A 72,089-nucleotide genomic window follows, 5' to 3' on the forward strand; every position below is an offset into this window, starting at 1 on the left:
AAGAAAAATATAAGACACACAGAGTGTTTATCTGAAAATTGCATGTAACAATATTTATGATCCCTATTGATGTTTCAACTCACCACTTAACCACCAACTCCAAATGAGTTAGGACCTGTACCATGTCGTAATTAAAGCAGGAAATTACTATGCATGTATAAAGAAAAAAATAAAAATACACCATGTGAAAGGGGACGTATGAAGCATCATAGATAATGAAAAATGATACGTGAAAAGGGAAGAATATAGAGAAGTATGTAAGAAGCAACATAGTTAAATTACTTATCTGAATTATTCAATGGTAGAAAATTCATTCAACAACTTTTTTCAAACAACAACCTTTTTTTATTTACCATGTTAATTATACAAACCAGGTCCATGGAGTTAAAAGGTTATGAATAGAAAAACAAAAATTCGACAGCATTTCCAACTTGTCCAATTTCTACCACCACCTGCCTATACAAGTCATATATAAGCTTAGCTTTTAAATATTTTGGCTTCATGGTTCAGAAAAGGTAGTAATACTATTAGTTACTTGAATTTTGCCTTTAATGAAAAAGCTTGTTCAGCCGAAACGATAAAGAGTTGTGGAGAATGAGAGGAGGCTTTGGAATGCATCTTTGATAGGCTTCCACCACTTGTTTAGGCTGATTTCAGTTCTTTGAGCGAAACACATGAAAAAATAGGGTGCATTGATAGGTTCTGCTGCTTGCAAATAATGGCAAGCTACACTGCCTCAAGAAATAGTGCTTCACTCTTGGAAAAATTCCAGGAAAAAGAGAGACATACCTGGGAATTTTGAGAAATTAGGCAACATTGGTGGAACACATAAAAAAATGAAAATGACAGCAGCAAAGTTATAAGTTCTTCAGCAATGAACAAGTTTGTTTATAGCTAGATGTACTCTAAATTTTCTTAGCCCCTTCGCCTAACTGTGGATGGACTCCACCACATACGAGGCAAATATAATATAGGAAAACGTAAATGGAATTTGCTAAAAGCACCAAATTTTGATACTCCTCATGTATAAGACTGCTTAAATAGTCTGAAACTTGACTATCGAATTGAGATGCAGTGTAGAATTTAGCACTTTCTTAATTCCATAACTTGTTTGTCATAGCATAGGAATATAGTCTTGAAGTTCTGCTCATTCAGAGCCTCATTTAGAATTCAAGGAAAATCAATCATGGAAATCATAATTTTTAACAGATACTAAAAGTAATTGAGGTCAACTAACCAAAAATACTATGATTGAATAGTAAAAATATTTATGATGTATATATAGCAAAATTCTCTACGTGCAGTGAGAGGCGGTTATAAGTGAAAAGAAAGCAAGAATTAAGTTTTGATTCTTAGTACACAATTTTGTGGTACTTATTTTCCTTTCTAGGTATGAAAGAGGCAGTGGGCATACCAAATCCTGCACAAATAACATATAAACATCATGTTAGCATCTTTCAACCATAGTTTTTTTATTTTTTTGTTAAATGGATCTTTCAGTTATAGTTCTCCATAATTGAAGACAAAAGATGACTGCAACATTCAAATTTTAGAAGTTTTATCATTACAAACATAAATACCTAGCTAATTACAAGATGATGCTGGAAAAAGATCAAAAGTACCAAGGCCAACAAAGAGAAGATCAGACACTGAATCTACAATGCACCAGCAAGTGTAAAGGAAATAATAGGCACGGTTAAAAGTACATCCAGGACCGGAGTATCCATATTCTTTTAGAATGGTATAATAACTCAATCATCGACCAGTATGCATTCCCCCTCAGATCTCCAAACTTTGAGACCTCTAAGAGAACTATGTCCTTTGAGGCAATGCTGGCTAAATTTGTGCATAATCAAAAAAGAATCAAAGGCAGCAATGGATGCCCTTGAGCGCATGTTTTTGCCAACAAATTGCTCAATTATAATTGATTCTCTTTGAAGCCCATGAGTTTGTCAAATACAACAATTATCTTTACATCTTCAACACAGGCTTCCGAAGGCCATGAGGATGATGCTCATATTTCTTCCAAGAGTTGTGCTAAGACGATATCGGAGATCAATAAAATCATAGAGGGAACAATTAAAAAAGAGAAAAACAAGGTAAAAGACACAAATGGAACACGTGTCAACTACTTAGCTATTTTGAAGAGCACTGAAAATTCTTGATTCGCGCATCACAACTCTTATTATGAGAATCCATCCTATTGTCGAATTAATTTTTATAGATGTTGTCCTGCAGTAACGACCACTACAATAGGAGAAGCTATAATAATCACCAAACTAATTTTTCTGAACTATATAAAAGCTCCAAAAATATAGTTGGCAGCAAAGGAACGGGTTACCGCAGGTTCTATCTACTTCTGTTCATCATATTCACCAGTTCTTAATAAACACGACATCTGTAACAATAATCTACAGACCCTTAATTTGAAAAGAAAGTTGCTTTTGACCTCCGGTGTTTTCAATCATCTGCTGTGATTTCTCTTGAACATCCAAGACTAATTGGTCATTAAAGAACATAGATGATACTCTTATGTAATAAAATTAATAGCAGACGCATGCAACTTGGTATCATCTGTGACAATGAGCAAATAAGTAGCATACATAAAGTCAGGAAGTTTTAAATAAACAAGGAAGTTTGTTGAACTTCATGTACTCTATTGATAAAGCAGACATTTTAAACCCTGACGCAGCATCTAACTGTCAGATTAAACTAAAAAAGAGAGCTCATATACTTGTAAGATAGTACTAACAAATAACAAACTTACTGCATAACCCATCTTTTCGATCATTCCCTTTACAACTTGACATAGTGTTGGTCTGGCCTGAAGAAGTCGACATTTGTCTTTTCAGTAATCGGATATTTATTTTGGAAAGCTTCCCTACGAGACTGTCTCCTAGTTAAAAAATAAATGAATCTACACTTACAAATAATAATAAGTAAAAGCAGCCAAGTTCCATCTCCCATGCATGCTGAAAGAAACAACAAAAAGAACCAACAAAAAAGGACAGATATCATATCTGATTCAAATGTCAAAACATTTCCTAAAGTTTGAGGAAAAGATATTGTATCCGATTTCCAGTGGAAGGGTAAACTATCTTTGCTTAGAATCACTTTCCTTCAACTTTCACTAATGAAAGTTCCTTGCAAAATCATCAAAATCGATTAAATTCACCCATGTAATTTCTAGTAGTCAACTAAAATCGGAAGAGGGTACCAAAATGCCTTTGTTGCTACAATTGATTGAGGTCCATCCAAGCTAATTAAACGGGTCTAGTTTTCTGTTTCAGTGAAATTTTGTTAGGAGAGTCTTCACTAATTACTCTACATGAAGCAAATACCCCTTTAAGCAAACTGACATAAGATAGGAAGGATGTATGACACCCACAACGTCGTTATCTTTAAATCCCCCAAAATCAGAAACAAAAAAACATGCACCTAAGTATTTCTTTCCAAATATACATATCAAAATAATATGAAATTCCAAACATGCATGTACAAAATGTAGTAAAAATTATTCAAAAACAATAGAAAAATCAACATCGAACAAAAAATGGACAGAATTTTCAAAGAAATTCAAAACAGAAAGTCAGAACACGGGCCAAGAAAGAAAGAACAGGGGAAAAAACTTACCAGACTTAAAACACATTAGAGGCTAGAAGATTGTAGCAAACAGAATGTAAAATCAGAAAAAGACAAAATGTATGAAAGAATTTTGAAAAAAAAAACCCAGAGGAATTTAAAAACTCACCTTGAACTGTTGAAGCAGTAAGAAGGTTGGGGTGAGCAACGAAAGAGAGAGAATTAGAGGAGTGAATAGATGGAAAAATATAGAAATACGGTGTATCTCATCGGCTGTATTATTTTGCGAACCATTAGGAGAAACAGAGGAACACAAATTATTTGGTGGTAAGCCTATTTTCCTCGCCTTTTATTTGGTTAATCGCCCGTAGCTTCAACTCATCTGAAGATTTGTTTATAGAATCATTTTTGGAAAAGATCGCCTTTACTGATCTGAAGAACACTTGACCTACAACGTTTTTACACAGTCAGTGGAACTAAATTGAGAGAAATCCTATTTATTTTTGCTCTGTATTTTCGTTTCATTAGCAGCTTTATCTCTCATTTTCCTTACCGGCGAATCGTCGGTTTCGAGATTGCTAGACACACGCCGACATTAGCAGCTGGGTTTTGGGTTCCTCTTTTAGCTGTACTGACCAAGGTTTTATTAGCATAGATCTAGGAAGTTAGCTCTCTAGAACATTCGCCATTGCCGAAATATTCGAAGCTCTCAACGGCCGGCAACTACTTCAGTGTCTGCAAGTATACACACACATACCTTCTTGCATTTTACTCTTCTCAGATTTGAATTTGAACTGACTTACGTTGACTAAGAGGAGAAGGTTAACATTAGCTAACAGGTCTTATAGTAGCTAAACCCAAGTTCTTTTTCCCTCGAAAATTGTTCTTGTTCTGTGATTCTTAGGCTTCCATTTCTTGTTTCTGTTCAAGATTTTTCTGGGTTTTCTGGAACCCATAACAGCCACCCGCCGCTATACGTTTTGAAAAGAGCAATCTTTGTTCTCTGTTTCCGTTGAAATTGAAAGAGAGCAACCTTTCTGCAGTGGTGCATCTGTTTCAATTGAAAAAGAGCAATTGTTTTGCTCTGCTTCTTTGCTTACCAGTGGTAGCGGTGATAGCTCCTTCTGATTTTTGGGTCGTGGTATTTTCTGTGTTTTCAGGAATTATCGGAGACAAGTTGGGCGCACAAGCACTAGCAAAGGAGAGCAACCTAGGCGAGTGTCAGCAAGGGTGGTAGGAAGTGGGCGGGAGCGTACAACTACATCGAGCACAGCAAATCAGCCACAGGTTTTGTTATCGAGAGTTGGTACCTCCTGTTTTACTGTTTCCCTTTTGGTGTTAGCTAAATTACTGTTACTTTACTTCGCAATAGTTAAACCTTTCAACTAGGATACTAGTTACCACGTGTTTCCTTCTAGTTTGATTTGTGTACGTTGTGCACTAGCGAGTCTTCTCTAGATTGTTGTAGGTGTAGTGGCTACAGTCTGGGATGATAGAATAAGGGCATGTCCTCGGGTGGGGCAGAGTGTGGGGCGGGGTTCAGGGGGTGGGTCGGGTAGCAGGGGAGGTAGAGGGGGCAAGGGAGCCTATAGGTTGACAATCGGGTCATGGAACATAGGTTCACTAACGAGTAAATCCATAGAGCTGGCGAAAATCCTGCAGAAGAGGAAGATTAATATAGCGTGTGTCCAGGAGACTAGGTGGGTCGGATCGAGGGCGAAAAACGTGGATGGGTATAAGTTGTGGTACTCTGGTGTCCTGAGGGGTAAGAATGGAGTGGGTATCCTGGTAGATAGCCATCTTAGGGAGGCCGTGGTAGAGGTCAGGCGGGTGAATGATAGGCTAATGACTATTAAGTTGGTGGTGGGTGAGGGTACTTTAAATGTCGTTAGCGCGTATGCACCACAAGCAGGCTTGGATGAGGATATTAAAAGGCAATTTTGGGAGGGGTTGGATGAGATTGTTCGTAGTATACCGCCTTCCGAGAGGTTATTCATAGGAGGAGATTTCAATGGTCATATTGGGTTATCTGCAGGTGGGTACACTGAGGTGCATGGCGGATGTGGTTTCGGAGAGCGGAACGGAGGGGGCATTGCGCTGTTGGACTTTGCCAAGGCTTTCGATCAAGTCATTGCAAACTCAAGTTTTACGAAGCGGGATGAACATTTGGTTACTTACCAAAGTTCGGTGGCGAAGACTCAGATTGACTATCTCCTCCTCAGGAGATGCGACAGAAGGTTGTGCGAGGACTGCAAGGTTATCCCAGGTGAGACCCTCTCAACGCAGCATAGGCTTTTGGTGATGGACATTTGTATTAGGATAAGGAGGAAGAAGAGGTCAGTACAAGGACGCCCCAAGATTAGGTGGGGCGCCTTAACTAAGGATAAAGCTAAAGAGTTGGAAGGAAGGTTATCGGCAATGGGAACTTGGAGAAGTAGTGGGGACGCAAACACAATGTGGTCGACGACGGCGGACTGTATAAGAAATGCGGCGAGAGAGGTGTTAGGGATATCTACGGGCCACTATGGTGGACACAAAGGAGATTGGTGGTGGAATGCAGTTGTCCAAGGTAAAGTGGAAGCAAAGAAGGCGGCTTACCTAAGGTTAGTAGGGAGCACTGACGAGGAGGAGAAGAGAGAGAACAGTCAAAGGTATAAGGTAGCTAGGAAGGAGGCGAAGATGGCAGTGATGGAGGCTAAGACGACAGCTTTTGCTCGTCTGTATGAGGAACTAAGGAACAAAGGTGGGGAGAAGAAGTTATTCCGACTCGCTAAGGCGAGAGAGAGGACAACTCGGGATCTGGTCCAAGTGCGGTGCATAAAAGATGATGACGGCAAAGTTTTGATGGGAGATGACCAGATTAAGAGGAGGTGGCAGACCTACTTTCATAAACTTCTAAGTGAAGAAGGGGATCAGGATATTATACTTGGGGAATCGAGGAATGCCGACAGTCACCATGAATTAAGTAATTGTAGGGACATTGAGATCGATGAAGTCATGAAGGCAATGCGTAAGATGAGAAGGGGCAGAGCTACCGGGCCAGACGAAATTCCGGTTGAACTGTGGAGGTGTGTGGGTAGAGCAGGCTTGGAATGGCTTACTGCATTGTTTAGTGTTATATTCAAGACTAATAGAATGCCTGAAGAGTGGAGGTGGAGTACAATGGTCCCGTTGTATAAGAACAAAGGTGATGTCCAGAGCTGTAACAACTATAGGGGCATCAAATTACTAAGTCATACCATGAAAGTTTGGGAGAGAGTGGTAGAAATGAGAGTGCGAAGGACGGTGTCTATTTCAGACAACCAGTTCGGGTTCATGCCGGGACGATCTACCATAGAAGCTATCCACCTTATTAGGAGGATGGTGGAACAGTACAGAGATAAGAAGAAGGATCTCCACATGGTGTTTATTGATCTGGAGAAAGCGTACGATAAGGTTCCTAGGAAGGTCTTATGGAGTTGCTTAGAGGATAAAGGGGTCCAGAATAACTATATTAGGGTGATTAAAGACATGTATAATGGAGCTAAGACTCGGGTTAGGGCAGTAGGAGGCGACTCTGAACACTTTCTAGTTATTACGGGGTTGCACCAAGGGTCTACGCTCAGCCCATTCCTATTTGCCCTGGTGATGGATGCACTGACTCATCATATTCAAGGGGAGGTTCCATGGTGCATGCTATTTGCTGATGACATTATTCTAATTGACGAGACAAGAGGCGGCGTCAACGAGAGGCTAGAGATTTGGAGACATGCTCTTGAGTCTAAAGGTTTCAAGTTGAGTAGGACGAAGACGGAATACCTCGAGTGCAAATTTGGAGTTGAGCCGATGGAAGCGGGAGTTGAAGTGAGGCTTGACTCTCAAGTCATTCCCTAGAGAGGTAGTTTCAAGTACCTTGGATCGGTTATTCAGGGGATCGGGGAGATTGACGAGGATGTCACACACCGTATAGGGGTGGGGTGGATGAAGTGGAGGTTAGCGTCGGGAGTCTTGTGTGACAAGAAAGTGCCACCGTTACTAAAAGGTAAGTTTTATAGAGCAGTGGTTAGGCCTGCCATGTTGTATGGAACTGAATGTTGGCCGGTAAAGAACTCACACATCCAGAAGATGAAAGTAGCAGAGATGAGGATGTTGAGGTGGATGTGCGGGCATACAAGGATGGATAAGATTAGGAATGAAGATATTCGAGAGAAGGTGGGTGTGGCCCCCATGGAGGATAAGATGCGGGAAGTAAGACTCAGATGGTTCGGGCACATTCAGAGGAGGAGCACTGATGCACCGGTGAGGAGGTGTGAGCGACTGGCTGTAGTGGGCACGCGGAGAGGTAGAGGAAGACCTAAGAAGTATTGGGGAGAGGTAATCAGACAGGACATGGCGCGACTTAGGATTACTGAGGACATGGCCCTTGATAGGAAATTATGGAGGTCGAGCATTAAGGTTGTAGGTTAGGGGAGAGTGTGAATATTTCTACAGCACAATAGAGTGAGACTATCCAGTTAGGAGTTAGACTAGGAATGTCATTGGTCGTCTATTGATGCAGGGCTTTACCTTCTAGTTGTACTATACCAACCATCTATTTCGTATTCCGTATTTCGTATTCTGTATTTCATATTTCATATCTCTTATATATTGTTGTTATTTTTATTACGCATTTTTATGGTACTAATATATCATCTCCTATTGCTTTTTTTGAGCCGAGGGTCTCCTGGAAACAGCCTCTCTACCCTTCGGGTTAGAGGTAAGATCTGCGTACACCTTACCCTCCCCAGACCCCACTTGTGGGATTATACTGGGTCGTTGTTGTTGTTGTTGGTGTAACTGAAATAGTGAAATCCATGTGGTTTGCTAAAGCCAAAAGTGTAATCTACGTGTTAATTCGCCAATAAGGTAGGCCTAAATATATAGTACCATTTACAGTGCCTTTTGTACAGCTAAAGAATGCAATGTTTGTGCACCTAAACTGCCACTTCTAAATTATAAATACATAAAAATAATGTCTGGCAAGAGTCGGAAATGTCAGTTGTCAGCTTAATAGAATAGGTCCCTATTACCATCAAGTTAAAATTGCTTTGGAATCCTTTGGTTGAAACACAAAGTTATATTAATTATCCCGAAATAATTTCGCATAATTATTTCACCCTTCCATAAAAAGAATATTATAATCCAGGGACAATTCAGAAATAAGTATACTGTAATTTTATCTCAACCAAACGTGAGATAAACTCATCTCAAATTTAATATCGAGATTAATTATCTCTTATCTCGCATACCAAATGAGCCCTTACTTTTCTAATTGTCTAAGTGTTATTACGGGTGGTGAATATATGAAATCTTTTCACTTTTAATTCGAATAAATTTCTAACCGAAAAGCGAGCTTGAATGGAACCCCAACCCTATGAAACTCAAACAACTATTCCTCCTAAACCGCCTGACATCAAGCTGATTTCTCAATCCATCAATGAAGAAGAAGAAGAAGAAGAAGAAGAAGAAGAAGAAGAAGAAGAAGAAGAAGAAGAAGAAGAAGAAGAAGAAGAAGAAGAAGAAGAAGAAGAAGGTAAAGGTAAATGGTCTTATAGGGACATGGTTACAGCTACCACTAATCTGACCTTCTCCCCATGAAGAAATCAATGCAACATCGAGTTGAACGAAACATGTCCCAATGTCCAATTTATTACAACCTCCAAACCAAGGCTTTAAATGGATTAACTTAACGGAAGAAGATAAAATCAGAATTTATGAGCCTTGGAAATTTTCGATCATTGTGAAACTCTTCGGAAAACGTATGCTACACCAATATTTGAAAAGGAAAATACAGGAATTATGAAAACCATCGTAAACTTTCTCCTTAATTGATCTAGGGGAGGATTTCTTTATCATAAAGTTTACAAAAAAGGAAAACATGGAAAGGGCACTCCACCAAGGTCCATGGTTTATCAGTGGATACCATCTATCCGTCATTAAATGGAAGCCCAATTTTGTAGCCTCCACGGAGAAACTAACTTCCACAACTATATGGATTAGATTGCCACAATTGCCAACCGGGTTCTATGATGGAAAGATTTTACAAAAGATTGGGAACTCCATCGGACGACTATTAAAAATAGATGTTTGCACATCAACTACAGTTAGGGGTCGTTATGCACGATTATGTGTAGAAATTTCACTTAATACCCCACTTGAATCCTTCATCCTCATAGGCAACCACAAATAAGCCATCCATTATGAGGGGGAAGGCCTACTATGCATCAAATGTGGAAGGTTGGGACACCCATGCCACCAATGCACTTTTCAGTCGGAGAATGCACAACAACATCACAAAATTGCACCTACGAAACAATGTGAGTCAGAGACAAATCAACAAGGCGAATGGCAAACGGTTTCTTTCAACAAAAATAGAAGTAAGACGCCATGGGTGAATACACATCCGGTAAGCAACTCTTCGCCTAAGGATAAGGCCCAAGGACCAGGTATTTCCGTATAACTCTTTAATACAAATACTGGTAAGTACATTGATACACAAACTCTTCAATACATATCTAAGGACTCCCAGAAAAATTCTAACACTAGTAAAGATTTTGGGAAGAATCCCATTTTGATTCAAAACCACTTTTCCTTACTAGAGGAGAAGCACACGGTTTTGGATAATAATAACCTAAAAGAAAAATAAAATAACCCAATAATTCCCCATGCACAAAGCCACCTGGACACTCTCTCAACTGACGTGGCAATGCATGATACTAACGTGCCAACACTCCACACTAATCACAACTTAGGCATGCAAATAGACAACTCTAAAGTTATCTTAAAGCCTAATCACCCTACTAAATCTACTAGCCCTCGCTTCTCTACAGTAATACTCAACCTCCTACCCCTTACTTACCGATCAAACTAACCAAAATCTTTCAATAGATTTTGCAGTGCAAGACCAACCAAAGCATGTAAAACACTTGGCTACTGAAAAACAAACAAACGGCCAACTGGCAAAACAAAAAATCCAATCCAATGAAACTAAATCAAACAACATCACTCCTTTAAAATCTGAAGGAACCTCAACGAACTCCATGCAAATTACCTACCAAATCATTACCCCTACCACCAATCCGAATACTCCTAGGGACAGTCTACCCCCCACGCCAATTGATACAAACTCTAACAATAACCTCTCTAAATACAATGCCTAGAATCCCAACCTCCATGAGAAGGAGAACAATACTAATTCAAATCTTGAGAAATTTAAGCAACCCTACAATGACAAACCAACAACAACCACCCAACCAGCCAATACAGCCTCAAATTATCTATGTCCAACCACCCCAGCCCCAGGACTACCAACCTCTGTCATGGATGGAAATGGGGTTGATGGGCCATGCGATATATTTCAAAAGTCAAGTGAATGGACAAGAAGCTGTAGTAATACTCCACAACACCCAATACCTTGCTCAACTAATCTCGGAGGGAATGGGTCTAGCAATGAGCAACTACTTGAACCAAATGTGTCTCAATAATATCCTCCATCCTCTTGCTCCCTCATTGACTCCAACCCTAGTTTAAACAATGATCAACCAGTGGAACATGCCTCCACATTTCAACCCTCTTCAACCATATCAACTACTCCCAGATATCCCCTTCTTTCCCTCAGAGATGTTAACTCATCTCAATCCAATCTTCATGCCATGGGAGATCAATCCCCAGCCCCAGGAGCAACCTGTCAATCCGACAAATCTTCAGAACCCCCCCCCCCAACCTCCCCATGCAGTACCAGAGACGGGCCATGCAGAGGCAGTAATGGAAGAAGAACAAGAGGAACCTCTCAATCCAATCTTAGAGCGAGTCCTAGAATTCGAAAACTTAGACGAAGTAAAAGTGTTTCTATTCAGGAAGATGCAGGAGAATAGGCATGTTCTCAACTGTCCCCTAGCACTCTACAAGTGCTCAATGGACATAAGGCCACCCCAAGATCCTACATTGGGGAACAGGGCCATGATCATAGTACCTGCACTAAGGAGGAACCCTATATTTCCAGAGGGGTGAGAGAGAATAGGGAGGCAGTGAACCATCAACCAATCTATCCAATGAATCATCCAACTAACATTATTATATGAAATATAAGGGGGGAAACAATGACAACTTCCGTAGAAATTTTAGAGAAATGTTGGATACCCATCATCCATGCATGGTTGCTTTACTTGAAACTAGGTTGGTAAATCATGAGAACTGGCTAGATGATTTTGGATTCTCTAAACTCATAAAAGTTCCAGCTAAAGGGCAATCAGGAGGGATAGTTGTTATGTGGAAGCATGAGGTAGTTTCTGTTCAAAATTTTACTCGTAGAAACCAAGAAATTCATGCCACCATTGAGGTACTCCCCACTCGTACCTCTTGGTTATTTTCCTCTATTTATGCTAATACTAATTATAAATGTAGGAATATTCTCTGGGATAATCTTGAAAACATTGCTAAGTTCTACAAAGGGCCTTGGTTAATAGGGGGACTTCAATGACATTACTAGCTCAAATGAGAAATTTGGGGGGAGGCCTATAAACTCTAATAGGGTAGATTTCCTTTTGTCTAAGTTAGATAAGTGCAATGTCAAAGACCTAGGTTTTAAAGGTTGTAAGTATACTTGGTCAAATAACAGACATAGGAATAAAGGTTTGATCATGGAAAGGCTTGATAATGCTCTAGGAAATGATTCATGGTGTGACCTATTCCCAAATCACTCCATTTTTCATTTACCAAAGACTCACTCTGATCACTCCCCTATCCTAGTTGAGTTGATCCCAAAAAAATGTGGTCACTATAACCAACCTTTTAGGCTGGAAACTTTCTAGTGCAAACATCCAGATTTTGTCAATGTCGTAAGAAAAAATTGGACTAATTCAGACTATCTTGCGGCTAGTAATTCCTTCATCCAAAATGTTAAAATCTGGAAACACAAAACATTTGGTGATATAATGGGGAAAAAAAAGAAAAATACTTGCAAGACTTCAAGGTATACAAAATTCTAGAAATTACACAAGTAGCATCTTCCTCCAAAACCTAGAACAAAATCTTAAAAGGGATTATAATGATATTCTTAGGATTGAGGAGGATTATTGGAAACTTAGATCCAAAGTTATGTGGCTTAATAACGGGGATGCGAATACAAAAGTTTTTCACATCTCTGCCACAAATAGACGTAAAAGAAATAAAATTCTCCTTTTTAAGGATGAATCAGGTAACTGGATAAATGACCATGCCTCTTTATCCTCACATGTCCTTAACTACTTTACAAAAATTTTCACCACCTCTCAAGTTAGCACCAATTGGAAAGAACCTAATAATATTCCCCTTGGTAATACACAACTTGATCTTACTTCACTGGATGCTCCATTACTTGATATTGAGATAAAAAAGGCTATCTTTTCTTTTAAGCCATTTAAAGCACCGGGGCCGGATGGTCTCCATCCCTTTTTATACCAAAAATATTGGAAAATTATGGGTCACGCAGTGACAAAAATCTGTCATGATATCTTCAATACTCAAAAATTACCTAGTGATATTAACAAAACATTCCTTTGTTTAATTCCCAAAATTCCAAATGCTAATAACATTAAAGATTTTCGCCCGATCGGACTTTGTAATACGATCTATAAAGTCATTACTATGATTTTGGCAAATCGTATCAAACCTTTCCTTGAAAAAATCATTAGCCCCTTTCAAACTAGTTTTATGCAAAATAGGAGAGCATCGGATAATGCCCTAACCATCCAAGAACTAGTCTCCAACCTTAGGAAATTACAAGGGAAGGAAGGTCACATGTTGATTAAAATAGACTTAGAGAAAGCTTTTGATCGGATTGAATGGTCTTTTATCTATCGTGCCCTTAGATTCTTTAACTTCCACCCAAAATTCACTAGACTTCTTATGAATTGTATCACAACCAGCTCTATAGCAGTGTTAGTCAATGGCTCCACCACATCCTTTTTTGAACTAAGTAGGGGTATACGTCAACGAGATCCTTTATCTCCCTACATCTTCATTCTTAGCCTTGAACTGTTAACTAGATACATTGAGTATCAAGTTGACATCCATAACTGGGATACTATCACAATTGGTAGGAAAAGTACTAGTTTCTCCCATTTATTTTTTGCGGATGATTTAACTTTTATGGCTAAAGCTAACACAAAATCCTGCTTAGCTATTAAATCAACTATTGAGTTGTTTTGCTCCCTTTTTCGGGCAAAGTGTAAATCACTCTAAATCCAAAGTTCTTTTCTCCAAATATTGTACGCCTGACATTACCAAAGGAATCACTAATATGTTGGGCATAAAAAAAAGTGACCACTTTTGCATTTACTTAGGCTTTCCTATACTTAATAGAAACCCCAGACCAAATGACTACCTTTTCATAATTGAAAAAATGATGTCCAGACTTACATCCTGGAAAATGAGATTTATGAACATAGCAGGTCGCACAACACTGGCCAAGGCTTGTCTCAACTCTATTCCGAATTACTATATGCAATATACACTTCTACCAAAATAAACTCAAAAGTATATTGACAAAATTCAGAGAGATTTTATATGGGGCACTAATGATGATAAAAAAAGGATTCATCTAATCAAAAATTTGGGTTCATTCCGAGTTGATTTGATATGTTTCGCCGTGAGTTTTGGAAGTCGAAAGTTCGAAAGTTCATTAAGTTTGATTTGAGGTGCATTTCGTCGTTTCAATATTGTTATATGTGTTTTGAGGCCTCGAGTAAGTCCGTATTATGATATGGAACTTTTTGGTATGTTTAGACGGGGTCCAAGGGGTTCAGGTGAGTTTCGGATAGATTTGGGTTGTGTTGCGCTCGTTTTTCTTATGTTTCGACGTCGTTTCTTCAAGCATAAATGGTACCACATTGAACAAATGAGCTCCGATTTATGATTTTATTGAAACATTAGATCTGTATCGTAATTATGGAGTCATAGCAAAAAGAATCGTCAAATTGGGACATCGTATAAGGATTTTATGGTCATTTTACTAAGAATTTGGGTTGCCAGATTAATTACGAAATTGTCACTACTGTGTATTTAAAAATCTGTACTATTTTCAAATATTGAAACCAACATATCTCCTTTAATATAAGGTCAAATGGAGTGATTCAAGAGCCTACGTTGACCAGAATTTCACAAGGAATCTATTGGAGGCATCAAAAGAGAGTTTCGAGATCTTTTAGCACAAGAAACGAGGCAGAACAATGTTAAAAATGAGGGTTTTGTGCATTTAACATATTTTGAGTTGGGGAGGTCGGAATTGGGCAATTTTTCGAGGTGCCTTTCAGCATATGAATTGGGGTAAGTGTTTTTACTCGGTTTTGGTTATATTTCATGAATCAATCTTCGATTTAGTTTTTGGATGATGAATTTTAAAGAAGAAATTGAGGGTTTTGGCCTAAAGTTTCATAATATGAAATTTTTGAGTTTTGAACACCGATTTGGAGTAGTATTTGAGTGAAACTAGTAGGTTGAACTCGTAATTGAATGTGTTGATGGATTTTGTGAGTTTTGTCAGGTTCCGAGATGCGGGGCCGGATTGCGCTTTTTGGCCGATTTTGGGCTTTTGATTAAAAATTCAAACTTTTTTGATTGGCATTGGTTCCTTTGGCACTGTTTGATGTATTTGAGTTGTTTTTTATTAGTTTCGAGCCACTCGGAGGTCGGAACGCGCGTGATGGGATTCATGGAGCATCGCTTGGCTTGCTCGATGACGGAATTGGCTTGTTTAAGATAAGTAACTCTTTTAAACTTAGTGCCGAGGGTATAAAATCATGAATTATGTGCAATGTGATTGGTGTTAAGGTGACGCACATGCTAGGTGACAGGCGTATAGGCGTGCACCCTGTGAGTTGTGACTCTGTTATTTCCAGGGCACTGAATAGTGGCCTTATTTTATTGATATATGTGTTTTCACCATGTGATAAGATAAATGAGCTATACATCATGCTAGATATCATGTTTAGGTTTTAGGCTGATAATATTGGGACCCATAGTGGTCGTTTCTTGCTGTTATCTCATTGAATTCATTCATATTTCATACTCAGACACATTCATGCATTCATATCATATTTGAGTCTTAGTTGCTACTTATTGATACATCATATCATTGTTCCAGATCAGTTTTCATGACATTGTGAGCCCGTGGGTAAGACTGGAGAGATTGATGACTAAGTGAGGCCGATAGCTTGATTATGATTGACAGTTATGGGATTGGGCTTCACGACGTATCAGATTATCTATTATGCCTTCGTTGGCTTGTTATAGCGCTTGGGCTGAAGGAGCCCCTCTGGAGTCTACACACCCCAGTGAGCGCGGATGATATTATTGAGGGATGGATTTCCCTAGACATGGATCTGTCCGAAGTACTTGACTACATTCAGGGATGGATCTTCCCTTGGTATGGAGATGGATCTTCAACATGAGGCTGGATTGGCATGTTTCCTCGGTACTAGGTGCCTTATAGTCAGTAATGTATATATTCTGGGATAGATCTTCCCTTGGCCATATGGGCCATATATAATACCGAGTGGTTGATTATGATGAGTGGAAGGTATGATATAGTGAGGTTGATTACTCTGAAAGTGTGCGTACATGATTCATATATGAGATACATGACATTGGCATGTATATATGGCATACATGCATAGAGATACATTTTCCTCATGTTGTATGATATCCCGTCATTTATGACATTTTACACACATTGATATGTGGTCGTAGAGGGGTATCTCACACTTGCTATCTAGAAAGAAAATAAAAATCTTATTTACTATTAAAAGGGATTTTGAAAAAGAAAATACAGTTTTTTAAACTATCTCATATTTCACGACGTTTTCGGTAAAGAATTTAAATTTTACTAATACTCATGAAAAAGGTGGAACTATTTTGGGAAAACTGTGAAAAAGCTAAACATTTTATCTCTGAGTTACTTCCTTATTTATATGCTTTACATTGTTATGAACTGTTATTGGATATTGGTGTTGGACTCGACCTATGTTCCAACTCGTCACTTCTTTCAACCTAATGTTAGGTTTGTAACTTTTTGAGTACATGGGGTCGGTTGTACTCATACTGCACTTTCTGCATATTACATCAGATCCCGGATACCAATGTTGCTGCATTCGATGGTTGCTGGATTTGAAGGTGTACCTGCATCCTTGATGTAGCTGCCTCTTGTTCATGGTAGTCTAAAACTCTATTTATGTATTTTTAAATAGAAGATGTATTTTCTTCATATCGTTTTTGTGGAGTCTATTCTTAGAAGCTCATGATTTGTACTACCACTCCTTGGGAAATGTATAAGATTTAGATAATTCCTCTGTTTAATGGATTATTAAGTTAAATGGAAATGAATAATTGTTAATTGGCTTACCTAGCGGGTTGGGTTAGGTGCCATCACGACTAGTGGATTTTGGGTCGTGACAGATGATCAGAGCTCTAGGTTTATAGGTTCTACAAGTCATGAGCAAGTGTCTAGTAGAGTCTTGCGGATCGGTATGATGACGTCCATACCTATCTTCGAGAGGCTACAGGGAATTTAGGATGTACTTCCCATCTTTCTTTCCTTATTGTGCGACACTAATTCAGCTTGAAGCGTAATCCTTTGAATTCCTTCCACGTATTTGTATGTGCACTTGAGCTCTTGGTATCATCTGTGCATCGACAGCTTATGATTCCATGAAAGAGGTGCGAGATGTAATTTCGGTGTGCTGATGGTGGGCCAGTTTGGAGGACTTGAGGCTGGGTTTTGACTGTAGCTTGAGCACTGAGGTATTGATTGTGTGAGCATGTGCTTTTGGATTTAAATGTCTGGAAGTGTCCCTATTAGTGGAATTTATGGTTGGATGGCTACGTGATGAGTATGATGTGACTGTGAGATATGTTCATATGATTTGATTGTGACAAGAAGGGTTTGCTTGAGTTGTAGAAATAACTATTTGGTGCTTGATTTTCATCTTGATTTGATGTATTGTCTCGAGTTATGGGTGTGTTGAAGGATCCTTTTCATGTTGTTTAGTTGCGGAGTGGAGTAGATTTTCATGTCGTAACATGAGTTTAGACTCAGGAAGATTAAGTGGTTGCATAATAGTTATGATTGTAGAAGGGTATAGAAAGATGTCAGTTTGAGGCTAAGTAGGTGGATTATATCCTACGGGATGTCCTGAGGTTGTGTGATTCCTATGTTGTTTTGTTGAGAGTTATCTTTTACTAGTGAATTATATTAGTGCAATTTGAGTTTGGATCGCTTGTGAAAGTTGGCTTGACTGTTAGGAGGATGAATACGAGATTTGCAAATGATTTAAGGTATTATATGGTTTGTGTTACATGATCTTAGAAAGGATTTAGTTGAATCCTATTACTGTGTTATGACAGTATAGGGGTGGCTATTCTAAGTTATCAGATGCTTTATTCCTTAGCTGTGAGCCAAGTGGGGGAGTTTGCTATTGACGGGTTGATTGCACGATTATGTGTTGTATTGGTTTCAGTTTAAGGTATACTGGTAAATCAGTTATGGCTTATAGAGGTTGAGATCGAGGATGACTCGAGTAAGGGAAATTTTGGATAAGGGTTGTGTCATGCTTTATGGGTATATGAGAAACATTGGATGATTGAGTTGTTATTTTTAAAAGATGTAGTGTGCATGAAGTAGGGATTCACCTGATTGCTTAGAAGAGTGGATTACTTCCTTGGGTGTTGTTGTGCTAATGGGGAACATGTCATTCGGTTCGTTTGATCAGTTTAATTGAAATTTGAGTAGAGTGGAAGACTCTCAAGAATGGTTCTAATGGATGTAAGATCTAAATGTGGCAATTGAGAATTTTGCAGATTTGTACATGGCTAGAATCGGAGGGATACATTGGATTGTGTCGAGACTCACAGTATTTCTATATCATTATGGATTCTACATTCAGTATCAGGAAGGTAAAATGAACAGCTTTAAATTCACGAAAGTCTCTTCAGAGTGGGTATCTCGGTTGTGGTACTTTTAGGGTGATTAAGAGAGCATTCAACGGCTTGTGAGCCTTAGGGCGGTTTACTTTATGCTAATGTCTCGTGTGGTTAGTCTTGGTTGAGAACTGTAGTATTATGGCAAGGAAAAGTATCAATTTGAAGGTAATTCAGAAGGAACTAGGATAAATAGGACAACTGGGTAGTAGGTTGGATCGGCATGGTAATGGATACGATTGGCTTTTGTGGTCCTTATAAGGTAGTGAGTTTCTACAGGTGTTTTGTGGTGGTACTCTTGGGTTTTGGTGGCCTACGTGGCTTGGTTGAGTTAGAGAGATTTAGTTCTGATGGTTTGGTTATGTGCCAATGGGTTTCGGAGAGTTCTCGATGGTTTCTACCATAGTTTGAGATGTATATTTTCTACTGGCATGAGGAGCATGTGATGTATAGTGAATTTCTCCTGATGAAATCAAATGGAAAGTTCTTTGCTAATTGAGTGAGTAGTTGCTTATGACTCGGAGTGGATTACAAAGTTCTTATATTTTTCGTATGATGGCATAATATATGCAATATGTTGTGTAGGATTGAGATTTACATGTGTAAGATCACGGTTCAGTTTTAAAGGGGATGTCATGAGTCCTCAGGCAACATGGACAGTTTCAGATGACTAAATGATATTACTATTAGCTATGGATTGATGAGAGTGTAAGTTTCAGAAGGGGCACTATATTTTGATTTATGAATGCTTTATTGGTATTGTGATACTCGCTTGGTTGATTGATTGCTGATATTCAGATTTTTCTATATGGCACAAAAGAAATATATAAGTATTCCTCGTGGGATGATCGTGTATGAGAGATGTGTTAGACATTCGAGTGGTGTAGTAGGGATCAGATAAGGTGATTTATGTGTTCTATGAATTTGGAGAACGGGAGTTCTCAAAAATAGATTGTTTTGTGGTTGTGGACTGTGAAGATGTGGACAAAGCTATACAGATGATAGTATGTGTTATGATTCAGTCATTGTTGACTTTCGGATGATTATTTATCTATTTGTGGATGACTAGAGTTGATTTGGGGTTCCATTGGTTGACTCCGAACTGCTATTGTTGGGAGAGGTGCCATTCAATTGTTGTTGAACTTATTTTTGTTCTAAAATGATCTGTGAGTTACTCTTTTATGTTACGAGGAGTTGTGAATCGTTGCTTATATGCACACATGATGCAGTTCTATTTGGGCTTATAGTAGGAATTTGAGCAAGATGAGTATTCGAGTATTGCGTGATTGATTGTGTGTTGTCTATGTTCTTTTCGGATGGTGGCATTGTGTTAATTGCTCTCCGTGGTTGTGGTAATGCACTTTGGGTTCTTGATGTCGAATTTCGAATGGTTATGGGTTTTGAGCAGGGTGGCTCGAGGTATATAATACAGACCAGCATTTGGATGGGATCACACATTGTAGCGGAGTTATGTAGAGGTATGACCCTTTGTGATAGATTCGTGAGTTTTGGTTCTGTGGTGTGTGATGGGTTCTTAGCATTGCATCGTGGTGATACCCGTTGAGCTTGCGGAAAGGTTCTCTTGTTTGATGTCATTTTCCATGAATGAGTACATTTGGGATGTTGCTATTGGGTGCACGAATTGCATAGGTTATGGTTTTGGATTGTATTGATGTATCATGTCACTAGAGTGGTCGTGTTGGATGTGATGAGGTCATCGTACCTAGAATGGGTGCTATCGAATCTGATTGCGGTATATTTGGAAGGATGTTGTTGCTGATCGGCTTAGAAAATTTCTACTGTTCCTATCGAAGGAGAGGGAGTTCCACAACTTGTTAATGTGATGTATGGTTATGAGTTTCTGTGTGTTTCTTTCAACATTGGAATTATATGAAGGAGTTAGAATGAGACTTTGTTTGATAAGAGGTTTATTACCGGTATTGGGTTGTTTTGAGCAGCTACTGTGATTAGAAGTTATCGCTATGAATGTTTGAGTTATATGGTATATCATATGATTTTATCTTGAGTTATGACAATGGCTTGATACGGCTTGTTCAGACTTATTCAGTGTGTAGATGCGAGATTGTGATCTTATAGAAAATTTCGGATGTGGAAATTGGATTCTAGGGCTTATAGGCTAGGTTGGATTAAGAAATTTCACTTATGTTGTGTTATCAGATCTATATGGGATAAGATGATGTGGGATTACCCCCAGGTATATGCATAGTGAGGTAACACGACGATTTGATGGCTTTTGAAACAACTCTGAGCACATTCGAGGACGAGCATATGTTTAAGTGTGGGAGAATGTAATGACCCGACATGTCGTTTTGAGCATTTGCACTTTGATTTGTAGTTTGGGGGCACGAGTAGCTCCGTATGATATATTAGGACTTGTGTGCAAAATTTAGGTTCATTCCAAGTTGATTTGATATGTTTCGGCGTGAGTTTTGGAAGTCAAAAGTTCGAAAGTTCATTAAGTTTGATTTGAGGTGCATTTCGTCGCTTCGATATTATTATGTGTGCTTTGAGGCCTCGAGTAGGTCCGTATTATTATATGAAACTTTTTGATATGTTTAGACGGGGTCCTGAGAGGCTCAGGTGAGTTTCAGATAGGTTTAGGTTGTGTTGTGCTCGTTTTTCTTATGTTTTGATGTCGTTTCTTCAATCATAAATGGTACCACATTAAACAAATGAGCTCTGATTTATGTTTTTATCGAAACATTAGATCCGTATTGTAATTACGGAGCCATAGAAAAAAAGAATCGTCAAATTTGGACAACGTATGTGAATTTTATGGTCATTTTACTAAGAATTTGGGTTGCCAGATTAATTACGAAATTGTCACTGCTGCGTATTTAAAAATCTGTACTATTTCCAAATGTTGAAACCAACATATCTCCTTCAATATAAGTTCAAATGGAGTGATTCAAGAGCCGAACTTGACTAGAATTTCACAAGAAATCCATTGAAGGTATCAAAAGTAAGTTTAGAGATCTTTTGGCACAATAAACGAGGCAGAACTGTGTTAAAATGAGGGTTTTGTGCATTTAACATATTTTGAGTTGGGGAGCTCGGAATTGGGCAATTGTTTGAGGCGCTTTTCAGCATATGAATTGGGGTAAGTGTTCTCTACTCGGTTTTGGTTATATTTTATGAATCTATCTTCGATTTAGCTTTTGGTTGATGAATTTTAAAGAAGAAATTGAGGGTTTTGACCTAAAGTTTCATAATATGAATTTTTGAGTTTTGAACACCGATTCAGAGTAGGATTTGAGTGAAACCAGTATGGTTGAACTTGTAATTGAATGGGTTGACGGATTTTGTGAGTTTTGTCGGGTTTCGAGGTGCGGTCCTAGGTTGGGCTTTTTTGGCCGATTTTGGGTTTTTGATTAATGATTCGACTTTTTTCGATTGAAATTGGTTCCTTTAGTATTGTTTGATGCATTTGAGTTGTTTTTTATTAGTTTCGAGCCATTCGAAGGTCGGAACATGCGTGATGGGATTCTTGGAGCATCGCTTGGCTTGCTCAGTATCGGAATTGGCTTGTTTAAGATAAGTAACTCTTCTAAAATTAGTGTTGAGGGTATAAAATCCTGAATTATGTTATTGGTGTTGAGGTGACGCACATGCTAGGTGACGGGCCTGTGGGCATGCATCTTGTGAGTTGTGACTCTGTTGTTTCTAGGGCACTGAATAGTGGCCCTATTTTATTGATATCTGTCTTTTCACCATGTGATAAGATAAATGAGTTGTACATCATGATAGATATCATGCTTTGGTTTTATGCTGATAATGTTGGGACTCATAGTGGTCGTTTCTTGCTGTTATCTCATTGAATTCATTGATATTTTGTACTTAGTCACATTCATGCATTCATATCATATTTGAGTCTCCGTTGTTACTTATTGATACATCATATCATTATTTCGGATACGTTTTCATGATATTGTGAGCCCATGGGTAAGACTAGAGAGATTGATGACTGAGTGAACCTGAGAGCCTGATTATGAGTGATAGTTATGGGATCGTGCTGCATGCCTCAGCAGATTATTGATTATGCCTTCGTTGGCTTGTTATAGCGCTTGGGCTGAAGGAGCCCTTTCGGAGTCTACACACCCCAGTGAGTGTGGATGATATTATTGAGGGATGGATTTCCCTGGACATGGATTTGTCCGAAGTACTTGATTACATTCAGGGATGGATCTTCCCTTGGTATGAACATGGATCTTCTCCATTCCCTTGGTATGGAGATGGATCTTCTCCATGAGGCTGGATTGGCCTGTTTCCTCAGTACTAGGTGACTTATAGTCAGCGATGTATATATTTTGGGATGGATCTTCCCTGGGCCATATACAGTACCGAGTGGTTGATTATGATGAGTGGAAGGTGTGATATAGTGAGGTTGAGTACTCTAAGAATGTGCGTACATGATTCATCTATGAGATACATGACATTGGCATGCATATATGACATACATGCATATAGATACATTTTCCTCATGCTGTACGATATCCCGTCATTCATGACATTTTACATACAGTGATATGTGGTCATAGAGGGGTATCTCACACTTGCTATCTGGAAAGAAATAAAGCATCTTATTTACTATGAAAAGGGGTTTTGGAAAAGAAAATATAGTTTTATTAAACTATCTCATATTTCACGACGTTTTCGGTAAAGAATTTGAGTTTTCACTAATACTCTTGAAAGGTAGAACCATTTTGGGAAAACTGTGAAAAAGCTAAACACTTTATCTCTGAGTTACTTCCTTATTTATATGCTTTACATTGTTATAAACTGTTATTGGATATTGGTGTTGGACCCGACCTATGTTCTAACTCATCACTACTTTCAACCTGAGATTAGGTTTGTCACTTTTTGAGTACATGGGGTCGGTTGTACTCATATTGCACTTCCTGCACATTGCATGCAGATACCGGATGCCGATGTTGATGTGTTCGATGGTTGCTGGATTTGAAGGTGTACCTGCGTCCTTGATGTAGCTGCCTCTTGTTCATGGTAGCCTTAGCTTTATAAAACTCTATTTATGTACTTTTAAAACAGAAGATGTATTTTCTTCATATCAGCTTTGTGGAGTCTATTCTTAGAAGCTCATGATTTGTACTACCAGTCCTTGGGAAATGTATAAGATTTAGATAATTCCTTTGTTTAATGGATTATTAAGTTACATGGAAATGGATAATTGTTAATTGGCTTACCTAGCCGATTGGTTTGGTGCCATCACGACTAGTGGATTTTGGGTCGTGACACCAACAGTGTTAACGATCATACTGAAAAATATCATTTTCTCTCCTCTTTCTCTCTAGATTTCTCTCTCTATAATTCACTGTCAATTAGCAATCTTCATAGCTTGATTCCTGTAAATTGGCATGGTATCAGAGCAGCGATCACCGTAATTGTGTAGATCTGAAGCTTGCTCTTGAAAATTGAAGCTCAACAATGGCGGACAGCAAGGTCGATCAATTACCTCATAATCGTCCACTTTTCCTTCGAGATTCTGACATACCTGGAACATCACTGATATCGCTAAAGCTCACAAGGCCAGAGAACTATGCACTGTGGAGTAGGGCGATGAACGTGGCACTCTTGGTGAAGAACAAGCTAGGGTTTGTGGATGGAAGCTGCCCTAAGAGCTCATACAGAGGCTAGTTGGCTGTATAATGGGACATGTGTAATGCAGTGGTACTTTCATGGATCAGTCGCACAATATCAAGTAAATTGGTACCGAGTATTATGTATGCTGCTAGTGCAAGGAAGGTTTGGGATAAATTCAAGGAGATGTTTGACAAAGACAATTTGACTAGGATTTATCAACTCTGGGCAGAAATTGCGACACTTAGACAAAGTGCATATTCAATTACCTCTTATTTTTCAAAGATGAAGATTTGTGGGATGATTGGACATATTGGCACCCTTGCCTTCATGTGACAGTGATGAATCAAGGCCATATGCCGATCACTTGGAGAGACAGAGGTTATTGCAGTTCCTTATGGGACTGAATGAGAGTTATAGCCAGATAAGAAGCAATATTCTTCAAAGGAGGCCAGTACTCATTGTAAATCAAGCATATTCAGCTGCATTACAAGAGGAAAGTCAAATAGCATTAAGAGTAGTTGAGACAAATAAGGATCCTTGACTATGTTAGCAGGTAGAGGACAAATGTTCAAAGGGAAGAAACCTGGGCTAATCTGTGAACTCTGTGGGTATAAAGGCTATCTAAAGGAAAATTGCTACAAAATAATAGGGTATCCAGCTGATTTCAAGAGCAAAAAGAAAGGGCAACCAGGTGGATACAAACCTTATGCTAACAATGTGAATACAGAAGGAGAAACAGATGTCAAAGTGCAGATTCCAGGAAGCTTCATGACAGAGGAGAACTACAAACACTTAGTCAATTTGCTGACCAAATCCTTTATTGGAGAAGGATCTGTTGCTGCAACGAGTTCATCAAACATGACAGGTATAGTGTCATTGCTATCTAATGTATCCAATAGTAGGGTATATGATTGGATAATAGATACAAGTGTATCATATCACATAGCATTCTGCAAAGAAGTATTAGAAAGTCTTAAAGAAAATGAAGGTGATAACAATTATGGAGTAGAGATAACTACGTGAGATAAGTCAAAGATCACACACTCAGGAGATGACCTTATTCTGGGAAAACAAAAGATAACAAATGTATTACATGTGCGAGATTTTAAATTCAACCTACTTTCATTATCCAAGCTAACTAAAGAGTTGTGCTGTTGGGTTGCCTTCTACCCTGATTTCGGTGTGTTTCACGGGATCTACAATGGCAAGGTGTTGGGGATTGGTAAAGAAGATAGTGGACTCTACATACTTAGAAGGGAAAGAGTGGTAGCAGCTAAGATTTCTAAAGGAGGAGACAACATATACTGAATTGTGGCATAAAAGATTAGGACATGCACCATCAAGTACTTTACAACAACTAGAGGAACTAAAGAATAAAGTTGATACAGGCTTGCACAAGCTATGTGAAGTCTGTCCACTAGCTAAACAAAGTAGGCTCAAGTTTTCAAATAGTAGTAGTAAGTCTGATAGTATTTTTCAACTTGTGCATACTGATGTATGTGGTTTATATAAGGTCCCCACTTATGACAGAAAGCATTAGTTTATGACAATAATGGATGACTTCAGTCGATATACTTGGATTTTTTTGTTGCATTCAAAAAGTGAAGTAATAGTAGTGTTGAAAGACTTCGTTGCCTTGGTTAAAAACCAATTTAACACAATGATTAAGAATATAAGAACAGATAATGGCCTAGAGTTTTTCAACACTCAGTGCAATGATCTGTATGCATCTCTAGGTATTGTGCATCAAAGCAGCTGTCCATATACTCCACAACAAAATGGGGTTGTGGAGAGAAAGCATAGACACATTCTAGAGGTAGTAAGGGCTTTAAGATTCCAAAGTGATATACCAGTGAAGTTCTAGGGAGACTGTATGAAAACAGCTGTGTACTTGATCAACAAGCTGCCTTCAGATGTCTTGAAAGGGAAATGTCCTTTTTAATTGCTGCATAAGAAGCACCCAAAGTTGGATCATTTAAGGGTGTTTGGTTGTTTGTTCTATGCAAGCACATTACCTAAAGGTGACAAATTTGCCCCAAGAGCAAGAAGAACTGTCTTTTTAGGGTATTTAGAGACTCAAAAAGGCTACAGGTTGCTTGATTTAGATAATAACACCTTCCTAGTTAACAGAGATATCAACTTCAGAGAGAATGTGTTTCCTTTCCAGACTGACCACAATCACATGGAATATGAGGATCTATTTCTTCTTAATACTGCAGATAGAACTGAAGTTTTGGAAAGAAGTAGCAGGGATATGCAACTTGATCATACTAGTGATCACAATACCGATCAAGATGGCCAAGTTGAATCATTCTAAGAACATGAAGTCATTCCAGAACTTGGGACTTCAATACTTGCATCAGGAGAAATGACATAGGAAGAGACACATGATCAAATACATTATGCACTACCTAGAACCTATTACAAATGTCTCAGTCATTCAGCCCAATGATTAATTGCCTCAGACTGCACCTACTGCAGATCCTCATGTGCTTCAACGAGTACCATTAGTTGCCCTTAGAAGATCAGCTAGAGGGGTCAAACATGCTATTTGGCTGAAAGATTATTATACTACTGGGAACTCCTCCAATCATAGTTCCTACCCTATCTCACAATATGTGTCTTATGACAATCTTTCAACTTATTACCGAGCTTATCTAATAGCCATTTCAACGGACGTAGAACCAAGGTCTTTCTCAGAAGCTTCACAAGATGTTAGGTGGGTTGAAGCTATACAAAAAGAGATCAAGGGCCTATAAGATAACAACACTTGGGAAGTAGTAGACTTTCCCTACAGAAAAAAGGCAATTGGGTCTAAATGGGTATACAAAGTCAAATACAAGGCAAATGGAGAGATAGAAAGGTTCAAAGCAAGACTTGTGGCAAAGGGCTACACACAACAAAAGGGTATAGACTACCATGAAACTTTCTCACCAGTTGCAAAGATAGTAACAGTTAGAATAGTGATTAGCTTGGCAACTTTAAAGAATTTGCATCTTTTTCAAATGGATGTCAATAATGCCTTTTTGCAGGGAGATCTTTATGAGGAGGTTTACATACATCTGCCCCAAGGTTTTCATAGGTAAGTGGAGTCCAAGATTTGCAAATTGTCCCAGTCACTTTATGGCCTTAAACAGGCATCTAGGCAATGGAATATTAAGCTAACTGATGCCTTGACAAAAGCAGGCTTTTTGCAAAGTGCCTATGACCATTCACTCTTCACCAAGAAGAATGGTGCAAAATGTGGTAATTATATTGGTCTGTGTTGATGACCTGTTGATTACAGGTAGTTGTGAAGCTATGATACATGCAGCAAAGGAAACATTGCATTTGAATTTTGAAGTAAAGGATCTAGGGGAATTGAAATACTTCCTAGGTATAGAGATCATGAGGTCACCAAAGGGAATCCTTCTCAATCAGAGGAAATATGCCCTCAGTCTGATCTCTGAAGTTGGGTTGAGTGGGGAAAAACCTGCAAGTTCTCCACTTGAACAAAATCAAAAGCTAACTACAGTAGACTATGACAAGCATGTAAGGGCAACATGAGATGAAGAATTACATGATATAGGTGGATATCAAAAGCTTATAGGAAAGCTGATATATCTGACCATAACCAGACTAGACATATGCTTTGCTGTTCAAATGCTGAGTTAGTTTATGCAACATCCAAAACAGTCACACCTAGAGGCAACATTGAGAGTTGTAAGATATATTAAGGGATGTCCGGGAAGATGAGTGTTACTGAAAAAGGAACCTGTAGAACAAGTCACAACATATTGTAATTCAGACTAGGCAGCCAGCCCAAACACAAGAAGATTTATTACAGGGTATGTGGTGAAAATGGGTGATTCCTTGATCTCATGGAAATAAAAAAAGCAACAGACTGTGAGCAGAAGTTCAGCAGAAGCTGAGTATAGAAGCATGACAATTGTGGTATCTGAAGTAGTTTGGCTCTCAAGGTTGATGAAAGAGTTTAGAATTGAGGTTCACACACCTGTGAGGCTGTTTTGTGATAGCAAAGTAACTTTACAGATTGCTGCCAATCCAATCTATCATGAAAAAACTAAACACATAGAGATAGACTGCCATTTTATGAAGGAAAGAATTAAAAGTGGATTGATTGCACCAGAACACATATCAACAAGAGAGCAGGTTGCAAATATGATGATTAAAGCCTTAGGTACTGCACAACACCAGATTCTTGTGTCCAAGCTAGAAACGTTGGATGTTTTTCACCCTCCAGCTTGAGGGTGAGTTTTGTGATAATAGACACTATTTAAGAGTTAGGGACCAAAGTGTAAGTATTGAAAGTTAGAACGACAAAATTGTAAAGAAGAAAAATTTAGGAAGTTAGTCTGTTAAAAGGATCAGTTATTGATCCAAGAGTGTTAACGATGGTAATGAAAAATATCATTTTCTCTCCTCCTTCTCTATAGCTTTCTCTCCCTATAATTCATTGTCAATTAGCAATAGTCATAGCTTGATTCCTGTAAATTGACAATATCTTCAAAACTATACCAAACGTCACAACCAGTGTTTTTAAAGGCAAGGGCGTAAGGCGGGGCGTTTTACTTAATACGGGGCGAGGCGAAAGCCTCGAGACATAGGGAGTAAACCCCATGGATCTTTAATTTTTTAAATTTATGAATAAATAATATAGCATTATAACACAATAAAATATAAAGAGATGCATTAAAAGTTCAAGAAAACTAAAAAGAATTAAAACAACTCATATAAAATAAAATATTTAGCATGTTTTACAAGAATAAATAATACAATACTGTTAAAGTTACTATGAAATATAAATTAATTCCAACCTCTTAACTTTCAAACAATTAAAAATTATAATTTCTCAAAAAATATTACTATCAAACGGCATATTTTACCTCTTTAAAAGTAAATACACAATAAATTTTTCAAAAACTATAATTTAAAATATTACTCCTTCATGAGTAAATATAAAATTATTTTTAAATACTAAAATAATAAATTTATGATAATTTTGAGAGACATAGAACTAAGATATGAAGATCAATATAAATTTTGGTTATCTATTTTTAGAAGAAATATTCAAATGATATTCACACTCACGATGTTCTCAATTAGTAAGTATGCCATAATATATTTTGTTATTTGAATTATTCACAATTTTTATATTTGTATAGATAGAAAGAACTTTAATCGTTCATTTGTTAAAGAATTTTGATATTTAACAGTATAAATTAGTGAATTCAACACATGATTTGCATAAGAATTGTGGGGCGAGTCCCGAGCGTTAAGCGTTAGGCGTGTTTAGGGAGCACCGTCGAACACTTGGGGGCGAAAATCTTAGAGAACTAAGCTCCACATATGAGTCTCAAGGCATTTTAATAGTGTCCCGCCTCACGACAAACTCCGAGGCAAGTCCCAAAAAAGCCTTTTAAAACAGTGGTCACAGCATAAGTATTTCTATAAATTTACTAATGTTAATAATTTTTACCTTTAAAAGTTGGGGTTAGTTCAATATTTTAACAGGAGAAGTGCCGGTGGTGAATCATCAAGACTCTGTTTTTAATGCAGGCGTGGCTATAAATGCAAAGAGACCTTTATTTCTAAGCTTTCCTTTTTCTATTCCTTCAAAAATACCCATTTTCTTGTACACTTCTCTCTCTCTTTCTGAAAGTCTCCTCTCGCTCAAAGTCTTGGACTGTGGTTAGTATCAGAGTGTTATTTATATCTTCACAGCAAACAGTGACAGTACATAACAGTTTTGAACATTAACCAAATTTCAAGAAAATAGTGTACAGAGAACCAAATGTAGCACACAATCTGAAATGAGGTATCTTTTCTTGCTTCCCACTTTTTAGTCAGGTCTTTTTCTGTTTCAGAGCTGAGTTTAGGAAGGTGGGTGGGTCTGTTTTTTTTACTCTGACTAGGGTTTTAAGAAGGAGTATTTATGATGCTGAAATTTAATGCCTTTCTTCTTCAATTAACTGCAAATGCTCTTTATTGAACTGGGAATGTGTTTTCTTGGATAATGTTGCTTGGACTTTTGTGAATGATTTGGAATAATGGGTTCAACGCAAGTTTGAATATTAATGAGTTATTGGTTTATTCCAATTTCCATGATCCCTGCATTTTGTTTCTCCATTCTGTGTTTTGAACTGTTATTTTCTTGGTTATGTATATTCCAGCTGTTTTAGAGGCTAGCTTTGACTTGTTTGTGCTAAATTCTTTGTTGATTTTCTAGTGTACAAACCTTTGTAGTCTTGTTTCATCTTGTTGAGCTGGAAACTTTGATAACAACAACATAACCAGTATAATCCTATAGTGGGGTCTGGAGAGGGTGGTGTGTACGCGGGCCTTACTCCTACCTTGTGGATGGGGTATATGAAGAAATATTGCTCTAATTTCTCCACCTGTATTATGATCTTTACTTAAGATTGTCAAATATAGATCAACGAGGATTTTGAGAACTTTTTCGAGTCTTGATTAATTTGCTACACTTTCAAAGGATGGATATGGTTAGCAAGGATGATGCTGAGTCAGAAAAGAGGTGTGAGGATGCTTTGAGCTTCCAATCACCAAATATGTCATCGGATTGGCAATTAAGTGGCAGCAATTTGACAAATGCATCCGTCGGGATGGTTTCGAATAGCAATCCAATGGTAGATTCGTTCTGTGCTAGTGTTTGGGATCATCCGATCAGTTCGTCAAACTTAGGCTTATGTGATACTAATATTCAAACGATTCATTGCACTACAAATGCAGACCGTCTGAGAACTAATGTTAATAGAATGCTTGCTATGAGTTGGACTCAACCAAATGCAATGTCGTTGAAAGGGGACATGTTTGTACCCCCTACTCCTGGTATGCTTCCTCAGAGCTTATCTCAGTTTCCAGCTGATTCAGGTTTTATTGAGAGAGCTGCAAGATTTTCATGCTTCAGCGGAGGAAAAGTTGGTGATATGATGAACCCTTTTACCATCCCTAGTTCTCCTAATACGTATCATAATGCACTGGCCTTGCATCGGCCGCAAGAGGTTTTCGCTAGTAACATATTACAGTCACCTTCTGCTGCAATCAGTCAGAAGCAGCACGTAGGAAACGCGGTTGAAGGTTCTGAGGATGTTTCTTTACCTCTTGAACATGGGGCCACAGATAGAAGCCCCATCAAGCATGAGAAAAATGAAAGCTTTGCTAGGTCTCTGGATGAAGCAAAGGAATGTGTTGGCATCTCCGGAAATGAGTCTGATGAGGCTGAATGTAGCGGCCATCAAGAAGAAGTGGAGGGTAAGGATTCTTCTGCTAGGGGCCTTGGCTCAAAGAAAAGGAAAAGAAGCGGTCAGGTACAACTTGCTTGTATAAACAATTTTTATTGTGGCAATAGCTGCAACTACAATGTTTTCCAAATGTTGTTCTGTGCAAGTTCTTCTATGTTAAGTTTTCTTGTGTTTTCGTTAGGATACAGAACTTGATCAAACGAAGGGAGCACAACAACCACCAGCTGAACCGACAAAAGATCAAACAGAAATTCAGAAGGGAGAGCAAAACAGGCTTGGTGGAAAGAATAGTAAACAGGGGTCTCAATCGGCGGATCCACCTAAAGAAGAATACATACACATTCGAGCTAAAAGAGGCCAGGCAACAAATAGCCATAGTCTTGCAGAAAGAGTAAGGACTCCAAAATAGAAGCTTAAAGGTTGTAACGAGATCTCATCTTGTAGTTCTTTCAAATTTTACTTACTTTATTTTGATACAGCTAAGGAGGGAGAAGATCAGTGAACGGATGAAATATCTTCAGGATCTTGTACCTGGTTGCAACAAGGTTAGTTTATTTTGCAATAAACAGCCTTCTTATAACACGTCCATCACAATAGTAGGCATCTTCTCTTAATACATCTCGAGTGAGAACTGAGAACTGAGAACTGGTGGTTTTGCAGGTCACTGGGAAAGCAGTGATGCTGGATGAAATCATTAATTATGTACAATCTCTTCAAAGACAGGTGGAGGTGCGCTATTTAATAATTTATCTATTATTCACTTCTCCAAATTTTACTTTGTTATTCCCCTTGCACTTCCCTCAAAATCCATTTTTGTTTCGTTCTGATGATGTTGTTTAATGAATGATTAAGCCCACCTTTGTTTTCCCTGTTTTCCCTCTTTTGGGTGGTAATTTTATCTCGAATCTTAAAATGTAATGCACATGCATCTACTGTTCCACAAAATGTTGCATTGATTTCTGATTTCTGATTTCTGAATCACTAGTTTCTGATTTAGTTGTTGTTGCTAAATTCTTGCAAAATCTAAGAAGTTTACTTGAAACACAAGAACCCTCTTTTCATGGCCTCTTAACGTATTTGTGTTCGATAAATGACTGGACTTCTTGTTCTCTCAGTTCCTCTCAGTGAAGCTTGCAACGATAGACCCGCGGCTGGATTTTAATATTGATGGGCTCCTTGCAAAAGATGTAAGAATCAGTGCATTTTTCTGTGAATTACATGAAGCAGAACATGGTTTTATGCATAATTTCTAGTTTCTAAATATAGCACATTCTTTCACTTCTTCTTGCAGATTCTCCATTCACGAGCGGTTCCTTCTTCGTCACTTGCTTTTGCTCCTGATATGACAATGTCATATCACTCCTTGCAACAACTGCCAACCCCCCTACTTCAGTCAGGTCTTCCTGGTTTAGGAAACTCTACCAATGCACTTCTTAGGTCGATCTATCCCCATTTATCCGCAACTAGTGGTGGCTACAAAGAGTCCTCATCTCAGGTAGCATTCTGAATACTATATATTTCATGTAGTGAGTCATGAATGTTTGTTCTACCACTGCAGCATGAATAGCCCTACTCTGTAATCTAACCATTCGACATATTATATTCCAGTTACCCAATATATGGGATGATGAGCTACATAATGTTGTCGAGATGGGTCTCAGTACAAGTGCGCCCCTCCATAGTCAAAATTTAAGTGGTATTTTATATGCCCCTCAAGATTTTTTAATTGCAAATTAGCATAATCTCCTTTAATAATTACAAAATTCTACATACTTGAAGGTCCTTTGCCATCAGGCCAGATGAAAGAAGAATCTTGAATATTTTTTAGATATCAACTGCTTGAACTTCCTATTTGTCGGGTACATGGAACATTTGGGAAGACGTCACAGTTAAGAGCTATTCCTATTTCACAAAATGCTCCCTATGAAGAAGTTCTACATTCGATGTACAGCTAAGAGTGTGTTTATGGTGTACTTGACCTCCTTTTACTTTAGTATCATATAATTGGCTACCAAGAAAGTAACAGCTTATACCACGAGACACGTGTTCTTCATCTGCAATATCAAATGAAAGTTCAAGAAAATTATTTTATCACCTTGATGTATATGTAAGGAAAATGGATGATGAAGTTTGGCCTTAATTGTTGAATGTACGAAAGAGAATACTACATTCTTGTTTATTATATCAGGAAGAACTTGAAAATGTATGCTTGAGGTAGGAAAGTGAAGTTGCATTCTTTTCTTCCAAAACATTAATTCTCTCCATAATGATCCTGATTTTGTTGACTGTATCTATTCAAATCTTGTCATTGCTTTCTTGTCTCCTATAATGCAGCTAATTATAAGCTAGAAAGACTGTCATTCGTGCTCTCTCTGCTACCACAGACCTACATTATCACATCAATCAGTGAATGAGGGCCATGGAACTTATAAACAACTGAACCAAAATGTTGAGTTGATAAGACCATTAAGGGCTCGTTTGGTACGAGGGATAAAGAATAATTGTTGTTTGGTTTAATTATTAGGAAATACTTGATTCTGATTGTGTCATGACCCTAACCCCGAACCTGGTTGTGATGGCGCCTCTCGTGAAGACAAAACCAACCAATTAAACCCAATTCACTTTTTAAAATAGTTAAACAATATAAAAGCAGTCTAAACATGATTTAATGATAATAAGTAGCGGAAATACAACCTTACACAGCCCTAACCGGGGTGTCACAAGTCACGAGCATCTACTATGGTATAAATACAACTGAAAAGTCTAAAATGTACAAGACACAGGCTAATGAAATGAAGAGGGAGAAAAGCGGTGCTGCGAACGCCGGCAACTACCTTGCTAAACTCTGATGACTATGCCTTCGATCAGCCAATACCCGCTACCGGGTTCAGAAATACATGAATCTGCACAGAAGGTGCATGTAGTAAAGTGAGTACTCCAACTCAGTGAGTAATAATCATAACTAAAGTCTGAATGGTAAGAAATCACGTAAAGCATATCAAGATGCTGTATAGAAGCAGTTCAAAACCAGTAAGAAAGTAGTGAGGCTGTTAAAATCTCTTAAAACATCTTAGCTCAGTTTAAACTTCTTTGAAAACGACTTTTTCAACAGTTACACAAATGAATGCAAAACACGTAGTGCAGATAAGCACAGAAATCTGCCCCTCGGGCACAAATACCATAGTTTAACAGGTAAATGACTGGTAAATATGAAAGATAAACACATAAAAGTTTACCCCTCGGGCACAATGTCAACAACTCCGCCCCTCGGGCAATATCTCAGAACAATACCAGCCCCTCGGGCAATCACATAGAACGGTACCAGCCCCTCGGGCAATCACATAGAACAATACCAGCCCCTCGGGCTATCACATAGAACAATATCAGCCCCTCGGGCTATATCTCACATCACAATGGGTACCCGCGCTCACTGGGGGTGTACAGACTCCGGTAGGGGCCCCTTACGGCCCAAGCGCAATATCAAGCCACCTCGTGGCATCATAACAGACTCTCGGCCTCATATCAATATCAACAAGCCACCTCGTGGCGTACATATCTCAGACCCTCGGCCTCATAATCAAATCAGTATCTCACTGCTGCGACGTGTTGCCCGACCCAAAAGTATTCTCACAATACATGCCCTCGGCTTTACTTAGTCAAAAATCACATAAGCCGCTTGGGTAACAGTAAATCATGATGCTCAGCCCAAACTATTATTTGAAATATCATTTCAAGTGTTAAAGCAAAATAAACTTGGCTGAGTTTTGAAAACAGTGGAAAATAACATGACTGAGTTCAAGTATAAAGTCAAAACAGTGAGGAAATATCAACAAAAATCCCCGTAGGGTTCAAATAGTTGGCATTAGGCCCAAATATGACATTCAACCCAAATAATGATGGTAGCAAATAGTTTTCAATCAAATACGCGGTTAAATCATCAATCGGGACGGACTAAGTCACAATCCCCAATAGTACACGACCCCATGCTCGTCATCAAGCGTGTGCCTCACCTCAATATAGCACTGCGATGTGCAATCCGGGGATTCAAACCCTCAGAGCATCATTTACAATCATTACTCACCTCGAACCGGCTAAATCTCTAGCTCGCGACGTCTTTGCCCCTCAAATCGGCATCCACGTGCGTCGAATCTATCCATAATCAGAACGTGGACGTCAAAATATGCTAAGGGAATAAAGCCCAAGAGAAAACAATCACAATATGACACAATTCCCGAAATTAACAAAGCCCGAGCCCTGGGCCCACGTCTCAGAATCGGTTACAATTTACATTTTCAGAATCCTCATACCCTCACGAGTCTAACCATACCAAAATTATCCAATTCTGGTACCATTTGGTTCTTCAAATCATCATTTTATATTTTTGGAAGATTCCACAATTTTTCTTCCCAAGTTCCATCCCAAATCACGAATTAAATGATGAATTCAATGATAGATTCATGTAATCTAGCCAAATCTGAGTTACATTAACTTACCCCATGAATTTCTTGAAAAACCTTCGAAAAATCGTCAAAATCCGAGTTCTCTAGGTCAAAATATTAAATAAAATCCAAAACCTCGTATTTATAGAGTACCCAACAGATTTTCACCTATGCGGACCTCACAAAAACGATCGCGGTCCGCACAAAACCAATGCGGTCCGCACAAAAATGACTGCGGCCGCACATGTTTTCATCTGTAGTGACATGCTTTAGTATTTTAGGCATAACGTTCGCTACAGATGTCCAAATTGCAATATCTTTACTTTTCTGGAAACTAGACACGAAGGGCTACAACTTTTGTTTTTGAATCATCTTAAAATTCCTTGTCGATCAAAAGATATTAGCTTCCGAAGTAGGACCAGTGAAATGTTCCCCACCGCGGTCGCACTGCATTTTGCGCGGTTCGCACAACACCTACCGCGGCCGCACTTCATTTTGTGCGGACCACGCTGGTGGGTTCCGAGGTCTGCAACCCTTCTGGACCTGCTACAGCTATGATTTTCGATCTAAAACATCCCGGAACCCCCGTAACTTCAAACCAACACATCCCATGACATCGTTCAAACTTGTTCAAAATTTCGGAACGCTCAAAACAACATCAAAACATCAAATCGCCCTCGGATTCAAGCCTAGGAATTCCAAAACTTCCGAATTATGCTTTCGATCAAAAAGTCTATCAAATCTCGTCCGAATGACCTGAAATTTTGCACACACATCACAAATGACACAAGGACCTACTCCCATTTATAGAATTTCATTCCAACCCCGATATCAAAATTTCACCTATTAACTGAAAAACGCCGAAATCTCAATTTCGCCAATTCAAGCGTAAACCTTCCACGAACTTCCAAAGTGCATTCTGATCACGCTCCTAAGTCTCAAATTACCTAACGGGGCTAACCAAACCATAAAAATTCCAATCCAAAATCAGATACACACAAGTCAAATCTTGGTCAAATCTTTCAAATTTTAAGCTTTCAATTGAGACTGTTCTTCCAAATTCATTCTGATTAACCTGAAACCCAACATCAACGATTTACATAAGTCATAATACACCACACGGGGTAAGTCATGCCCGAGAACTGGCGAGCGAAGTGCAAAAGCTGAAAACGACCGGTTAGGTCGTTACATCCTCCCCCATTTAAACACACGATCGTCCTCGAACGTGCCCAGAGTTGTTCCAGAAGCCAACCAATTGTTGAATAACTTTACCATGCATGTACCCGGGGGTGATCCTACGTCACCCTATCTCATATAGGTCCGATAACACAATGCAACTAAAATTTCACAATCCAACCTAGCCCATAAACCTTAGAACCCCATTTCCACTTCCGAAATCATCCACAAAATCAGAATCTCACATCTATATTCAGAATAAGCCCGAACCAGCTATAATAACCCATACCTGCAACCTCAGGTGCAATTACATGATAAACCACGTAACTCAAATACTCGTAGCGATAACTTCTATTCACAGCAGCTGTCCACAACAACCGAATACCGGTAGAAAACCTTTTATCAACTAAAGTCTCATTCCAACACTTTCATATACTGCCAACGATAAATGAAACACGCAATAAACTATAACCATTTCTCAGATCAACCATTCATGAAGCCACTTCTCCTTTGGCAAATACCATAGCAAATTTCCGAGTCGAACCTCGATATTATCCTTCCAACATGCTGAAATCGAGTCCGTTCGTATTCATTAATGATCCCAACGATCTCCTCTAATCCAACACACCACTCTGGTGACATGACACATCAATATAAGCCTAAGCCACAACTTGCATAATACGCGCGCCAATAAGCAATGGTCCGAACATACTCAAATCATGAAAATGACTCAAATGAAAGAGATGTACCTCAAGCTCACCAGTACCACCACAACACAAGGCTGAGAACCCGTCTCACATTATAGGAACAGAACACACGAATCTAACCTGCAAGGTCATACCTCCACATATATTCGCTGCAAGGCGCGACATTATCCAAACACTGCTCCACATGGAACACCTCAAGTCACTTTGCTCGAAATTGACGACCACGTGCAATTGATGTCTAGAATCAAAGTAAATCATCATAACCACGGTAAGGCAAGTACATAACACCGCACAACCCGAAAGGGCATAACAGATGCGCCATCCGCCAAGCAATATCCAATACTCCTCCCGCTCGAATCATGCTGAGAGACCCCAATAACACCACACCACATGTGCTGATAACCAACAAATCCTAACACCTCGCAACACGGAAAGGTAACTCATAGGCCTCCCCGAATTACTAATAAGCTCAATAACCGACAAAAAACACCTCTCTCAATAATACAATTCAGAGCCAACCAAGCCGATCCAAGTTAGAACACGCATCCACATTAGCCTGCCAACGAACTCCTTATCAAGGTGAAGCTGCTCCTTCCACCCCTTTAACGCTGCCGGTGCCATACGATACGGTGCCCAATATCAAATCAATACCGAAATCAACAACCCTGCCCAGCGACATGCCCGACCACAAGAAACACATCCGAAAAGTCCCTCACCACCGGAACTGAATCAATGGTAGAAGCCTCTACACTGACATCCATCACGAATGCCCAAATAAGAAAGACAATCCTTCCCAGCCGTCCGTTGGGTCTTCAAAATATAAAACCACTCCACTAGGGGATAATCCTACGGACCTCGCCACTCAATCCGTGGCATTTCCGGCATAGCCAACAGTGCTGCCTTAGCGCAATAGTCCAGAATGATACAATACGGAGACAACCAGTCTGAACCCAATATCCCATCCAAAATCTAACATGCCAAGCACAAAAGATCCGCTCGGGTCTCCAAACACCGATAGTCACTAAACAGTGCCGATACACACTACTCACAACCACAACATAGCTTGAATGTGAGAACTTCCCTGCCTCTAAATCCATATGGCACATGGATCAACATACCTGATCCCAATTTCGCCGTCCGAATGCATACCGCACCTCAAATACCTAATCATCCTACGAAAGATACTCTAAAATTCCCCTGTGTCACCAAGCAAACTCGAATATCAGTAGTCGATCTAACAAGAAAGCGCCGCAATTCTACCAAAGTACCATCAACTTAATCACATTGCCTTTTCTGAAACATATACCCTCGTCAAATTACTCCCATTTAGCAATACCATTTCCTTAATCATCTGGAGATCATCCCCTTAATCATTTGAAGCTTATTTCTCTAATCATCTGAAACTGCCCGTGCTGCCTAAGAATTTTATGACTTTCCGTTCAAAACTGAACCGTAACCTTACACACGCAAATCTCAATCCTCCACAACATACCGCATATACCATACCATCCTAGGATAACACGAGAACTTCATCTCCCTTCCGAGCCACAAACATCTACGTACTCCACTAGTCAAGAACTTTCCATTGATCTCATCTAGAAGGAAATCACTATGCATCCCATGTTCCTCATGCCCATAGAAAATATACATCTCCAACCAAGGTAGAAACCATCAAGAACTCTCCGAGTTCCCCTTGCACAGAGCAGACCTGCCAGGACTGAATCCTTCTAACTCGACCAAGCTACGCAAGCCATCAAAACCTAAGAGCATTGCCGCAAAATACCTGTAGGAACTCATTACCTCGTACACATCCAAGGAACTAATCATATCCTTACCATACCGATCCGGCCTACTACCAAGCTATCCCATCTATCTGAGTTTCCTTCTGATTCATCTTCAACTTGATATTCCCTTTTGCTGTAGCACTACAATTCCTCAACCTAAACTCACCACACGAGACCCAAGCACAAAATCACACCGCCTAAGACTCATAAGCCGCTGAATACTTTCTTAAATATTCCCAAAAGGACCACATTCAAAATACTTTACTCTGAGGAACTTCATGCGAATCTAAATCCGTTACCTTTACCTTCCTGATACTGATACATGGAATCCCATAATAAATATAGAAAACACCACAAGTCTTGACATCTTCCAATGAAAACTCAGTCTCTAACCACATATACAACTTTAAAATACCCCATTGTTACATGTAAAATCTTGAACACATTAGAACCACTCCCACGAATTATTCATTCTACTCAAACTACAATTAGTCTGATCAAACGGACTGAACAACTCGTGAGGCACTCCGACACCGTAGAATGTAACCTTATCCCAATACAACCAAGCAACTTCCTGCTTTATGCACCGAGTATTCTTGCCAATAACAACTCAAGACATCCCGTGATTCTCACACACCTATGAAGCATAATATAATCTTCGTCAAAATTTTTCTTTAACCGAGCCATCCTCGGTCTCAACCTCCGTAGGCCATAACTGATTCACCTGAACGTCTCAAATCGGAACCAACATAGCACATAACCGTGCAATTGCTTAATCAATAGCAGACTCCCCCACTTGGCTCGGAGTCGTAGACCAAATCACACACAATAACTCATTCATATACTTTACTGCTGCCACAATACCATAGTGAGATTAAACTCAAACCTTCATAAGCTCGTGAAACACAGACCATCTGGTACCTTGAATCTTCTGCAAATCTTGCATTCATCCTTGCAACAGTCAAGCCCGCTCTCTTAAGCGAGTCAAAATTCAAATTTCAACACTTATATTTCACTTGTAAATGAGACCTTCTAAAAGACACACAAGGATCACACAACCTCGGAACACTTCGTAGGAGATAACCCACCTGCCTTGTCTTCAACTAACATTTCTGTATACCTCCACCGTCACAAACATTACGCAGTCACTTAGCCTTCCTAAGTCTGAACTCATACCGCAACATGAAATTTACTTCACTCACAACTGGGAAACATGAAAAGATTCTTCACACACCTATAACTCGGGGCTATACCTCAAATCAAGATGAAAATCAAGCACCTAATAGTTCTTCTATCCTCCAACAGACCCTCCTTGTCGCTTCCAATTCATAAGAATACATCTCGCAGTTACAACATACTCATCACATAGCCATGCAGCCGCCACTTCTACTAATAGGGACACTATCGAACATATCAGTTTGAAGATACTTGCTCACACAATCAACATCTCGGTGCTTAAGCTATAGCAAAGATCCGGCCTCAAGTCCTCCAGACTGGCCCAACATCAACTCACAAAGATCACGTCTCTCCCCTCGATCGGGGAATCAAAAGCCATCGATGCACATCTGAAGCGCTCATGTGCGCATACGAACACGTGGAAGGAATTTTCAAGAGTTACATTTCAAGCTGAATCAAGGACGCACGATAAGAATTCAAGAATGTTAAGTTTTTTCCTAAAGGTTCTGCAGCCTCTCGAGGATAAATACAGATGTCTCTGTACTGATCCATGAGACTCTACTAAACCTGCTCATGACTCGTGAGACCTATGTAACCTAGGCTCTGATACCAACTGTTACGACCCTAACCCCGAACCCGGTCATGATGGCGCCTCTCATGAAGACAAGGCTAGCCAATTAAACCCAATTCACTTTTTAAAACAGTTAAACAATATAAAAGCAGTCTAAACATGATTTAATGCTAATAAGTAGCGGAAATACAACCCGACATAACCCTAACCGGGGTGTCACAAGTCACGAGCATCTACTAGGGTATAAATACAATTGAAAAGTCTGAAATGTACAAGACACAGGCTAATGAAATGAAGAGGGAGAAAAGCGGTGCTGCGAATGCCGGCAGCTACCTTGCTAAACTCCGATGACTCTGCCTTCGATCAGCCAATACCCGTTACCGGGTTTCGAAATATCTGAATCTGCACACAATGTGCAGGGAGTAAAGTGAGTACTCCAACTCCGTGAGTAATAATCATAACTAAAGTCTGAATGGTAGAAAATCACGTAAAACATATCAAAATGCTGTATAGAAGCAGTTCAAAACCAGTAAGAAAGTAGTGAAGCTATAAAAATCTCTTAAAACATCTTAGCTCAGTTTAAACTTCTTTGAAAATAACTTTTTCAACAGTTACGCAAATGAATGCAAAACAGGTAGTGCAGATAAGCACAGAAATCCGCCCCTCAAGCACAATGTCAACAACTCCGCCCCTCGAGCAATATCTCAGAACAATACCAGCCCTTCGAGCAATCACATAGAACGGTACCAACCCCTCGGGCAATCACATAGAACAATACCAGCCCCTCGAGCTATCACATAGAACAATATCATTCCCTCGGGCTATATCTCACATCACAATAGGTACCTGCGCTCACTGGGGGTGTACAAACTCCGGGAGGAGCCCCTTACGGCCCAAGCGCAATATTAAGCCACCTCGTGGCATCATAAACAGGCTCTCGGCCTCATATCAATATCAACAAGCCACCTCCTGGCGTACATATCTCAGGCCCTCGGCCTCATAATCAAATCAGTATCTCACTACTGCGGCGTGCAGCCCGACCCAAAAGTATCCTTACAATACAGGCCCTCGGCCTTACTTAGTCAAAAATCACATAAGCCACTCGGGTAATAGTAAATCATGATGCTCAGCCCAAAATATTACTTGAAATATTATTTCAAGTGTTAAAGCAAAATAAACTTGGTTGAGTTTTGAAAACAGTGAAAAATAACATGACTGAGTTCCAGTATAAAGTCAAAACAGTGAGGAAATATCAACAAAAATCCCCGTAGGGTTCAAATAGCTGACACTGGGCCCAAATATGACATTCAGCCCAAATAATGATGGTAGCAAATAGTTTTCAATCAAATACTCGGTAAAATTATAAATCGAGACGGACCAAATCACAATCCCCAATAGTATATGACTCCACGCTCGTTATCAAGCGTGTGCCTCACCTCAATATAGCACTACGATGTGCAATTCGGGGTTTCAAACCCTCAGAGCATCATTTACAATCATTACTTACCTCGAACCGGCTAAATCTCTAGCTCGCGACGCCTTTTCCCCTCAAATCGGCCTCCACGCGCGTCGAATTTATCTAAAACCAGAACGTGGATGTCAAAATATGCTAAGGGAACAAAGCCCAAGCGAAAACAATCAAAATATGACACAATTCCCGAAATTACCAAAACCCTAGCCTCAGGCCCACATCTTAGATTTCGGTAAAATTTACATTTTCAGAATCCTCATACCCTCACGAGTCTAACCATACCAAAATTATCCAATTCCGGTACCATTTGGTCCTTCAAATCATCATTTTATATTTTTGGAAGATTCCACAATTTTTTCCCCAAATTCCATCCCAAATCACGAATTAAATGATGAATTCAATGAGAGATTCATGTACTCTAGCCAAATCTGAGTTATAATCACTTACTCCGATGAATTTCTTAAAAAACTTTCAAAAAATCGCCAAAATCCGAGCTCTCTAGGTCAAAATATTAAACAAAATCCAAACCCTCGTATTTATAGAGTACCCCACAGATTTTCACCTCTGCGGACCTCACAAAAATGACCGCGGTCCGCACAAAACCAGTGCGGTCCGCACTAAAACAACTGCGGCCGCACAGGTTTTCATCTGCAGTGACATGTTTTAGTATTTTGGCCATAACGTTCGCTATAAATGTCTAAATTGCGATATCTTTACCTTTCTAGAAACTAAACACGAAGGGCTACAACTTTCGTTTTTGAATCATCTTAATGTTCCTTGTAGATCAAAAGATAAGTAGGACCAATGAAATGTTCCCCACCGCGGCCGCAGTGCATTTTGTGCGGTCCGCAAAGCACCTACTGCGGACGCACTTCATTTTGTGTGGTCCGCACAACACCTACCGCGGCCGCACTTCATTTTGTGTGGACCGCGCTGGTGGGTTCCGAGACCTGCAACCCTTCTGGACCTGCTACACTTATGATTTTCGACCTAAAATATCCCAGAACCTACCCGGAACCCCCGTAACTTCAAACCAATTGTACAAACACATCCCATGACATCGTTCAAACTTGTTCAAAACTTCGGAACGCTCAAAACAACATCTAAAACATCAAATCACCCTCGGATTCAAGCCTAAGAATTCCAAAACTTCCGAATTATGCTTTCGATCAAAAAGTCTATCAAATCTCGTCCGAATGACCTGAAATTTTACACACGTATCACAAATTACACAACAGACCTACTCCCATTTCCGGAACTCCATTCCAACCCCGATATCAAAATCTCACCTATCAACCGAAAAGCGCCGAAATCTCAATTTCGCCAATTCAAGCCTAAACTTTCTACAGACTTCCAAAATGCATTCTAATCACGCTCCTAAGTCCCAAATCACCTAACGGAGCTAACCAAACCGTAAAAATTCCAATCCGAGATCAAATACACACAATTCAAATCTTGGTCAAACCTTTCAAATTTTAAGCTTTCAACTGAGACTGTTCTTCCAAATTCATTCTGATTAACCTGAAACCCAACACCAACGATTTACATAAGTCATAATACACCACACAGAGCAAGTCATAATCGAGAACTGGCGAGCGAAGTGCAAAAGCTCAAAACGACCGGTCGGGTCGTCACAGATTGATTGTAATTTATTTTCCTACCTAAAATAATCATAAGACCTACTATATAAATACATTTGTTTAGGGAGGTAAGAAACATAGAAATACGAGAAGCGTTTTCTTCTTCTCAAAATCTACATTGTATCAGAACCATTGTTGTCTTTTTTAGGTGAGTTATTTCCCTCGTAGCACTAGGGTTCTGTTTTTTTACCAAAAAGGTCGAGTTTTCTCTCATGGTAGTTGTCCGCAACATAAACTCCTTATGAGAATATGGAGACATTCAAGGAGGTGGTTTCTGGAGAAATCTTGTCTTCAGATGAAATTCAGCTTCTTCGTCGTTTCCTAGCTAAACTTGACTCCTCTAATATTGCCACATCCAATTACTGCCTTTGCCGTCACCTTAATTCTTGGATTGTAGATTCTGGTGCAAATAGACACATGATAGGTTCATCTAAAGGCATTCAATATTATTCTTCATGTCTCAAAGGAAATAATAGCCAATGATTCTTTAACTCCTATTTAGAATAGGTTCTTTCGTCTGTACTCCTAATATTGAACTATCATCCGTACTCCATGTCATTGAGTGCACTGTCAATCTTTTATTTGTTAGTGCGATCACCAAAGCTCTACACTGCAAAATCGAGTTCTTTTCCGATTATTATAATTTTTAGGATCTTCAAACAAAGAAATTGATTAGCAGTGGTAGATTGCATGATGACTTGTATATATTAGATGTAATTCAAAACTCTGGTCAAACCTTTAAAGTAAGGATGTCAACCAAGAAATAATACAATGGCATAGATGGTTAGTACACCCATCATTTTTGGTTTGAACAAGTTACATCCCGATTTATTTTCAAGGACTAAATTTGAATCTTTATTTTGTGATATATATGAATATGCCAAGCATATTAGAAACTCGTATCCTGTGAGTGATAATAGAAGTACGATTCCATTTATGACTATTTATTCTAATGTATGGGGTCCTACCTAGGGGTGTTAAACGGGCCGGGTCAACCCGGTTCCGGACCGGCCCAACCCGGTTAAAATCGGAACCGGCCCGGACCGGTTAAGGGGGCTGGGTTGGGCTGGGTTAGGGGGGACAGGCGGGTTGGTCCGTTTACCATCAAAATACCGGTTACCCAGACCGGTCCAACCCGTTAGGTGAACAGTACCCGTAAACCGGTTAACCGGCCCGGCCCGGTTTAACGGTAATTTTTTTTATAATTTGGGCCAAATCTGACCGTTGGCAACGGTCCATTTCAGAAAATGGCCGTTGCCCAACGGGTGAATTGCACAAATAGCCCAATTTTGGGTTTGTTTTTTTAAAAATTAAACCCCCTTTCAAAATCTATAAATACCCCCCCTCTTCCTCATTTTTTCACTCATCTCTCAATTCTCAATCTCAATTCTCATATTCTCTCATTCTTCAATCGTCATTCTTCACCTATTAAAGTGCAATCAACTATTTGACTATTTTTTTTGGAATTTAATTTATCGTAGTACTTATTTTTCAAAGTTTGAACAATTGAACTTCGAAATTGGAAGAATTGACGTTTCTTCGTGGTAACATTTGAGTTGCGGAATCATCAAGTGCTCAATTTATTGCTGAATTCGGTGCACTCCCTCCAACACTTTCTCTTATTTACTATTTTACTTGCATATTTATTTGTTTTGTTGCTAGTAGTTAAATTTTTACAATATGTTTAATGCTGCAAAAAGAGTTTGTAACAAGGTTACTAATCGGGGAAATAAAAAAAGAGGTAGTACTTCAGGTTCAGCATCTGGTAGTAATTTAAATACCTCTCCAAATATTCCTGAAACATTACCTGATAATAATATAGACTATGAACAATTGCAGGAAGATTTTGGTATAGATGATAATGAATTAGAAATGGAAGATGAGATACCACTTACACCTAGTAGTGTTGGAGCTGCTAGCAGGGGTGGTGGTCGTGTTGCTAGTAGTAGACCACCTGTGGCCCCGATTAGTAATCGTAGAAAAAGAAGTAAGGTTTGGAAATTCTTTGAGGAAATAGAAGGTACTGATAGAGTTAAATGTAAACTTTGTAATCATACTTTTAAACATAAGACTGGGGGTCAATTAGGGGGGAATGGGACACTTAGTAGACATATGAGAATTGAGCATCCTATAGAATGGGGATCTGATGGAGATGAAAATCAATCAACTCTAAACCCTACTACTGGTGGTCTTGTGAAATATGATAAAATGAAGGATCGTGAGGAGTTAGCAAAAATGATTGCTTTGGGTTGTCTACCTTTTTCTTTTGCTTCTTCATCATATCTTATTATGTATATTCAAAGGATTTACAATCCTTTATTTAAAGGTATCCCTAGAAGTACTTGTAGAGCTGATATCTTTAGACTTCATGGACAATATCAAACATACATACGTTATTTGTTTAGCCACCTTCCTTGTAGAGTTTCTCTAACTTTTGATATTGGCCATGCTGTTAATGGAAATGATTATTTGACAATTACATGTCATTGGATAGATGATAATACTTGTATGCAAAAACGTATTATCGCTTTTAGATATGATGAAGATCAGAGTCATACTGCTACGTTTATAAGTAGTACTATTTGTGAAGTTGTTGAATTTTATAATCTCAAGCAAAAAGTATTGTGTATGTCTTTTGATAATGCTTCTAACAATAATGCAACAATTTCAATATTAAAACTGCATTTGCAACCACCTCTTGATGAAATTTTTCATGTTAGGTGAGCATGTCATGTTTATAATTTAATTGTTAAAAGTGGTCTTGATTTATTTTCAACTGAGATTACTCATGTTAGAAGAGCAGTTGGTGTTATTCAAGGAAATAATAGACAATCTAGAATAAAGGAATTTAAGAATAAGTGTGTCCAGTATAACCTTAAACCCAGATTCATGCCAGACGAAATTGTTACTAGATGGAATTATACATATATATTTTTAAAATGTTGCTACAAATATAGATTCCCAATAACTGAAGTTGCTAATGCGCATTATACTGATCCAAACCGTATGTTAACAACTACTACTTGGGAGGTCATTAATGATGTTGTTAAATTTTTACATAAATTTTATACAACTACTGTTAAGTTTTCTGGAGCATATTACCCTACTGTTACTATGGCTTTAGTATATATAGCTGAAATTTCTTTTCTACTCTTTGAATTTAAGAAGAAAGAAAAATATAGGGATGTTGTTGAAAAAATGCAAGCAAAATTCAAAAAATATTTCTTTCCAATTCCTCCGATTTACTTAATTGGTGCCGTTTTAAATCCTTCTATTAAGATGTCTGATTGTCACCAATTAATGAATGCTATATATGGAGATTGGACCAACTGAAACCCCAAATTTATATACTTGTATGAACAAGCTAAATGAATATTTACAACAATTATACAATTATTATGCAAATGTAATGGATGATGCTGCTCTTAATGTAGGCAATGTTAATCCCACTATGCATTGTACCACTTCTGCTACTGTGGATGATGAAGAAGACCTTGATAGTTTTAATATTTTTTCTACATTTTCTAACACTCAAACCAGTAGCAAGAACATTGATGAACTTCAATTCTACTTGCAGAAGCAAAAAGAGCCTCGCACAAAGGAATTTTCACCGTTGGGATGGTGGCATGAGAATGGAAAGCAATTTCCTGTTCTTTTCGCTATGGCTCGGGACGTGCTGAATGTGCCAATTTCAACTGTTGCATCAGAGAGTGCATTTAGCCAAGCAAGACAACAACTTGGAGACACCCGTCACTCATTGGGAAGCAATGCTTTGGAAATTTTAGTATGTTTCAGAGATTAGATTAGATCGGAACGAAGAAATCAAGGACGTGAAGATGTTGATAGCCCAGAAGACGAGGAACTTGGAGATATATTAACACATGGTAACCCATCCGAATTTAACACTCCAGAAGAAGGTCACTCAGTTCATATTGATTATGAAGAACTTACTAAGGCAATGCAAAACCTTTGAATTTATTCTTTTTTGGTTAATTTACTTGTTAAATGTAAACCTTTCAATTTGTAAGTTTGAATTTTGAAATAAATGTAGCACTTGAAATTTATAAGTGCATTTTTTTTCCATCTTACTTGTATTCTTTATATTAATATAACTTACAATAGTTATACAAAATACAAAAAAAAAAAATATTAAAAAAATACACTAAACCCGGCCCGGCCCGGCCCCCTCAACCCGTAACCCGTACAGTTCAATTTTTACCCGGATGAACCCGAACCCGTTAAACCCGTTAAGAATCAACCCGGAACCGGCCCGGACCGTAACCCGTACGGGTCCAAAAAAGCGGCCCGGCCCGGCCCGACCCACCCGTTTAACACCCATAGTCCTACCTAAACTATTTTTTTGTCTGGTAGTCGATGGTTTGTTACTTTCATTGATTGTTGTACTAGAATGACTTGAGTATATTTGTTAAAAGCCAAAAGGGAAGTTTTCTCTTATTTTCAGTCATTTCATAAGATGATTTGTACTCAATTTAATGCAAAAATAAAAATCTTGAGAACTGACAATGTCAACAAATATATGAATAAAAAATTTGATGCTTATTTGGAGTCCAATGAGATAGTCCATCAGATTAGTTGTTTTTACACTAGTGCACAAAATAGGTCGCTAAAAGAAAAAAGAGGCACTTGTTAGAAGTAGAAAGTTCTCTTACATTCACCATGCATCAACCAAAATCTTATTAGGAGATACTATTCTAATAACTGCCTATCTTATCAATAGAATGCCACTTAAACCTCTCAATTTTCGAAGTCCTCCAGAAGCTTTAAAGGATAAGAATGAATATACTGTTCCTCCAATGGTGTTTGGGTGTGTTTGATTTGTTCACACTAGAAATTCTGGAAAACTTGATTCTAGAGCTATGAAGTGTGTTTTCATTGGGTATTCTCCGACATAGAAAGGTTACAAATGTTATCATCATCCATATATGAGATCTTTTATTAGTATGGATGTTACCTTTCGGGAATTTGAGCCTTATTTTTGTATTACCTCATCACGTCTTCAAGGGGAGAGTAGTAAGTAGGAAGAGGTGATTCTACCTAGTTTCATTATTGGACCTCTTGATGACATTGTCATAGGGGAAGGTGAAATTGGATAAGAATTCAGGGGGAGACTATTAGACGTTTGGATAGGCCTGATTTGAAAACATACTTAAGGAGAAGCAATCATGAAATCTACCGAAGCTAATCCTTTTTCTATTAGTGAATTATCTATATTTCCTAATGAGTTAGATTTACCTATTGCTCACCAAAAAAAGTTAGATCTTGCACCACCAAACACCTTTTATCTATTTTTGTCTCCTATAATTTCGTCTCCCTTGTCTATTTCTTTTGTGTCAATTCCCCATAATTGGAGGGAATATTTTGCAGATTTTAAATAGAAGCAAGCTATGATTGAAGAAATAAGGGTCTTGTCAAAAAATAGAACTTGAAAACTTGTCATTTCACCACCAGACAAGAAATTGGTTTGCTGTGAATGAGTCTTCACTGTGAAGCATATAACAATGGCTCAATTGAAAGATTCAAAGCAAGATTGGTGGCTAAGGGATTCACTCAGACTTATGGAGTGGATCATCAAGAAACATTTGCCCCTGTTGCAAAATTGAACACTATAAGAATTCTTTTGTCTTGTACAACTAATCTTGATCGGAACGTACAACAGTTTGATTTGAAGAATACGTACAACAGTTTGATTTGAAGAATGCATTTCTTTATGGAAACTTACAAGAAAAGGCGTATCTGGATATTTCTCCTGGATTTGATACTGAACAAAATCAAAAAAAAGGTGTGCAGATTGAAGAAAGCCATGTACAGATTGAGCAATCCCCTAAAGCTTGGTTTGACAGATTCTGCAAATCAATGATCTCTTTTGGCTATCAATAAAGCAATACTGATCATACCCTCTTCATAAGACATCAAAAGGGTAAACTTACTCTTCTTATAGTTTATGTTGATGGCATAGTTATGACATAATGACAAAGAGGAGATGACCCGATTGAAGAAGTTATTGGCACAGGAATTTAAGATCAAGGATCTAGGAAAATTGAAGTACTTCTTGGGAGGTTTGCTAGATAAAAAAGAGGAATCTTTATTTCTCAAAGAAAGTATATTTTGGATCTCTTGAAAGATACTAACATGATAGGTTGCAAACCAGCAGAATCACCCATTGAAGGTAATCACGAGTTATAAATAGGAGTTGGGAAGCCAGTTGACAGGGAGAGGTATCAGATATTAGTTGCAAGACTCATTTATCTCTCTCACACTAGACCTGACAGCCTATTCAGTCACCTTGGTGAGTCAGTTCATGCATAATCCCCGAGATCCTCATATGCAAGTTGTCTTTCATATTTTGCGGTATCTAAAATCTGCTCTAGGCAAAGATCTGCTTTTCTCTAAACATGGTCACCTTCATATAGAAACCTATATATATGCAGTCTGAGCTGGATCTTTAGATAATAAAAGACTTATATTCGGTTATTGTACATTTGTAGGAGGGAATTTGATTACTTGGAGAAGTAAGAAACAAAGTGTAGTTGCTAGATCAAGTGCTATCACAATATAAAGCTATTGCATAGGGTGTCTGTGAACTTCTTTGGTTACTAAAATTACTAGAGGAATTGAGACTTTATGAAAAGCGAAAACTTTACTTATATTGTGACAACAAGGCTGCCTCAATATAGCTCTTAATTCAGTCCAGCATGACCGAACAAAGCATGTTATAATAATCGACACTTCATCAAAGAAAACGTCACGAGTATGTCTTGAGCTTGTTTCATGTGTCATCAGAAAAGCAGCTAGCTTATGTGTTTATCAAGGGTCTCAAAAAATAGACTTTTCATACATTATTTTGCAAACTGGGCATGTGCGACATCTTTGCACCAACTTGAGGGGGAGTATTGATTGGCTTAATGATTAGGAAGGATTTAATTCTGAGTGAGATTTGATTTTATTCCGATTGATTGTAATTGATCGTAAATTGATTGTAATTTATTTTCCTTCCAAAAATAGTCATAGGATCTAGTATATATCTTTCCTTAGGGATGTAAGAAATACATAGAAATACAAGAAGCCTTTTCTTCTTCTCAAATTTACAATAATTACTCTTGGAATTAAATTTGAGATGAGTGTATTCCATGTTTGGTTGAGACAAAATTATACTGTATTTAATTTTGAGATTAGTTATTTCGGTATCATAATGTTACTTTTATTCCTATGGGAGGGTGAGATAACAACCCACCGATCCCTAAAAGATTGTTCAACACAGATGTTTGAAAATCTTGCAAGTTTCCTGGAGAAAAATGTCTTGGTGGACAAGGGAAAAAGAAAAGGCAAGAAAGCATGAAATTATTTCCTGATTCTGCCTTTTAAATGCTCTTTCTCAACCTCAAAATTCGAACGGTAAATTAGTATAGACATGCTTTTTATGAAAAGGCTTCTGTCCTTGTGAATTACATGTTGCATCTTTGTGTTCGTTTTTTATTTAGCATTTTTCAAGTTATCTACCATCACCTGATCTCACATGCGCCAGGTTTAACGTCATCAAAATTAACAAGAAATGAAGAAAGAGTGAAAATTTTCCAAACCTATGGAGTGCAAGAACATGAGGTCTATAGCTGAGGCTGATGCTCTATATATCATGCCTATTTTTAATAAAAATGTTGTACATTATTTTACCGAAATAAGATTATTTTTGTATGATTTTCAAGATATTGTATATTTGTTAGGATCAAAATAATCAGGTGTTATGCAAAAGCTAGTAAAACAAACCTTGAATGACGATAAATCATGCAACAAAAGAGAAATATACAAAAAGAGATACAAACATTTAACGTGGTTCGGTCAATTTGACCTACGTCCCAGATGATAGTAAGCAATCCACTATATAAAAGAGAATATAAAATATCGTGAGAACAACACCACGAAGAGGCAAACACAAGTGACACACTAACACTTGTCTCTGAAAGTTGTCCCCCTAAATAACTCTGAAATCCGTTATGGCTACATTGTGGATGCTGATAAATATGAAAGAAGGATCCTTAATTTTTAGAAGTCTAAAACATTTTTCCTCCAAGAAAAAGGTTTTATAATTTCTTTCTAAGAAAAGAAAAACTCAATTGTGATAAATATGTTGCCATTTCCTTCAAGAGATAGGAAAATCAAATATGGTAAGAAATGAGGACAAACACCTAACAATTCTCCTCATTGACCTGAATTTTCTGATAAAACAAACTTGATCGACATCCTTCACATAACCTTCAACACGTTGCATCTCGAAATCTCCAGCACAAAGTTTGTCTCAATGTGAGTAGCACTCAGGTTTAATTTCTCAAATAAAAATTATGATTATAGCCAAATAGGTTGCTGCTAGAACTAAACTCGCCTCGATGACCTTGTCTTGAACCTCGCTCTGATAGCACTTATTAGGATCGAAATAATCAGGTGTTATGCGAAATCTAGTAAAGCAAACCTTGAACAATCATAAATCAGATAACAAAAAGAGATACAAATATTTAATGTGGTTCGGTCAATTTAACCTACGTCTACAGATGGAGATGAACAATCCACTATATAAAAGAGAGTACAAACAATCGAGAGAACAACATCATGAAGAGGCAAACACAAGTGATACACTAATACTTGTCCCGAAGTTCTCCCCTAAACAAGACTCTCAAACCCCTTATGACTACATTGTGAATGTTGATAATGAGAAGGAAGGATCCTCAATTTATAGAATTCTAAAATTGTTTCCTCCAATAAAAAAAGGTTTTATAATTTCCTTTTAAGAAAAGAAAAACTTAATTATGATAAATATGTTGCCTTTTTCTTTAATAAATAAAAAAATAAAAATAATAAGAAATTATTACAAACACTTAATATTATTAACAAAAAATTAGCATAGTTTGTTTGTGGAACCTTTTAAAGAGTCACCAATTTCATTGAGCTATAAGAAGTATGGGTTACTTCCCCGCCTTCATTTGTGTATGACTATTATGTTAATGACCCTTTAAATCAGTATATATATATATATATAGATATATATATACTGATTAACCGTATAACGGTACAATTGAGTTTGTTACGTGGTTTATAGACAAGCGGACTGATTTGATCCAAAATGATAAATAAACTAGATTAAGAATAAGACTTAGTGATTAAATAACAAGCCTAACTCAGGGAGCAATGTATCCGAGGATAGAAATAAGATCAATATAAAGCAGTTAGCAAAGATAGTTTATTTAGCTTGAGAATGGAATGTAGCATAAATTTTGTCAAGGATTTCCTATCCTTACAGTGGCTGTTGAGCCTACTATTTATAGCTAGACCTAGGAAAATAAGATCCTAGGACCGAGACCCTCTTATATGACAATAAAAGGGTGCATTGTTAAATATGTAATGGCATGCTATAAATGCAATTATTCACTGAAACGACTGCCCATTTAATGCCAGAAAATATTCTTCATTAAATGCTTTTCAATGGCAAACACTCGATCTGCTCACATCGATTGTGCTCTCTTCGGTCGATACCAATGGCAACTATTGTTCCTGGTACTGGTTGTTACTTGATTTATCTTCTGCGTGTCTTCGGTTCTTCGTATCGCACTACCATTCGATCATTTAATATAAGCCAATTTACCCTATTTAGATAATCCCTCTGCTTTTCGATGATACATTTTTATGTCATCGGGAATTTGGTGAAGATTTCTTTCTTGGCGAAAAATATTCTGAAACCTTCTGAACAGTCTCTGACGCTTGATATGACACACGTCTCCTTGCATTTAATACCCCGAACACGTGTTTCCCTTCGATTTAGTAATATTTCACCGGTTCTCGAGGTAATCAAGACCATGATTTTTGCCGTCTATATCTATACTTATACTCATCATCTTAGCTCTTTCACTTTCAAAATTTCCATAAGTTTCTTACCTTATTTGCACTTAACCTTCCTCCAGTTTCATCTCTTTCTAATTTTCTTCAAATAACTCCATCTTCTTCTTACTATTATGGCTTCTTTTACTGTGTCTTTTTAGAACCTTGGTTTTCTCTTCGGTGGAGGCCCGAAGAGAAGCAAAGATAAAGAGGTTGATGTCGATGTTGATCCTCCCACGATAAGCACTATCACACCCTAACACTTGAGCACTGTTAATGATTTCTAAGAGAAGTTTTCCTCTATGCATCTACGGACTTGAGATGTTAGCAGGTATCCTTCTTCTATTCGCCCTTCCAGTATTCCTTCTATGAAGAAGGATTGTAACTGCCCAGACCTTAACATCATTGCTCCTGACCTGGTAAAGCGGGTTACCTTCACCAAAAAGGGTTTTACATATGTCTATAAGTAATGTAAAATGTTTGATTTTGATGTTGCTTAATTACTTTGACAAAAGAGTCGGGATAGATTCGGTCCTAAGCGAGTCATGTGCCAATGTGTGTGAATTTGTTTTTGATATTCTGTGCATGTCAGTTGATGTTTAGAAATTTCCCTGTGTGTTTGCAAAGCAAAATAGCAGTTTTGTTCAGTCTAGGAAGTGATATAGGCATTTTTTTATTGAGCTAATTATATGTTTATGACCCGCCTAATTGATGTATATCCTAGTTATCCACTTTGAGCCTGTAATCCTACTTCTTTGGCAACCATACTATAAGCCTAATTCATTTTTTTGAATTGACTATCTGTTTGCACTTGTTACCTCTCTTGAGCGCTTGAATTTGTTATGAGCTTGTAAACGCTAAGTTAAAGTGTCGAGTTTTTGAGTGGAACTATTGAAAAAGGAGAATGGTGCATTGTTTGCAAAATTGTGAGAGCTGCTTGTATGGATTTGAAATAAAAAAATGTTAGTTTGCTCGAAAAACAAATTTAGAACTTAGAAAAGAAAAAAAATGATTCCTTGCTAGTGGTAGTTCTCATGTCGTTTGTGCTTAAAAATATTGAGAGCTTGATGCTATTGCGTGTGAAGGTTGGGGTTTGGTTCAACACAAGAGTGAGGTTTAAAGTGTTAATGTATATGTATTAATGTAGTTAGGGAGGTGTAGTCACTATATCCAAATGTATCATACTCGTCCCGCAGCCTACATTACAACCAAATTAAGTCATACTTGATCCTTGACTGAATGAGCTAGATTAGTAGAGTACTACACTACGGGCAAGTCTATGGTACTTTTTCTGTGGCGCATGAATTTTATTTCTGAGAGTGAGTTAATTCTTTCTATCTTGAGTTTCTATTTGTTTTTGAATTTTATTGTGTGTGGAACTACTCTCTATCTTTGGTGTGAGGGTACACGATTTGCGAAGGAAAGGTAATGTTTTTGGCCTCTGTGTTAGAGTAAGTGAGCAGGTTTTTGAAGAATACGTGGTGCTTTTGAGTTGAGTCTTGAGGCTAGGATGTTATGATTGGGTTCTTAGTTTGCTTTAAATATTCTTGGCATGATGCGATAGGGAAATTGTCTATTAAGAAGATCGTCTCTAGGTGAAGTGCAACATGATTGCCTGAGGATGAGCAATGGTTTGAGTATGGGGTGTTGATGGTAGGCTAGAAACTCGTGTTTTAGTCATAATTTGTACTCGAATAACTGCATTTTACTTGTGTTTGAGCTTAATGATAGTGAATTGTACATATTATGTGTTTTATGCCTTGGAAAAAGTGATTTCAAGTTAAAAAGATAATCATGAGCTAAATCGAACATGTTGGAGCTTTGAATTATGAGTAAAAGCCCAAGGAATTGAATCAGGATCGCGTTCGGGGATCGGCTATAACGACCCGACCGATCATTTTGAGCTTTTGCACTTCGCTCGCCAGTTCTTGGGCATGACTAGCCCCGTGTAATGTATTATTACTTATGCAAATCATCGATTTTGGTTTTCAAGGTAATCGAAATGAATTTAGAAGAACAGTTTTCAGTTTAAAGCTTAAAATTTGAAAGGTTTGACCAAATTTTGACTTGTTAGTATATGATCTCGGATTGGAATTTTAATGATTTTGTTAGCTCCATTAGGTGATTTGGGACTTAGGAGCGTGATCGGAATGTATTTTGGAGGTTCATGGAAGGTTTAGGCTTGAATTGGCGAAATTGGGATTTTGGCGTTTTCTGGTTGATAGGTGAGATTTTGATATAGGGGTCGGAATGAAATTCCGAAAGTTGGAGTAGGTCTTTTGTGTCATTTATGATGTGTGTGCAAAATTTTAGGTTATTCAGACGAGGTTTGATAGACTTTTTGATCGAAAGCGGAATTGGAAGTTTTTGGAATTCCTAGGCTTGAATCCGATGTGATTTTGGTGTTTTGATGTTGTTTCGAGCGCTCCGAAGGTTGGAAAAAGTTTGAATGAGGTTATGGGATATGTTGGCATGTATGGTTGAGGCCCCGGGGGCCTCGAGTAAGTTTCAGTGGTTAACGGATCAATTTTTGGACTTTGGACTTAGCAGTTTTGCTGGTTTTTGTTGCAGAGATTTTTGTTCATCGCGTTCGCAGAGGGTTCATCGCATTCGCGAAGGGTGTTTTCTGTGATGATGATTTTGTTCTACACGTTCGTGAAGGAGAGGACGCGAACGCGAAGGTGAAGGAAACATGTGCATTGCAGACGCGTGATTGGGGTCGCGTTCGCAAAGAGGAGTGAGGTCGTTGGGCTCTCCAGGCCCTTGAGTTATGCGTTCGCGAGATTATTATCGTGTTCGCGAAAGGCTGGAATGGTGAAGCATTGCGTTCGTGCGGCAGCGTCCGTGTTCGCGAAGGGAAAATTGTGATGACCCAAAAGGTCATAACTTGTGTTGCAAGTGCATTCAATGTTTCGAGGCCTAAAACCCTCCCTTTTACCCCACCTTGATTTGCGTGCTTGGTCCGAACCTATATCCGAAAAGCCTTGTATGTGAAAATAAGATAAATAGAAATTCTAGAGTTAAAAATTTAATTTTGGTTGACTTTGGTCAACATTTTGAGAAAACGGACCCGAATCTGTGTTTCGACAATCCCGGGCGGTCCGCTGTAAAATATGGGACTTGGGCGTATGCCCGGAACTGAATTCCGAGGTCCCATGCCTTAGAAATCAATTTTTGAAAAGAAATTGTTTTATTGAATTATCTAAGAAATAAAGAAAAGAATTAATATTTGAAACCATTGTTATCGGGCCCGTATTTTGGTTTCGGAGCCCGGTACAAACTTGTCATAGTATTTGAAAGATAATTGTAAAGTTTGGTGAAAACTGGAGTTTATATGACGTGAGTTGGACTTCCGGTTGGAGAGTTATGAACTTTGAGAGTTCTTGATGAAAATATTGAGTTTTGAGGTTTAATTCATGATGTTACATGTTAGTTTGATGATGTGATCGTACGAATAAGTCCGTGAGATGTTTTGAGGTTGTGTGTATACCTAGTTTGGAGTTCCGAGGGCTCGGGTGAGTTTCAGGTAGGTTTCGGGATGCCTTAGGCTTAAAACCAGATGTTGCAGGTTCAAAGAAGTTGCAGGTCTCTAAACCCGCCAATGCGGTCCGCAAAGAAACGTGTGCGACCGCAGAAGGGGCCAATGCGGTCCGCGGTTGACCTTGTGTGGTGCGCGGTGGAGGGCTATGCAGCCGCAGTCGACTTTGTGCGGTCCGCACAGGGGCACTGGACTGCAGTATCCTCAGGAAGGACTGTGCGGCCGCAATCCATTTTGTGTGGTCCGCACAGGAGGTTTGAGAGGGGTATATTAAAATGGGATTTTTAGTTATTTTTTATTTTTCAAAACCCCAAAAACATAAGATGCGATTTTTCAAACAACCTTTCTTCTCCAAAACGTTGGTAAGTGATTTCTAACTCATTTTCTTCAATCCTTAACATCTTTTAACATGATTTCAACTTCATATCAATGATTTTCATAGGGAAAATTGGGTGTTTTGGGTAGAACCTAGGTTTTTAAAAAATTGGGGATTTGGACCTCGATTTGAGGTCCGATTTCAAAACAAATTATGTATTTGGGTTTGTGGAATGTGTAATCGATTTTTGGTTCGAACCTCAAGTTTTAACCATGTGGGCCTGGGGGCGATTTTTGACCTTTTTGGTAAAACTTTAGAAAATTCATTTTCATGCATTGGGGTTGATTCATTTAGCGTTTATTGACGTAATTAAGTAACTTGTGACTAGATACGAGCGAATTAGTGGTGGAATCTAGGGGTAAAGCTATAGTTGAATCGTAATTGTGTTCGTGGCATCTAGGTAAGTGTTTGGTCTAACCTTAGCTTGAGGGATTAAGAGTTGTGTCTTATTTGCTACATATTAATTTTGGAGTACGACGTATAGGCATGGTGACGAGTATTTATATGTTGGTGTCAAGCATGCCCGTGAGTCTTGAATTATAATTATTATGACTCCGTTGTGGTTTATTGCGCTTCATATGTTATTATCACTATTGTTCCCTTGCCGGGATGTTTGTTTGATATTAATGATCCCTTGCCGAGATGTTTGTTTTGATAGTATTGTTCCTTTGCCGGGATGTTGTTGAAATATCATTGTTCCCTTGCCAGGAAGTTATTATATTACTCTTGTTCCCTTGCCCGGATTCCTTGTGATTATTGTTGTGTTGTAACTGGGAGTGGGTGGTACGCCTACCACAAGATATAATGAAATGGGAGCGGGTGGTATGCCTACCACAAGATATAATAAAATGGGAGGGGGTGGCACGCCTACCACAAGAGATAAATAAAATTGGAACGGGTGGCACGTCTGCCACGAGATAATGAAATGGGAGCGGGTGGCACGCCTTCCACGAGATATAGGAAATGGGATCGGATTGCACGCCTATAACAAGATGTGAATAGAAAGTGAAATCTGCCTTTGTTTTCCTTATTCTTGTTAGTGGTTGGATTTTGATTCCTTTATAGTTCTCTTGATATTTTGTTTTACCTGTTTTCCCCGAAGCATGTTTCCCCTTCCCATCTTTATTTGTTTATTCTGCTTTACTTTCCGCTGTATATTATATAACTGCACAGGTTTATTTGGTAGTCTGGTCCTAGCCTTGTCACTACTTCACCGAGGTTAGGCTAGACACTTACCAACACATGGGGTCGGTTGTGCTGATACTACACTCTGCACTGTGTGCAGATCCCGGAGCAGCTTACGGACAGTAGCATTTGGGTAGACCTTCAGTCCACGCAAATATCCAAGTTAGACCTGCAGGCTTCCACAGGCCCTAGCGTCTCCTCTATTCCTATTTCCTATTTCATTTTCCTTTTATTCAGAAACAATGTATTGTCATTTTCTTCAGACTTTGTATGTAGTAATCTTTTAGACAGTTTGTGACACTGTGACACAAAGTTTTGGGTGGTTAAGGCTTAAGTGTTTGTAATAGATGCATTCTTCATAAATCTTATTATTTTGAATTTCCGCTGTTACCACTTCATCGTCTTATATTTGTTGAAAAGAAATAATTGGTTAATGAAGTAATTAGATTAAAGCTTTGGCTTACCTAGATCACATTAGTAGGCTCCATCACGACTCCCGAGGGTGGGAAATCTGGGTCGTGACAAGTTGGTATCAGAGCTCTAGGTTACATGGGTCTCACAGTTCACAGACAAGCTTAATAGAGTCTGAGGGATCGGTACAGAGACGTTTGTATTTATCCCCCAGAGGCTATAAAGTTAGGAAAAAATTCATATTCATGAAACCCCTACTCTTGACTTTTCATGAATGGCGAGGTCACGTACCGCTTCTTTAGCCAAACAACAGCATAGATCGGTGATAGATCAGATATATCTTTGGAAGTTTTGTGCAAATTGGAAGGTTTCACCAAGCTCTTCACTACTTTCAGCGGTGCATCTACTGAGGATCCCCAGGATTATCTAGACGGCTGTTATGAGGTTTTCAGGAACATGGGGATAGTTGAGACCAATGGGGTCGATTTTGCTACTCTTCGCTTGTCTGGATTCGCTAAGACTTGGTGGAGGGATTTCTGCTTGGCTAGACTAGTCGGATTGCCAACTTTGACTTGGAAGCAGTTTACTCAGCTATATTTGGAGAAGTTTCTCCCCATCACTCAGAGAGAGGCTTATCGGAGACAGTTTGAGTGTCTCCAACAGGGTTCCATGACTGTTACCCAGTATGAGACTAGATTCATCGACTTGGCTCGTCATGATCTTGTCATACTTCCCACCGAGAGAGAGGGGAGAACGAGGTTTATTGATGGACTTATTCAGCCGATTCGTCTTCAGATGGCTAGGGATACCGGGGAGTGAGATTACTTTATAGGAGGCGACCAATATGGCTAGGAGATTGGAGATGGTTCTATCACAGGGATGTGCTCATGGGTCGGACAAGAGGCCCTGTCATGCAGACAGATTCGGTGGTACCTCGTCTAGAGGTAGGGATTCATATGGTAGAGGTCATCCTCCTAGGCCTTTCCCGTTAGCACTTCAGGTTTCTTAGGGTGCTTTAGGTGGCCGTGGTTCTCAGATGCAGTATTCTGATCAGGAGTCCTATAGTGCACCATCAACTCCGATTAGTGCACCACCGCTTCAGAGTTTCTAGGGTCGTCAGCCCCAACAGCCGAGGGCTTGTTTTACTTGTGGCAATACGAGGCACATTGCTAGGTATTGCCCTCAAGCACCGAGTAGCTCTCAGCATCAGGGTTCCCGTGCCGTGATTCAGGCACCAGGTGTTCCACATCCTGTCCAGCCGGCTAGAGGTGGGGGTAGAGGTGCTAAAGGTGGAGGTAGAGGTTCTAGAGGTGGAGCTCAAACCACTAGAGGTGGAGGCCAGCCAGCAGCAAGCCATCCTAGAGATGTAGTTCAGGGTGGTGGGGCCCAGCCCCGATGTTATGCTCTTCCAGCCAAGCCCGAGGCTGAGGCTTTTGATGCAGTTATTACAGCTATGGTTCTTGTTTTTGATAGAGATGCTTCAGTGTTATTTGATCCAGGGTCTACGTACTCGTATGTGTCCTCTTATTTTGCACCATATCTGGTCATGTCTAGTGATTCTTTGAATGATCCTATTATGTGTCTACACCGGTGGGTAATTCTATTATGGTAGATCGAGTCCATCGTTCATGTATGGTTGTGATTGGAGGTCTTGAGACTTGTGTAGATTTGCTTCTTTTGGACATGGTCGATTTTGATGTCATATTAAAGATGGACTGGTTATCACCTTACCACGCTATCTTGGACTGTTAGGCTAAGATTGTGACCTTAGCTTTACCGGTTCTACCTCGTTTAGAGTGGAGAGGGACTCCTAGTCATTCTACCCATAGAGTTAACTCTTATGTGAAGGCTCGGCGTATGGTCGAGAAGGGGTGTTTGGCCTATTTGGCATATGTTCGTGATTCTAGTACCGAGGTTCCTTCTATTGATTCTGTGCCCATTGTTCGTGAGTTTCCTTAGGTATTTCCTTCAGACCTACCGGGTATGCCACCCGACATGGATATTGACTTTTGCATTGATTTGGCATCGGGCCTCAGCCCATTTCTATCTCGCCGTATCGTATGGCCTCACCTGAGTTGATAGATTTGAAGGAGAAGTTGTAAGACTTGCTTGAAAAAGGTTTCATTAGGCCTAGTGTTTCACCTTGGGGTGTTCCGGTGTTGTTTGTTAAGAAGAAGGATGGATCGATGAGGATGTGTATTGATTACTGGTAGTTGAACAAGGTTACACTCAAGAATAAGTATCCATTGCTAAGGATCGATGATTTATTTGATCAGCTTCAGGGTGACAAGGTATTTTCGAAGATTGACTTGAGATCTGGCTACCATCAGCTAAGAATTAAGGCATCCGATGTCCCTAAGACAACTTTCCGCACTCGATACGGGCATTATAAGTTCTTGGTTATGTCATTCGGGTTGACAAATGCCCCATCAGCTTTTATGGATTTGATGAAACGAGTGTTCAGACCTTACTTGGATTCGTTCGTGATAGTCTTCATTGATGATATTTTAATATATTTCCGTAGCCGGGAGGAGCACGAGCAGCACCTCAGAGTGGTTTTTCAGACCTTGAGGGATAGTCAACTATATGCTAAGTTCTCGAAGTGTGAGTTCTGGTTGAGTTCAGTTGCATTTCTAGGTCATGTTGTATCAGTAGAGGGTATTCAGGTTGATCCGAAGAAGATTGAGGCAGTCAAGAACTGGCCTAGACCAGCATCAACTATAGAGATTCGGAGTTTCTTGGGATTGGCAGGCTACTATTGTCGGTTTGTGGAGGGGTTCTCATCTATCGCAGCCCCGATGACTAGGTTGACCCAGAAGGGTGCCCAGTTCAGATCGTCGGACGAGTATGAGGTGAGCTTTCAGAAGCTCAAGACAGCTTTGACTACGACACCAATGTTGGTTTTGCCCACAGGTTTAGGGCCTTATACAGTATACTGTGATGCATCTCGTATTGGACTTGGTGCAGTATTGATGCAGGATGGCAAGGTCATTGCCTATGCTTCACGGTTGTTGAAGATTCATGAGAAGAACTATCCGGTTCATGATTTGTAGTTGGCAGCCATTGTTCACGCATTGAAGATTTGGAGGCACTACCTATATAGTGTGGTATGTGAGGTGTTCACGGATCACAAGAGTCTTCACTATTTGTTCAAGCAAAAGGAGTTGAATTTGAGGCAGAAGGGGTGGTTGGAGTTGTTGAAGGATTATGATATCACTATCTTATATCATCTGGGAAAGGCCAATGTAGTCGCCGATGCTTTGCGTAGGAAGTCAGCCAGTATGGGCAGTCTCGCTTATATTCCGGTCAGTGAGAGACCGCTTGCTTTGGATGTTCAGGATTTGGCCAATCAGTTCGTGAGGTTGGATGTTTCTGAGCCCAGCCGTGTGTTAGCTTGCACAGTTGCTCGTTCTTCATTAATGGAACGTATCCGTGATCGGCAGTATGATGATCCCCATTTGTGTGTCCTTAGAGACACGGTGCAACACGAAGGTGCCAAGCAGGTTACCTTAGGTAATGATGGAGTTTGGAGATTGCAAGGTCGAGCTGGTGTGCCTAATGTGGGTGGGCTCCGAGAGTTGATTTTAGAGGAGGCCCATAGTTCCAGGTACTCTATTCATCTGGGCACCGCTAAGATGTATAAGGATTTGCGACAACATTATTGGTGGCGGAGAATGAAGAAGGATATCGTCGCATATGTGGCTTGGTGTTTGAATTGTCAGAAGGTTAAGTACGAGCATCAGAGGCCTGATGGTTTATTTCGGAGGATTGAGCTTCCCGTGTGGAAGTGAGAGCGGATCACTATGGATTTCGTTGTTGGACTCCCGCAGACTCGGAGAAAGTTCGACGCAGTATGGGTCATTGTTGATAGGCTGACCAAGTCAGCGCATTTCCTTCATGTGGCAATCTCCTATTCTTCTGAGAGGTTAGCTGAGATCTATATTCGGGAGATTGTTCGTCTTCATGGTGTGCCCGAGTCTATCATTTCAGACTGAGGTACGTAGTTTACCTCACGTTTTTGGAGAGCAGTTCAGTGAGAGTTGGGCACGCGGGTTGAGTTGAGCACATCATTTCATCCCCAAACGGACGGGCAGTCCGAGCGGACCATTCAGATTTTGGAGGATATGCTCTAAGTTTGTGTCATCGACTTTGGAGGCTCGTGGGATTAGTTTTTGCCTTTAGCAGAGTTTGCCTACAACAACAGCTACCAGTCGAGTATCTCGATGGCTCCTTATGAGGCTTTATATAGTAGGCAGTATCGATCTCCGGTTGGATGGTTTGAGCCGAGAGAGGCTTGGTTGTTGGGTACGGATCTAGTTTAGGAGGCCTTGGACAAGGTCAGGATTATTCAGGATAGGCTTCGTACAGCTCAGTCCAGGCAAAAGAGTTATGCCAACCACAAGGTTCGTGATTTGGCATTCATGGTCGGTGAGCGGGTATTGCTTCGAGTGTCGCCTATGAAGGGCGTGATGAGATTCGGGAAGAAGGGAAAGCTTAGCCCTAGGTTCATTGGCCCGTTTGAGATTCTTGATCGAGGGGGAGAGGTGGCTTATAGACTTGCATTGCCGCCGAGCTTATCAACAGTGCATCCAGTGTTTCATGTGTCCATGCTTCGGAAATATCAAGGCGATCCATCCCACATATTAGATTTCAGCACCGTCCAGTTGGACAAGGACTTGTCTTATGAGGAGGAGCCGGTAGCTATTCTAGACCGGAAGGTTCGTCAGTTGAGATCGAAGAGTTTTCCTTCTGTTCGTGTTCAATGGAGAGGTCAGCCTCCTAAGGCATCGACCTGGGAGTTCGAGTCCGATATGCGGAGCCGTATTCCCATCTTTTTCCTAACTCAGGTACTTCCTTCTTATGTCCGTTCGAGGACGAACGATTGTTTTAGAGGTAAAGAATATGATGACCCAAAAGGTCATCACTTGTGTTTCAAGAGCATTCAGTGTTCCAAGGCCTAAAAACCTCTCTTTTACCCCACCTTGATTTGCGTGCGTGGTCCGGACCTATATCCGAAAAGCCTTCTATGTGAAAATAAGAGAAATAGAAATTCTAGAGTTAAAAATTTGATTATGGTTGACTTTGGTCAACATTTTAAGCAAACGGACCCGGATCTGTGTTCCGATGATCCCGAGAGGTCCGCAGTAAAATATGGGACTTGGGCGTATGCCCTGAATTCCGAGGTCCCAAGCCTTAGAAATCAACTTTTGAAAGAAATTGTTTTACTGAATTATCTAAGAAATAAAGAAAAGAATTAATGTTTGAAACCATTGTTATCGGGCCCGTATTTTGGTTCCGGAGCCCGGTACAAACTTGTCATAGTATTTGAAAGATAACTATAAAGTTTGGTGCAAAATGGAGTTTATTTGACGTGAGTTGGACTTCCGGTTGGAGAGTTACGAACTTTGAGAGTTCTTGATGAAAATAATGAGTTTTGAGGTTTAATTCATGATGTTACATGTTAGTTTGATGATGTGATCGTACGAATAAGTCCGTGGGATGTTTTTGAGGTTGTGCGTATACTTGGTTTGAAATTCCGAGGGCTCGGGTGAGTTTCGGGTAGGTTCCAGGATGTCTTAGGCTTAAAACCAGATGTTGTAGGTTCAGAGAAGTTGCAGGTCTCTGAACCTGCCAGTGCGGTCCGCAAGAAAACGTGTGCGACCGTGGAAGGGGCCAATGTGGTCCGCGGTCAACCTTGTACGGTGCGCGGTGGAGGGCTGTGTGGCTGCAGTCGACTTTGTGCGGTCCGCGCGGGGGCACTGGACTGCAGTATCCTCAGGAAGGACTATGCAGCCGTAGTCCATTTTGTGCGGTCCGCACAGGGGGTCTGAGAGGGGTATATTAAAACGGTATTTTCAGTTATTTTTCATTTTTCAAAACCCCAAAAACATAAGAGGCGTTTTTTCAAACAACTTTTCTGCTCCAAAACGTTGGTAAGTAATTTCTAACTCATTTTCTTCATTCCTTAACATCTTTTAACATGATTTCAACTTCAAATCAATGATTTTCATGGGGAAAATTGGGTGTTTTGGGTAGAACCTAGGTTTTTCAAAAATTGGGGATTTGGACCTATTTTTAAAATCTGATTTCAAAACAAATTATATATTTGGGTTTGTAGGGGAATGGGTAATCGGGTTTTGGTTCGAACCTCGGGTTTTGACCATGTGGTCCCGGGGGCGATTTTTGACATTTTGGGTAAAACTTTAGAAAATTCATTTTCATGCATTGGGGTTGATGCATTTAGCCTTTATTGACGTAATTAAGTAACTTGTGACTAGATACAAGCGAATTGGTGTGGCATCGAGGTAAGTGTTTGGTCTAATCTTAGCTTGAGGGATTAGGAGTTGTGTCTTAATTGCTACATGCTAATTTTGGAGTACGATGTATAGGCATGGTGACGAGTATCTATACGTTGGTGTCAAGCATGCCCGTGAGTCTTGTATTATAATTGTTATGACTCCGTTGTGGTTTATTGCGCTTCATATGTTATTATCACCATTGTTCCCTTGACGGGATGTTTGTTTGATATTAATGATCCCTTACTGGGATGTTTGTTTTGATAGTATTGTTCCCTTGCCGGGATGTTGTTGAAATATCATTGTTCCCTTGCCGGGAAGTTGTTATATTACTCTTGTTCCCTTGCCAGGATTCCTTGTGATTATTGTTGGCTTGTAACTGAGAGCGGGTGGTACGCCTACCACAAGATATAATGAAATGGGAGCGGGTGGTACGCCTACCACAAGATATAATAAAATGGGAGCCGGTGGTACGCCTACCACAAGATATAATAAAATGGGAGCCGGTGGTACGCCTGCCACAAGATATAATGAAATGGGAGCGGGTGGTATGCCTACCCCAGGATATAATGAAATGGGAGTGAGTGGTACGCCTACCACAAGAGATAAATGAAATGGGAGCGGGTGGCACGCCTTCCACGAGATAATGAGATGGGAGCGGGTGGCACGCCTGCTACGAGATATAGGAAATGAGATCGAGTTGCACGCCTGCAACAAGATGTCAAAAGAAAGTGAAATCTGCCTTTGTTTTCCTTATTCTTATTAGTGGTTGGATTTTGATTCCTTTATAGTTCTCTTGATATTCTGTTTTACTTATTTTCTCCGAAGCATATTTCCCCTTCCCATCTTTATTTGTTTATTCTGCTTTACTTTGCGCTGTATATTATATAACTACATAGGTTTATTTGGTAGTCTGGTCCTAGTCTCGTCACTACTTCACCGAGGTTAGGCTAGACACTTACTAGCACATGTGGTCGGTTGTGGTGATACTACACTCTGCACTATGTGCAGATCCCGGAGCATCTTTTGGACCGTAGTGTGGAGGCTATCTTCAGTCCACATAGAGATCCAAGGTAGACTTGCAGGCGTCCGCAGGCCCTGGTGTCTCCTCTATTCCTATTTCCTGTTTCATTTTCCTTTTATTCAGAAACAATTTATTGTCATTTTCTTCAGACTTTGTATGTAGTAATCTTTTAGACAGTCTGTGACACTGTAACTCCAGGTATTGGGTGGTTAAGGCTTAAGTATTTGTAATAGATGCATTTTTCATAAATCTTATTGTTGTCTTCCGCTTAAATTTGAATTTCCGCTGTTACCACTTCATCATCTTATATTTGTTAAAAAGAAATAATTGGTTAATGAAGTAATTATATTAAAGGTTTGGCTTGCCTAGCTCACATTATTAGGCGCCATAACGTCTCCCGAGGGTGGGAAATTCGGGTCGTCACAAAATTGGAGAGGCAATGAATTTGGTCTACGCGAACACGAGAGGGCAATCGCGTTTGCGTTCGCGAAGAAGGAAATTTTACCCGGGGCAGAATGTTTAAAAGTGGGTTTCGAGATTTTTGGTCTATTTTCTCCATTGTTGAACGATTTTTGGAGCTTTTGAGAAGGATTGAAGAGGGAGTCGAAGGGAAACACTTGGAGGTAAGATTTTTAAACCCCATACTCAATCCTATGTTGATTTTTACTTGTTTAAACATGAAATTTGTGGAATTTTAAGCCTAAAAATGGGAAATTTTGGCTTGAAGTTGGAGAGTGTAAATTGGGGATTTCAGCGTCCATTTTATGTCCGATTTTGATGTTCTTGGTATGTATGGACTCGTGGGAGGATAAGGCTTCTATTGATGTGATTTTTATCGGATTTCGAGGCATGGGCCCGGGTGTCAGGTTTGGCCAATTTCGGGACTTTTGATATAAATTGGTTATTTTCGAGTGGGCTTTGTTCCCTTAGCGTATTTTGATGGTATAAACCTATTTTTGTATAGATTTGGAGCATCCAGAGGCCGATTCGAGGGGAAAAGGCATCGCGGGCTAGAGTTTGGACTGGATAAAGGTAAGTAATGATTGTAAATGTCTGTCCTGAGGGTATGAAACTCCGGATTTCACAACGTTGTGCAACTTTGAGGTGACGCACATGCTACATGACGAGCGTGGGGTCATGCACCATTGGGTATTGCGACTTAATCCATCCCGTATGACTGTTAAACCGCGTATTTGATTGAAAACTATTTGCTATCACTTAGTTTTGGAAAGTATCATCATGTTTTGGGCTGAATGCCATATTTGGACCTCGTGCCAATTGTTTTGGACCCTTAGGGATTTTTTTTACTACAACTCCTCACTGTTTTGACTTCATATTTGTACTCAATCATGCTGTATTATATTGTTTTCATAACTCAGCCATATTTACTCCGTTTTAACTTTTTAAATGATATTTTGGGTTGAGCATCATGTTTTTACTGTTGCCCGAGTGGCTTGAGAGATTTTTGACTGAGTGAGGACAAGGGCCTGATTTGTTACGCCACGAGGTGGCTTGATTTGAGGCCGAGATTCTATTTGATTATGCAACAAGATGGTTATTATTGCGCTTGGTCCGTAAGGGGCTCCTCCCGGAGTTTGTACACCCCTAGTGAGCGCGGGTACCCAGTGTGAGTGATATGATGTAGCCCGAAGGGCTGTTGTTGTTTCATATTATTGCCCGAGGGGATGTTATTGATCCATGTTTGCCCGATGGGAGGTTCATGATTTATGTTAATCCCGAGAGGCTGATTACGAGTGATTGTGAGGTAGCCCGAGGGGCTGGTTTTGTTGATATTGTGTCCGAGGGGCGGTTTATGGTACATGTTTTTCCTGACGGGCTATTTACATTTCTATCATGTTTACTCACTATTTTATCACTCGTTTGAAACTATTGAAAATTATTTTAAAAGGTTTTACCGAAACTAAGCATGATTTTTTTCAAAGTAAATGATTTCTGTACTGTGCTGGAAATGTCCTGCATTTGTTGTAGCGTTTTGACGTGGTTTACGTGTTTTCTTACTGCTCAACTTTTATTTACTTTTATTACTTACTGAGTTGGCATACTCACATTACTCCCTGCACCATGTGTGCAGATTCAGGTATTTCTAAACCCGGTAGCGGGTGTTAGTTGCTTAGTGGCAGAGTCATCGGAGTTGGCAAGGTAGCTGCCCGGTGTTCGTAGCCCTGCTCTTCTCCCTCTTGTATTCCTTAGAATGTATTTAGTACATATTTGGACTCTTTATTGTATTCAGACCTTAGTAGATGCTCGTGACTTGTGACACCCCGATGTCGGACTTGTATATTTTTTCTTCACTGTTCATTTAGACTTAAATTATGAGACATTTGATTAATCAAATGCTTAAAAATAATTTTTATTGATTAATGGTTAATTCGAGAGTTGTGTCGGCTGGCCTAGTTTCACGATAGGCGCCATCACGACCGGGTCGATTTTAGGGTCCTAACATCGACAACCAAGTTTGGATGTCAAAAAATGAAGAAAACAAAATACTCTGTAAAAAACCTATAGCCGTGCCGCGTGGGGCGACGCGATAGTGAAAATTGCTGCTGCCCGTCAGAATTCGCTTTCTGATCTTCTCCACTATCACACTGCTTGGAGCGGCGCACTTGTACAATTTTCTAAGAGTATTTTCCTGTTCGGCTAGGAAAGGGTAGTTTTGTCCGGACCCATTCCTACATGGTTTAAATATACCAATACACGAATTTTAGAAGACTTTTGACCTTAGAAGCGTTTGGAGAGCATTGGAGGCTATAAGATATAGGATTTCATCATTTTTCCGTCAATTCAATACGGAAGTTTGGATTGTAACGTTAGATTGATATTTTCTTACTCTTTAATTCTATTAATGATGACTTTCTCCATATCTATGAAGTAGTTTACCTTAGGGTTTTACATGATATTGTGACTTGATTGTTGTTTATGAATTTGACTACTATTTAATTGCTTGAATTTATTAGAGGAGCTTTAATATAGTTGTGATTTTATTCTTTATAGTATTTAATCGATAGAGGAACATCTTATTGAATATTATTACAGCGTATGCCTTAGTTTGTTTTGATGAATATTTGAAGCAATCCAGAGAGCATTTCTTTTACCGTTTAATTAAGATTGAGAAATATTCACCGGAAGTTTCTCTTAGATCATTCCTACCAATAGATTCTTGCAAGTTTCACCGCACGTCACATTAGTTTATTTGAAAGATTAGATTTAATCGAGAGAGGAGTCTGAATCAAAAGTATAAACTAATCACCTATTGAATTCGTGAGAATCGATAGAACCTCAAGAGTGAAATATAATAGTATTATATCTAGAATAACAATCTTACATCTATCATGTCAAAACCCTTATTTCTCATATCGATAAGAAACTAACTCTTCTAATCTCTAGTTTGTATATGGGTAAAACCGAGCTCGATGCTCGACCGAACATCTAGAACAGTAATTGCATAGAATTCGAAGTTACGGGTGAAACCAAGATCGATATTGAAGTTCGAAGATCAATATAATATCCAGCATAGTCAGCCAAAATCGGAATATCACAATATTAGCCTCGAACGCATCATCGAGATCATCAGACTTGCCATCGAGTTTATCGAAGACATAACCGACTTCGCTCCCAATGGCCTCAAAGAAAATCTTTGCCAACTCATGAGACAGAGGTCCATGATTCTCGCCACTAACTAATCATTTTGGCGTGAATTATGGAATTAGAGCTAATAGTCTTCAAAATCAAGGACCTATGTTTCTTATAAAATAATGTCTAAAAGGTAGATCCCGATCAATAAATAGAGGGGACTCATTAATTTAGGGGACACATTGTAACATATATCAAAAGCAATATACTGTTATTTCTAGCTTTGTCATAACTCATTTTGCTCTGTCTTTCACAATATCATTCCTAGCTAATGGAAAATCAATCTCACAAGGCTAAAGTTTGCTCAATTTGTGAAGGTTATATTTATCTTTCTATTGTTTACTTCCACGTTAATCTGATTTCTTATTCTTGTATCAGGTTATGTCATATATCCTTAAAACCGCGTATAAATTCAATTTTTATCCTATTTTGAGGGTAAACAGTTTGGCGCCCACCGTGGGGATAAGGATAATAGTGGTTATTTGATACAAGCCTATATAACATACTGCTTTACTCTTGCTCTTTGAAGTATCTTTGATTTCAGTCTAAAAATGACAAACTCTCAATTAGCTTCCCTACATATCGACAGCGAGTCCGGCCATCAAGGTGAAAATAACAACATAGCGCCTGTAACGTAGGGCCACCCGCTGATACCATTGGAATTCAGACCGCAGATTGACGTAAATTTGCATGTTCCATTGAAGCAAACTTGCCTATCGACCCTGAAAATAGCATCTATGGTGGAGCTCGATCGGTATATCGAAACAACCAAAACATTGAAGAAGACGAGATCAACCTACGCTTGATCTTTGAAGTGATGCAAGATCAACATGTGGCGATAGCATAGTTGCATTGCCAAAGCTAGGCGTTGAGCAGGTCCGAACCCGATCCACTTCGATAAGTCACCCACAGAACGGAACTGGCCACGGTAAGGTCGAATGAACAAGAGTTAGGCACTAACCCTGAAATTATAAAGATGCTCGAGGAGCTGATAAAGCAGGTAGAATTAGGGGAAAAGAAAATCGAAGAGAATGACAAGAAGGTTGAAACCTATAACTCCAGGGTAGATCAAATCCCAGGAGCAACCCCGATATTGAAGGGACTGGATTCCAAGAAGTTTGTGCAAAAATATTTTTCTTCGAGCGCGACGCCAAAACCGATCCCCAAGAAATTTTGTATGCCCGAAATACCTAAGTACAACGGAACGACTGATCCAAACGAGCATGTAACCTCTTATACATGTTCCATCAAAGGGAACGACTTAGAAGACGACGATATCGAGTTTGTTCTACTGAAATTTTTTGGGGAGACCCTATCAAAGGGAGCCAT

At 39.2% G+C, this 72,089-nt stretch overlaps 2 protein-coding genes and 1 long non-coding RNA gene across 6 annotated transcripts; all 3 read left to right on the forward strand.

Annotated features, from left to right (window-relative positions):
- The first annotated feature begins 2,980 nt into the window (after positions 1–2,980).
- LOC107785446 (uncharacterized) lies at positions 2,981–23,751 on the forward strand. 3 transcript variants are annotated; one of them, XR_012700261.1, is made up of 5 exons: positions 2,981–3,909; positions 4,743–4,869; positions 15,249–16,156; positions 16,703–16,788; positions 23,489–23,751. It is a non-coding gene; the product is annotated as an uncharacterized LOC107785446 (long non-coding RNA). The 3 variants fall into 3 exon arrangements; XR_012700262.1 differs by lacking the exon at positions 23,489–23,751 and adding an exon at positions 22,020–22,747 and having other exon boundaries at positions 4,743–4,888; XR_012700259.1 differs by lacking the exon at positions 23,489–23,751 and adding an exon at positions 22,020–22,747.
- Positions 23,752–24,015: 264 nt separating this feature from the next.
- LOC142170389 (uncharacterized) lies at positions 24,016–24,712 on the forward strand. The gene is made up of 2 exons (XM_075232289.1): positions 24,016–24,182; positions 24,508–24,712. The coding sequence occupies exons 1-2, from the start codon at positions 24,016–24,018 to the stop codon at positions 24,710–24,712; spliced, it is 372 nt and encodes a 123-aa protein (XP_075088390.1).
- Positions 24,713–29,850: 5,138 nt separating this feature from the next.
- On the forward strand, positions 29,851–33,682 carry LOC107785447 (transcription factor bHLH49). Of its 2 annotated transcripts, none has more exons than XM_016606754.2 (9): positions 29,851–29,989; positions 30,665–31,499; positions 31,615–31,824; positions 31,913–31,978; positions 32,094–32,162; positions 32,549–32,620; positions 32,725–32,928; positions 33,042–33,129; positions 33,213–33,682. In XM_016606754.2, the coding sequence occupies exons 1-9, from the start codon at positions 29,985–29,987 to the stop codon at positions 33,248–33,250; spliced, it is 1,587 nt and encodes a 528-aa protein (XP_016462240.2). In that variant the 5' UTR covers positions 29,851–29,984; the 3' UTR covers positions 33,251–33,682. The 2 variants fall into 2 exon arrangements, with proteins under 2 accessions (XP_016462240.2, XP_075089414.1); XM_075233313.1 differs by having other exon boundaries at positions 29,863–29,989; positions 30,607–31,499.
- Positions 33,683–72,089: the final 38,407 nt, after the last annotated feature.

This window comes from Nicotiana tabacum, chromosome 16 (genome assembly GCF_000715075.1).
Source record: "Nicotiana tabacum cultivar K326 chromosome 16, ASM71507v2, whole genome shotgun sequence".
Classification (NCBI taxonomy): domain Eukaryota; kingdom Viridiplantae; phylum Streptophyta; class Magnoliopsida; order Solanales; family Solanaceae; genus Nicotiana; species Nicotiana tabacum.

Coding starts and splice junctions, on each gene's coding strand:
- LOC142170389 (XM_075232289.1), top strand. CDS start 24,016: ATGGCGGACAGCAAGGTCGATCAATTACCTCATAATCGTCCACTTTTC. Junction 24,183..24,507: donor TTGGTGAAGAACAAGCTAGG/GTTTGTGGATGG, acceptor TTCATGTGACAG/TGATGAATCAAGGCCATATG.
- LOC107785447 (XM_016606754.2), top strand. Junction 32,929..33,041: donor ACAAAGAGTCCTCATCTCAG/GTAGCATTCTGA, acceptor ATTATATTCCAG/TTACCCAATATATGGGATGA. Junction 33,130..33,212: donor CCATAGTCAAAATTTAAGTG/GTATTTTATATG, acceptor ACATACTTGAAG/GTCCTTTGCCATCAGGCCAG.